The sequence below is a fragment of the Triticum aestivum genome, chromosome 7B (assembly GCF_018294505.1).
Source record: "Triticum aestivum cultivar Chinese Spring chromosome 7B, IWGSC CS RefSeq v2.1, whole genome shotgun sequence".
Lineage (NCBI taxonomy): Eukaryota > Viridiplantae > Streptophyta > Magnoliopsida > Poales > Poaceae > Triticum > Triticum aestivum.
In genome coordinates this window covers 304,505,885-304,577,973 of record NC_057813.1, presented here as the reverse complement: position 1 = coordinate 304,577,973, position 72,089 = coordinate 304,505,885, and the positions used below count along the sequence as shown (strand labels likewise).

Sequence of the window (72,089 nt, the reverse complement as noted above, 5' to 3'; positions counted from 1 at the left end):
CACAGAATGTCTTGCAGGTGCGTCTCCGGCCCGCCCAGGATGACATCCCCATTTGCTGTCATGATTTTTTGTCATAGAAGTAGGATCCCACCACATCTATGATCGGGTTTTGTCATAATTATCATCATAAAAGTGTCATAATTATGATAGAAAAAAACTTCATTCAGCCCAAAATGTCACGGATGTGTCTTTTTTTTGTAGCGTTAGTTTACTCATCATATATGTCAAGATGCCATGCCCATCTGTAGGATCGAAAGTAGGTCTAGAGGGGGGTGGTTAGACTACTTGACCAAATACAAATCTAGCCTTTTCCCAATTTTAGGTCTTGGCAGATTTTAGCAACTTACCAAAAGTCAAGCAATCAACCCACACATGCAATTCTAAGAGTGTAGCAGCGGAAAGTAAAACATTGCATATTAAGGTAAAGGGAAGGGTTTGGAGAAGGCAAACACAATATACACACGAAGATTTTTGGCGTGGCTCCAATCGGTGGTGCTATCGTACATCCATGTTGATGGAGACTTCAACCTACGAAGGGTAACAGTTGCGTGAGTCCATGGAGGGCTCCACCCACAAGGTTCCATGAAGAAGCAACCTTGTCTATCCCACCATGGCCATCGCCCATGAAGGACTTGCCTCACTTGGGTAGATCTTCACAAAGTAGGCAATCTCGTTGCCCTTACAAACTCATTGGTTCAACTCCACAATCTTGACGGAGGCTTCCAAGTGACACCTAACCAATCTAGGAGACACCACTCTCCAAAAGGTAATAGATGGTGTGTTGATGATGAACTCCTTGCTCTTGTGCTTCAAATGATAGTCTCCCCAACACTCAACTCTCTCTCTCTCACACAGATTTAGATATGGTGGAAAGATGATTTGAGTGGAAAGCAACTTGGGGAAGGCTAGAGATCAAGATTCTTGTGGTTGGATTGGAATGTCTTGGTCTCAACACATGAGTAGGTGGTTCTCTCTTAGAAAATGAGTAGTAGAAGTGTAGGCACCTCAATTTGTTAAAATATACTTAAAATCTAAACTTGAAGGGAATACCTTGTTTTTTGGAAAAGGGAATTTGTTGCGGCCTATTAAAAGGGAATACCTTGAAGGGCCTATTTATCATACAGACCAACCTCAATTCGTTAAAATATACTTAGAACTACATAATATAAGCATTGTGGTCGATCAATGATAGATATATTGCATTACTGATGTGAGTGGCATCATGTGCATTCTGCCTTTTATTGCAAATTATTCATAATATGAATAACAACCATTGTTTTTTGGAAAAGCACAATGCATACCCAAACCAACCGACGCACCAATAGTCCAAGGGATATACCTCCTTTGTCTCTATGTCTGACAAATAAATACTTTTATGTGTCATCTTTTTTGCAATATACAAACATTTTATTTTTGTATGATGTACCTAATTTGTAGAAATTGTACGGACAAATATTAAAAATTCTAGTCCGTGCAGTCGCACGGGTTGAAGACTAGTGTATTGATAATGGATGGTGAAAGTCTAACTAATCCTCAGGTGGTTTTGGCAATTCATAAAAACATATAGCTCATTGAACTAATATCCAATCAAGTTAAATGTTTCAGAAAGTTCAATGATTGGCATGGCATGGACTAGAGATGTGGACCCCACAAAATGCTAAGGACAAATATTGGCAAAGGCTCAAGACTCTTCATTTTCATTTTAGTGATCCAAGATCACATTGAGTTCATAGGAAATCCAATACTATTAAAAGGGGATGAGGTGTTGCTTAATGGTCTACTTGGTTAAGTGCTTAGTGATATTGCTCCAAAACCCTAAACCACTTTATCATTTCCACATTTGTCCAAAACCTAAAGTCAAACTCGGCCCCACCGATTTGATATATCCGGCGCCACCGAGTTCATTTGACATAGCCATAGCCAGAAACCCTAATAAATTTGGTCTCACCGATACGGCTCTCAGTCTCACCGAGATGGCATTGCGAACTCTTTGTTTCCCTTCGTAACATTTTGGTCTCACTGAAATGAGCGATTGGTCCCACCAAGTTCGCATTGCAAACTCTCTGTTTCCCTTTCGCAACATTTCGGTCTCACCGAAAGGAGCGATCGGTCCCACCGAGTTTGCTTGGCCAAGTCTTTGTTTACTCATCACTGAAATCGTTCTCTCCGAGTTTATGCGATCGGTCTCACCGAGATGAGGTTTTGCCCTAGCCCTAGCTCATCGGTCCCGCCGAGTTGATCATGTCCGTCCCGCCGAGATTCCTAACATTCACATTTTGAACTAAATCGGTCTCACCGATTTTCTCTATTCGGTCTGACTGAGTTGGGTCAAATGTGTGTAACAGTTGGATTTTGTGTGGAGGCTATATATACCCCTCCACCCCCTTCTCCATTAGAGAGAGAGAGAGCCATCAGAACGTGCCTACACTTCTACTACTCATTTTCTAAGAGAGAACCACCTACTCATGTGTTGAGACCAAGACATTCCAATCCAACCACAAGAATCTTGATCTCTAGCCTTCCCCAAGTTGCTTTCCACTCAAATCATCTTTCCACCATATCTAAATCTGTGAGAGAGAGAGAGTTGAGTGTTGGGGAGACTATCATTTGAAGCACAAGAGCAAGGAGTTCATCATCAACACACCATCTATTACCTTTTGGAGAGTGGTGTCTCCTAGATTGGTTAGGTGTCACTTGGAAGCCTCTGTCAAGATTGTGGAGTTGAACCAAGGAGTTTGTAAGGGCAACGAGATTGCTTACTTTGTGAAGATCTACCCAAGTGAGGCAAGTCCTTCGTGGGCGATGGCCATGGTGGGATAGACAAGGTTGCTTCTTCATGGACCCTTGTGGGTGGAGCCCTCCATGGACTCGCGCAACTGTTACCCTTCGTAGGTTGAAGTCTTCATCAACGTGGATGTACGATAGCACCACCTATTGGAGCCACGCCAAAAATCTTCGTGTGTACATTGTGTTTGCCTTCTCCAATCCCTTCCCTTTACCTTTATATGCAATGTTTTACTTTCCGCTGCTACACTCTTAGAATTGCATGTGTAGGTTGATTGCTTGACTTTTGGTAAGTTGCTAAAATCTGCCAAGACCTAAAATTGGGAAAAGACTAGATTTGTATTTGGTCAAGTAGTCTAACCACCCCCCTCTAGACCTGCTTTCGATCCTACAGATGGACATGGCATCTTGACATATATGATGAGTAAACTAGGCCCTTCAAGGTATTCCCTTCAAGGAATACCCTGTATGATAAATAGGTTCTAAGTGATCCTGTAATTTTCCAAAAAGGGAATACCTTGAAATCTAAACTTTATTAAAATTAGGTGCGATCAAGAAAATATACATGCGGGTATTTAATTTTGTCATTTGGTAATAAATAGGCCCTTTAAACAATATTACAGTATAGTTCTTGTAGTTGACTTATGTGGGATGGATTCTTTACACTTATTTTTGTTCTTTCTTACACGAGGATTTTGTTGATATTGTTTTTAAGTTTGACATTGGATTTTTATTGAAGACTTAATGTGTGAAATCTTATTACATCTGTAATGGAAATATGTATATGACATGTGTCTATATGATATTTTCCCGATTTGCGCATGATACTATGAAAAAAATTATTTATGGTGTTTCCGTTTGATGTTTCTTTGGTAGTTTTTTCCCTCGTTCTTATTGGCTAAGGCCAACATAAAAGTTATAGACATATTGGCCGTGTTCTCCATGGTCTAGCACATTTCAAAATTTATTGAATGAAAAAGTTTACTCCCTCCATTCCTAAATATAATTCTTTTTAGAGATTCCATTATAAATCAGGTACGGAGAAAAATGAGTGAATCTATACTTTAAAATATGTTTATATACATCTGTATGTGTTCGTAGTGAAATCTTTAAAAAAGACTTACATTTAGGAATAGGGGGAGTATATGTATAATAAATGTCATAAAGAAAATTTATTATTATTTATAGTAAAATAAGCACGAAAATAGTTATGTTTATTTTTCTTGCATATTTAACATCAGAACTATCAAGAATTAATGAAATCAACATAATTAGAGCTATGTAACTCCAATGTTGAAAAGATAGTTTGTACCCCTAAAAAAGATAGCTTGTTGGTGCGAGTGCATTTTTTTAACCAAACACTTATTTATTTTCATCTTTTTCTTCTTAATCTTTCACTGTACATCATGTATATGTGTACAACGTGAATATGCACATGCTTGTGCTATCTATACTCTTGGGGCTCACATGTGCGATGTATTAGAAAGGTAAAAAATATAGTAGCGTACTATAGGCTGCTATACTGCGACCCATCTGTTCAGTATAATAAATAAATAAAGGCAAAGATTGCATGCTATACTTTCCTCCTCCTGCCGTTTCTTCCCACACCTCCCAAAAACGAGCTCCGGCTTGCCTGCTCCCTCCCCATGTTCTCATTCGTGCTCCCACTTCATCTTACGGCTGTCTTTTTCTTTTTTCCTTCTTAATATAATCATCCGCCCCCTAATTTTAATGGGGTGGGTCCGAATTTTATTTCGTTCTAATCAAATCAAGCCATGTACGCGGGAGCATGGATGAGTGCACGGGTGGGGCTCAGTCAAGTCTCGTCCAAAAAAACGGACATCTTCAGGAATGGCAAAGATTGATCCAAGAATCCGGCCGGGTGCGAAACTGAGTCGCCGCTAGTTCCAATCCCATGCGCGGCGCCGACTGCTCTCCCTCTCTCCACTCACCATTCCCCTAAAATGAAAGCCTCGTTCCAACCACTGGTCATACACTCTGTTCCCAGTCCTTCAATTTCTCACCGATTAATCTGACAAAGCAACCACTATGGGATACATCAGGTGTGGTTAAATCATTCGATTTTGCGTATGTATTATCTTAAGAATTGGAAACTTGCTTTGTGGAATGCCTTATTCCCGGTCAGAGTCTGTGCAGATGTGTAGTGATTTTACTCTAATTGGATAGAAACCGCACACAAAGGAGCATCATCTTCATCCTTCTACAATTATATGGACCATGGTGCCCAAACAAAAAGTGTTGATGGAAGATTCAATGTTTTCATGCGGATTAGGTTTGTGCTGTCTACAATCCCGCAAAAAAGCCTATAAATTATTAATTTTTCTCCAAATGTTCATATGGACGAATTTCTACTGGATGATGCAAATTACTACTTGCAGATTAATAGGCCGCTACATAAAAAAATTAATACTAAGATTCGTTGAGACACTTTTAAGTTGTGCTCTAGCAGAACAATGCTCATTTTGCTCACTGTTGTTGCTACATAACACCTGAAATTTGTTGTTGTTGCTCAGCTTGGTTTGATGCTTGATTGGATGTGTACCTAGTCAAAAAGGAAGATGAAGTCATCATTATAGCTGTCGTTAAATTCAGGTATAAACACATTTATTCCTCATCTCATTTGTCTATATTTTTATACTATGGAAATATATATGCAAAAACAACTTATAAGAGGATGCTTAATTTTATATATGCAACTATGAGTCTGTGATATGAGCAGACTAATAATAGCTGGTAGCTAAGGGTTGAATTTGTAGGATCAAGCCTGTGATATGTGGTCGCCATCATACCTGTAGTGCAGACCACATTCATCACCATTTAGGCATATAACATGGGAATCGAAAGAAGATCCAACCGCTCCATGATCAATGACACCACACAGATTGCCATTTACATAACTAATCTTGGCATATTACCAAAAATAATAACTTGGTCGACTGTATGACATGAATCATCATTAATGAAATCATCCAGGTATATTTATATAGAAATACGAAAATCTTGGCACTTTGTGCTCGATCATGCCCAAGGAAGAGATGTTGATGGATTTGTTATTTGGTATCGACAGATGTACATTAAATTATGTTGTGGTCATGTCAGAGCTATGAGATAGATTAGGGAACGAATCATGAGCGGGTAATTAGTAAACTGAAGGTACACGTTCATGATTCATCTAGTTCTTTTTTTAATACTGATTATGCAATGCACAGACCATAGATTGTTTTAGTACTAGATCAAATTTTGCAAACATAGTCTTGAGTGTTCGCGGAAATATCTGGTTCATCTGAAAACCACATGTAATTCCTTTTTAAGAAGGTTACATGAGTAAAATAGAAATATTCTAAGGTCTCTTGAGTAAAGGATCTCCTTGTACACAATATTTTAATTATTTTCCTTAGATTCTTCATCTGAAATTAGAACTTTAAGTCCATCTCTACTTGTGACTCTTGATACCGCTACATAGAGTTGGCCATGTGTGAACACCTTCTTTGGTAAATATAGCCCCACATGTTTTAGCGACCGCCCTTGACTCTTATTTATCGTCATTGCAAAACAAAATGATATTGGGTACTGCCTCCTTTTCAGTACAAACGGCCATTTTGAGTCACTTGGTGACATAATAACCCTTGGAATATATACCATTATTATCTGAGCTTCTATGAACCATTCGCCTAGCTATGTTATAGTTAGTCTCGTATCATTGCATAAGCCCTCGCTTTCATTGATATTCCGTAGCAGCATAACTGGCAGTCCAACTTTCAGCCGCATTTCATGGTCTAGTATTCTAGGGCACTTCAAGCTATTCAGGAATATTGTTGGGTACAAATGATCTCCATGTTCCGAATTTGACATTGCTTTGCACACTGTATTTGAGCTTAGATAGGTTGCCTCTTCACCTTCTATTCTACCCATGATGCAAGAATTTACCTCATCGACCATCTCATTTCTTGGACATAAGATGGCTCTCTCTTCTAAGTATGTTCGATTCATGTAGTTCGTCCATAGGTTTGGATAGGTGTTGTTGATGATTGTTTCTAATTGGTTCTCTCCTTTCTGCAGTAGTAAGTCCTCCGGTATATGTACCCATGCCTCTTCTTCTTTATTTCCAACTATTCCATCTCCAATATTTACAATCCAGTCCGCAAAATCTGCGGTCTTCTTTTGTTCTCCTGGACTATCTGTTAGTGCAGAAACACGCATGTTCTGAGTGAGCTTGAATTCCTCAAAGTGGTTCCATAAGTAGGAACGTTTTAAGGATGCATCTACAATGTGAGATCTTCGCCCTTTCGGTATTACTGGCAGGATTTGTCTAAAGTCACCTCCTATCACTATCATCATCCCTCCAAATGGTTTATCTGCACTACTTTCATTTGTGAACCGTAGGATGTCTCTCAAACTTTTGTCCAATGCTTCAAAGCCATGTTTGTTCGCCATAGGTGCTTCAACCCATATAATTAAGGGTGTTTTCTTTAGCAGGTCTGCAAGATAGGATCCTTGCTTGATGTCACATGTGGACTCATTAGTGATGTTGAGTGGGATGTGAAATCTTGAATCTGCAGTTCTCCCCCCAGGTATAAGAAGTGCTGCTATTGCACTGGATGCTACTACTAAAACTTTTTTTCCTTCAGATCGTAGTGATGTCGTGATTGCCTTCCAAAGAAATGTTTTTCCTATTCCACCATACCCATTGCCAAATATCAATTTTCCTAGTTTGGTATTTACATATTGTAGTATTGCATCAAAAGCTTGTTTCTGTTCTGGATTTAACTTTCCAAGTAGTGCCACTTTCTCTATTTGTAGAGAATCTCTGTCATAGTGAAGCTCTTCACTTAAGAACCTATTTTGTAGACCTTGTAGTAAGTTGCTATCTGGTAATGGAATTCCTTCATAGTCTTTTAATGACTTCCCACCTCTCCTTAGCAGTATCTCTATCTATGTAAGTGTGAGATTTTGTATTTGTTCGGGATTAAGTCAAAGTTCATCAGAGTTCAAGATTTTCCTCTGAAGTCGCTGTATGTCCTTCGAGAGTATTTCCCATGTAGATTCCCATAGTTTCCCTAGATCTGTGACCTCACAAAAATGATTATTGTGCAAAAAAGTTGTCAGATTTTTTGTGCAGAAGCCCAATGCGATGCTTCCTTAATACAATCATCCCACTCTTGGTCATCATTGAGTAATCCAAGGGCATAACATGTTCATTTATAGGTTGGGTGTACAATACCATTTATTTTCTGATGTCCTCATATGATTTACAACCTTTAACAGTATTTAGCAGAATCCTAATGTAATATTTCTCACCACTTGCTGATGGGCATAGTACATCCTCCCAATAGACCGTTTCCCGCCTTTCCTTGGTTTCCATCTTTTCTCCTTTGCATGCCACGTCCACTTGGTGGGGAATTCTCCATATGTCAGATTACAGGCTCCTCATACAATTGATTAGCGGTCATCCATTCGGTGAAAATTGTTTCCTCTATGCCAGGTCTATGTACAATTTTCTCAATGTCAGTTGAGTCCGGGAACACGACTATTTCCTCATCTTGAAGGTGGAATTGTAGTCTTTGTACAGAAGGCTGTCGGTGCTGAAGTTTAAATCCAAAGATACACCAAGATGCTTCTCCTGCGGATAGGTATCATGCATCAAGGTACATTTGTATCTCGCCATAGTTATTTCTTGCACCCAAAGTTACAGTTGCTCTATCCCGTCCTTTGTGGATGTACTTGAACCAATACTTTATGGATCTTGATTTGTTACACCATTCCACGTTTATGTGGGCATGGTACTTCACTATCAGGTCCCTGTTGTATAGAACAACATACCTGCTATCTAGCTGTACTCCATTTTTTCTATTGTCCTACCATTATTTCTTCTTCTGTGTATTGGGAATCCTTCTTCATCGATGCTTGTTTCCTCACAGAACATCTTAGGGAAATTTTTTGAGCACTTCCCATTGATCATGCATGGTGACTTGTAGCATGCCTGCCCACATGGTCCATGAATCATGAAATTTTCAACTGTCATGTAACCTTCTGGATCAACATCCTTGTCTGGCACCTCTACTGATATGATCTGGTCAATATTTTGTGGGCTAGGATCCCTGTCATCTGGATCCAAAAATATAGTATATGTGCATGAGGTAGACCTCTTTTCCTGAACTCGATGGTGTAGACAACTACAACAAACATTATAATTTTATTAGTCATGTTTTAAGTTTGCGTCGTAATTTACAAAGGTATATGAAGATAAGGTACATAACAAACTTAGTTGTGATGATAGGTAGGAATTGGCCGAAACCTTGTTGACTTACTTGCTATTGCTTTTCCAAACCACTTCTTTTTGTATATGTCTTCTATTTGTTCATTCAGCTTTATAAGGAACACTCTATTAACAATGCCTGGACGATCTTCTGGTTTTTGTCCTGGTATGAAGTCCAACATGGTCTGTATTTCTGGCAACTTTGGGTTGCATGTGAAAGTGATAAACAGATCTGGATATCCAGCCCACCGACATATGGCCTGTGCATCCTAGTAGTACTGCGGTTTATTCCTTGGACTTCCATTATATGATGAAGGTAGTATAATTATTTTACCTACTTAATTAGTTCTGGTATCACCATTATCAATTGCATCTTGCAGACCGCTATATAGCTCTGTTCTCAGCATCCCTTGATGCATCCTGTACCAATTCAGCCTCCATTGCTCAATGCATGTTGTTGTGTCTACAAAGAACTGAAGGAACAACTTGCCACTCGTTTGCAAGACTACTGACTAGTTCATCGCTGCTGGATACGATATGCATAATACTCCATCATGGTAACATACTTTCTCTTTCTGTAGCGACCAGACCTCAAACAGTCTGATCTCTGTGCATCATTGTCATCCCTAGATCGGTAATGCTGACATGCACAGTACTTGAGGATTTATAACAGAGTAGCAATCACACACTTATTACATCGAATGTCTCAAAAGAAAACTTATTACAATAATATGGCTTAAGGCCATCTAAAATCGATAACAGCGGAAGGCTTGGAAGATAAAGTGAGTCCATCAACTCCAATGGCATCACTAAGTGAAAGACAACGACCTATGGCACCTTACTCGTCGTCTGAAAAGTCTGCAACATGAACGTTGCAGCCCGAAACGGGTCAGCACATGGAATATGCTGGCAATGTAACACACAGAGTAATGAACAGAATAATTGCTACCACTACATGCATATATGGCTGGTGGAAAGCTCTACGGTTACAGTTTTGCATAAAGCCAATTTTTCCCTACAACAAAGGAATAAATTTTATTTAACTATCATGGTGGTTGTTAAACATTGAGAAGGTTCCTCCAACTCAATCCCAATTAAGCATCATCATTAAACCCAAACAAATTATATTTAGAGTGATGAGATGAACATGATAAACCAAGAACTAGATACTCAAAACGTCCATAACCGGGGACACGACTAACCATGATTAGTTTATACACTCTGCAGAGGTTTGCGCACTTTTCCCCACAAGACTCGAATACATCCATGGTCGAAGATTCGAGACACAGTCTTTCTGAAGCATTAACTCTCTACCCTAGATAGACAGTACCACCTACAACCCACTACATCTGCTAGTCTACCTCTTCAAGAGCTTCACACAACTTACTCAACTATGCCAGAGCCCATATTGGCTTGTGGCTACACACGGAAGTTTCTAGCATGAATAATCCTATGATCCCTTTGAGCCTAGGTGGCGGACCGTAGGTTGATCTTACGGGTACTCCGGGATATCCTAGGACAACACTGGATTCTCCAGGTGCCCTGACAACCACTAGGTACACCAGGGTGCCTCAAGCAATCCACACAGATGTGTATTTAAGTAGCCACCTTAAGCAAACCATAAATTAACAATACTCACATCTGTCATGGATACACTCACCCAAACCACGTCTACAAGCATACAATAGCAATATAAGCATAACGTAAAAGTAACTCCCAAAGGTTTGATAATAAATAGGGCAATAGGTTCTACCTCATCATCTACTTTCCCAAACTCACAGTTAATTAGATCCTAACCATGCAATTATTTGAGGATTGATCTAATGCAATAAAACTGGGCAGTAAAGAGGTATGATCAAAGTGTTACTTGCCTTGATGATCCGTGAAACCTAGGGACTCGTAGTAGCACGCTTCGCACTCCGGGTACTCTATCGCAAACAAACAAGCATACAATGAGCACTCAACTAGAAGCAGGGGTAAAACTCAAATAAGAGATCTAACCAGAAAATTCAACTTAAGAACTCCTGTTTGCAAAAAGAATCAAATCAAACGAAGAAACGAAACTCAAACTGCGAAAGAAACAAGATCCGTTTACTAATCTGGACTTAAGTCAAATTTTACAGTACCAAAATCTTGTTCAAGTAGGTTAAACATAAAGAGGGCTTTGATACAAAGATCTAGGCGCTTGAATCACCCGATTCTGATTAACGAGCGAAAAGATAAACTAAAACGAAAATTAGGGCAGAAATCACGATCAAAAATAATAGCGGAAAAACCCTGAAAAAAGAAAAACTGACGAACAGACTAACGAACGAACGTTCGCTGTCTGCGGCTAATGGGTGAAAACCATTCGTTAAAATGAACGTACGAGCGGGCATTTGCTAAATAACTAAACCGAAAAAACCGATCTAAAATAAAATAACCGGGGTTTAAAAAAAAAGGTTTTCTACGAAAACCAGCGGCGGCTAGGGTTAGCGGGGGCGGGCGGCTGGGCTAGCGGGGTCCCGGGGTGGCCATTTAAAAGGGTCGGCCGGAGAAGTCCGGGTCGGGTACGGCCCGGCTAAGTCGGTTCCTTTTTTTTTAAATAATTCCGCGTGCAGAACAACAGAGAATAGATATACTAAACGGACTCCAAAAATCCTGAAATAAATTTTCCTCGTCCTCTAGAAATATAGCGGACAAAGTGAACATTTATTTGGGCCTCTAATGCAATTTTGAAAAATGCATTTTTTTCCTAATTCAAATAAAATAGCAATAAAACTCCGAATAAAATTCTTATTTGATTTTTATATTGAACCTCCAATATTTCTTTATTTTGGGGAAGTCGTTTTATCCTCTCTCTTTTATTTTCATATTGGAAATATTAGGAGAAAAAAATAATTAAAATCAAACAATCCTCTTTTCTAAATTTGAGAAAACTAAAATATGAAAATAATAAAATCCCCAACGCTCTCTGTGGGTCCTTGAGTTGCGTAGAATTTATAAGATCAACCCAAAATCCAATAAAATATGATATGCAATGATGATCTAATGTATAACATTCTAAATTGAAAATTTGGGATGTTACAAACCTACCCCCCTTAAGATGAATCTCGCCCTCGAGATTCGGGTTGACTAGAAAATTGGTGAGGGTGGTCCTTCCGTAAGCCTTCCTCTCGTTCCCAGGTGGCTTCATCCTCTGTATGGTGGCTCCACTGAACTTTGCAGAATATGATAACATTGCTGCGTGTGACTCGGCTGGCCAATTCGAGAATCTTCACTGCCTTCTCCTTGTAAGTCAAATCGCTATCCAACTGAATCGCTTCCAATGGTACTGTATCTCTCAGAGGGATATCGGCCATCTCTGCGTGGCACTTCTTCAACTGGGATACGTGGAACACATCGTGAACTCCCGACAATCCTTCGGGCAACTCCAACTTGTAAGAAAATTCTCCCATACGTTCCAAAACTTTGTATGGTCCCACAAAACATGGTGGTAAATTTCCCTTAACTCCAAAACATTTAACTCCTCGAAGTGGGGACACACGAAGATACACTTTATCTCTGACTTCGTAAATTGTCTCCTTGCATTTAGAATCTGCATAGCTCTTCTGCCTGGACTGGGCTACCTTGAGTCTATCGTGAATCAGCTTAACCTTCTCTTCAGACTCTTTAATCAAATCTGGTCCAAACAACTGATGGTCTCCAACTTCATCCCACAACAACGGTGTCCTGCACCTCCTTCCGTACAAAGCTTCGAAAGGGGCCATCTTCAAACTGGCTTGATAGCTGTTGTTGTAAGAGAACTCTGCATATGGCAAATTGTCGTCCCAACTAGATCCATAATCTAGCGTAGAAGCTCTCAACATGTCCTCCAGAATCTGATTAACTCTCTCGGTATGTCCATCTGTCTGTGGATGAAAGGTTGTACTAAACTCTAGCCTGGTACCCAAAGTCTCATGCAATTGATTCCAGAACTTTGAGGTAAACTGGGTTCCTCTATCTGATATAATGGTCCTCGGAACTCCTTGCAGACATACGATCCTGGTCATGTATATCTTTACCAACTTAGCACTGGTGTAAGTGGTCTTCACTGGGATGAAATAAGCTACTTTCGTCAATCGATCGACTACAACCCATATCGAGTCATAGCCTGAACGAGTCCTGGGCAATCCCGTGATAAAATCCATGCCTAGCTTATCCCACTTCCATTCGGGTATTGGCAATGGCTGTAACAACCCTGCTGGCTTGTGATGCTCTGCCTTTACTCCCTCACATACATCACAAACTACTACATACTCCGCAATATCCTTCTTCATTCCGGTCCACCAGAAACTGTCCTTCAAATCTAGATACATCTTGGTGTTTCCTGGGTGAATCGAATACGACGAATCATGGGCCTCCTGCAGAATCAACTTCCTGATCTGCGGGTCATTAAGCACATATACGCGGTCCTCAAACCATAAGTTATCGTGCTCATCCTCACGAAATCCTTTAGCCTTTACTTTGCTCATCCTTTCCTTTATCTCGGCAATTTCTTTGTCAGTCTTCTGAGCTTCTCTGATCTTATCCATCAAAGTGGATTGAATTTCCAATGCTGCTACATAGCCTCTCGAAACTATCTCCAATCATAGCTCACGAAGATCTTCTGCTAAATCCTTGGGTAATACTCTGGTCATGAGCGTATTGACATGGCTCTTGCGACTCAACGCATTAGCTACTACGTTAGCCTTCCCGGGGTGATAATGCAATCTCATATCATAATCCTTGGTGAGATCCAACCATATCCCTTGCCTGAGATTCAACTCCTTCTGCGTGAAGATATACTTCCAACTCTTGTGATCCGTGTACACCTCATAGTGGTTTCCGATGAGAAAATGTCTCCATGTCTTCAATGCATGCACTAAGGCTGCTAACTCCAAATCATGCGTAGCATAATTCAACTCATGGGATTTAAGCTGTCATGAGGCATATGAAACAACTCTTCCCTCCTACATAAGCACTGCTCCAAGTCCTTGACGAGAAGCGCCGCAATACCCTTGATAATCCTTGCGTTGATCTGGAAGAATCATGGGGCTGTAACCAAACGTTTCTTCAATTCCTGAAAACCGGCCTCACATTCCTCAGTCCATTTGAACTTGGTGTCGTTCTTCAACAACTCTGTCATGGGCTTTGCAATCTTTGAGAAATTCTCAATGAACCTCCTACAGTATCCTGCGAGTCCAAGAAAACTCCAGACCTCTCTAACAGACGTGGGTGCTTTCCAATTTGTCATAGTGACAACCTTGGTGGGGTCTACTGCTATTCCTTCTTCGGATATAACATGTCTGAGGAATCCAACTTCCTTCAGTCAAAACTCACACTTGCTGAACTTGGCATATAACTGATGTTCTCTGAGCTTCCCAAGTACCGAACACAAATGCTCCTTATGCCCCCCTTCATTCTTTGAGTAGATCAAAATATCATCAATGAACACCAAGAGGAACTTATCCAAAAACTCCATAAACACCTTGTTCATCATGTTCATGAAATAGGCAGGCGCGTTAGTTAGACCAAAAGACATAACGGTATACTCATATAGCCCGTACCTTGTGGTAAAAGCTGTCTTAGGTATATCCTGCTCTCGAATCTTCAGCTGGTGGTATCCTGATCACAGATCGATCTTGGAAAATACTTTAGCTCCTTGCAACTGATCTAACAAATCATTGATCATCGGCAGTGGGTACTTGTTCTTGATTATCACTTCATTCAATCCATGATAATCGACAACCATCCTGAACGATCCATCCTTCTTCTCCACTAGAAGCACTGGTGATCCCCAAGGTGACGAACTTGGGCGAATATAACCTTTATCCATTAACTCCTTAATCTGCTTATTAATTTCCTCCAAATCCTTTGCGGGCATCCTGTACGGTCTCTTAGATATTGGCCCTATGTCTGGCAAAAGCTCAATAAAAAACTCAATGTCTCTATCCAGTGGCATGCCTGGCAACTCTTCTGGAAATACATCAAGGAAATCCTTCACCACTGGTACTTCCTCCTGTACAACTCGTGATAAGGAATTCACTTGAGTCCTCTTCGGCACATGCTGGGATACATACTTGATCCTTCTTCCTTCTGGGGTGACGAGCAAAATTGACTTACTGGTGCAGTCAATGTTCCCTCCATACTTCGATAACGAATCCATGCCTAATATCACATCCAGTCCTTGTGACTCCAAAACTATTAGGTCTGAGGGGAAACGTAGTTACCAATCCTTAATGGTAACCGATCAGACCATAGGCTGGCCATATACTCTTCTCCTGGCGAGGTTACTAACATGGGTGACCTAAGGGCTTGGGTTGGCAGGTTATACTTATCCACAAAACCCCTTGATATGTATGAATGCGATGCACCAGTATAAAAAAGAATGATTGCAGTAAATGACTTAACCAAAAACTTACCTATTAGGGCATCGGGTTGTGCTTCAACCTCCTCCATGCTAACGTGGTTCACTTGTCCCCTGTTGAAAGGGTTGGGCTTCTTCCTAGAGCTTCCGTTGCCATTTCCATTCTTTGCTTCAGAACACTCCGTGGCGTAATGTCCATTCTTCCCGCACTTGAAACAAGTAATGTGACTTAGATCCTTCTTGGCGGGCGTTGCTGGGTTGGGACGGTTCTGACCGTTGCTTCCTTCATTCCCATTTCCATTCTTGGGGCCACTATGGTTATGCGAACTCCCTCCATTGGAATTATGGCCTCCATGGTTATGGTGACGGTGTCCTCCCGAGTTCGGGGTAAAACGGGGCCTCTGCTGAGCTCCAGAATTGTACTTCCCTTGTCCATACTTCCTTTTGCGGTTGTCAATCTGCTGCTGCTTCCCTTCAATCATGAGAGCTCTATCTACCAACTCCTGGTAGTTGTTGAAGGTTGCCACCATCAACTGCATGCTCAGCTCATCATTCATCCCTTACATAAACTTCTCCTGCTTAGCTGCATCCGTAGCAATGTCATCCGGGGCATAACATGCTAACTTACAAAAATCATCCACATACTGTTCCATTGTGCGTCCTCCTTGGCGCAAGTTGCGAAAGTCGTGCTTCTTCATGGCCATAGCTCCTGCTGAAACATGGGCAGTGTGAAAAGCTTGCTAAAACTGGTCCCATGTGACAGTGTCGATGGGGTAAGTGGCTGTGAAATTCTCCCACCATGATGCTGCGGGTCCATCAAGCTAATGTGCTGCAAAATGCACTCTCTCCACATCTGTGCACCCTGCAGTGGTCAACTCCCTTCCAATCTTGCGGAGCCAATCATCTGGAACTATCGGCTCGGTGCTATTGGAGAACACCGGCGGATTCAGCCTTAAGAAACGGGCTAAGTGATCAATAGGTGGTGGTGGTGGTGGGTTTTTGTTGTTGTTGTTCCCTTGATTCTGATTCTGAACTAGTGTTTGCATCAATGCATTCTGCTGCTGGATCAACTGGGTGAGCTCCGGTGGGAAAGCAAATCCATTGTCGCGTCTCGGAGGCATCTAATGAGTTTAGAAAAGATGAGAAAATAGAATAGAATGAGATCTAGAGGGAAAACAGTACCCATATGCACATGAGACAAACACAAACATATCACTTTAATGAATTCAAACAAGGGCATACATCGATCTAACTACCATTACAAAAGTGCTTGGACTATACTATTTACATGGGGAAATACTACTACTGATATGGTGGTCGACTAGAGAACTTGATCGGTGGAAGACTCCATGATATCCGCTCCAGCTTCATCAACATAATTATCTTCGCTATCGTCGGGGTCTGAATTTGTGTCATCAATGATGATGTAGTTCTCCGGGCAAGTGGAATCGTCGTCTTCTCCTCCTGGCGCGGGGTCTCCCATGAATACTCCTAGCTTCCTCGTCAAATTGTCATTCTTCTCCATGAGTATCATCATTTCCTCCTCATATCCATCACGTGTAGACTTGAGTTCTTCCTCCAGCTCCTGATCCTGGTCATTCCCTTCTTCAGATCTATCATGCTTGCGCACATCTCGTTCTCCTGGCGATGAATATGCTGGTTTAACTCCTGGATGAAAGCTGCAATGGATCTATCCTTCCCGGTGCTAATCATCTCCCATTGCTCATCTCGGCGCCCACAAATCTGATAGATAGTATCCTTGAGATCTTTGTGGTAAACTTCTCCAATGCGTCCCATGGCGATGTGGGCTACCATACTCTTTCCTAGACTCCAGGTTGGTGCATCAAAGGAAAACTCTATGGGCTCAGTGACTAGCATGAACATCCTTCCTGGAACTTGAACTCGAATCACCCAACGCTCCTCTTCTGGTAATGTGGCGATGTAGGTCCCGGTGAAGCTTGGTATTCCGATGTTCAGGTATCTAGTAACTTCCTCCAAGTGTCATCCAAAAGGTGTATCTTCATCCGGTTGGGTCAACTTGCTCCTTGCATCTGCCATCCTATAGAGTAGAAAAAGGAGAGAAGTCAGAAATGAGAAGAGAGTAGTGATCTAGGGCTTTGGCTTAGTGGTCGTGTCCTACAGTCAGCGTGTGCTCTGATACCATCTTGTAGCGATTAGACCTCAAACAGTCCGATCTCTGTGCATCAGTGTCATCACTAGATCGGTAATGCTAATACGCACAGTACTTCAGGATTTATAACAGAGTAGCAATCACACACTTATTACATCGAATGTCTCAAAAGAGAACTTATTACAATAATATGGCTTAAGGCCATCTAAAATCGATAACAGCGGAAGGCTTGGAAGATAAAGTGAGTCCATCAACTCCAACAGCATCACTGAGTGAAAGACAACGACCTATGGCACCTTACTCGTCGTGTGAGAAGCCTGCAACATGAACATTGCAGCTCGAAACGGGTCAACACATGGAATATGCTGGCAATGTAACACATAGAGTAATAAACGGAATAATTGCTATCACTACATGCATATATGGCTGGTGGAAAGCTCTATGGTTACAGTTTTGCATAAAGCCAATTTTTTCCTACAACAAAGGAATAAATTTTATTTAACTATCATGGTGGTTGTTAAACATTGAGAAGGTTCCTCCAACTCAATCCCAATTAAGCATCATCATTAAACCCAAACAAATTATATTTAGAGTGATGAGATCAACATGATAATCCAAGAACTAGATACTCAAAACGTCCATAACCGGGGACATGGCTAACCATGATTAGTTTATACACTCTGCAGAGGTTTGAGCACTTTTCCCCACAAGACTCAAATACATCCATGGTCGGAGATTCGAGACACAGTCTTTCTGAAGTATTAATTGTCTACTCTCGATAGACAGTACCACCTACAACCCACTACATCTGCTAGTCTACCTCTTCAAGAGCTTCACGCAACTTACTCAACAATGCCAGAGCCAATATTGTCTTATGGCCGCACACGGAAATTTCTAGCATGAATAATCTTATGACCCCTTTGAGCCTGGGTGGCGGACATTAGGATGATCACACGGGTACTACGGGATATTCTAGGACAACACTAATTCTCCAGGTTCCCTGACAACCATTGGGTACTCTAGGGTGCCTCAAGCAATCCACCCAGATGTGTATTTAAGTAGCCACCTTAAGCAAACCATAAATTAACAATACTCACATCTGTCATGGATACACTCACCCAAACCACGTCTACAAGCATAGAATAGCAATATAAGCATAACGTAAAAGTAACTCCCAAAGGTTTGATAATAAACAGGGCAATAGGTTCTACCTCATGATCTACTTCCCAAAACCCACATGTTAATTAGATCCTAACCATGCAATTGTTTGAGGATTGATCTAATACAATAAAACTGGGTAGTAAAGAGGTATGATCAAAGTGTTACTTGCCTTGCTGATGATCCGTGAAACCTAGAGACTCGTAGTTGCACACTTCGCACTCCGGGTACTCTATCGCAAACAAACAAGCATACAATGAGCACTCAACTAGAAGCACGGGTAAAACTCAAATAAGATATCTAACCAGAAAGTTCAACTTAAGAACTCCTGTTTGCAAAAAGAATCAAATCAAACGAAGCAACGAAACTCAAACTGCAAAAGAAACAAGATTTGTTTACTAATCCGGACTTAAGTCAAATTGTATAGTACCAAACTCTTGTTCAGGTTGGTTAAACAGAAAGAGGGCTTCGAGACAAAGATCTAGGTGCTTGAATCGCCTGATTCCAATAAACGAGCGAAAAGATAAACTAAAACGAAAATTAGGGCAGAAATCACGATAAAAAATACACACAGAAAAACCCTGAAAAAAGAAAAACTGACGAACAGGCTAACGAACGAATGTTCGCTGTCTGCGGCTAACGGGTGAAAACCGTTCGTTAAAACGAATATATGAACGGGCGTTTGCTAAATAACTAAATCGAAAAAAAAATCAATCTAAAATAAAATAGCCGGGGTTTTCGAAGGAAAAAAACAAACGGTTTTCTACGAAAACCGTCGGCGGCGGCTAGGGTTAGTGGGGGCGGGTGGCTGGGCTGGCGGGGTCCCAGGGCGGCCTTTTAAAAGGGCCGGCCGGAGAAGTCCGGGTCGGGTACGGCCCGGCAATGTCGGTTCCTTTTTTTTAAAATAATTTCACGCGTAGAAAAACAAAGAAAAGAAATACTAAACGGACTCCAAAAATCCTGAAATATATTTTGCCCGTCCTCTAAAAATATAGCGGACAAAGTGAACATTTATTTGGGCCTCTAATGCAATTTTGGAAAACGCATTTTTTCCTAATTCAAATAAAATAGTAATAAAACTCCGAATAAAATTCTTATTTGATTTTTATATTTAACCTCCAATATTTCTTTACTTTGGGGAAGTCATTTTATCCTCTCTCTTTTATTTTCATATTGGAAATATTAGGAGAGAAAAATAATTAAAATCAAACGATCCTCTTTTCAAAATTTGAGAAAACTCAAATATGAAAATAACGAAATCCCCAACTCTCTTCGTGGGTCCTTGAGTTGCGTAGAATTTCTAGGATCAACCCAAAATGCAATAAAATATGATATGCAATGATGATCTAATGTATAACATTTCAAATTGAAAATTTGGTGTGTTACACTTTCCTTTAACATCCTTTGTTTTTTCTAGTTTTATTTCTGGTCTGAATCCATCTTCTCCGTACGGGAATAACATGGGTATTGCATAGACATAAAGCTTGGATGTAGTTCTGAAATTCATTGGAGTTGCTTGTGTTTGTTTTCTACTATTATATCACATTCAACATTTTCTCTTGTCTGTTCCCCAACAATGAGTGCAACTATTTCAGATGCAGTTGGTAGGTTGTATTGTCTTCCATCACTGGATCTTGTACGAATTAATCACAACCTAACATTTTCGAGATCCGATTCTTGGTATCTATCCCTTGCCATACGGAATGATTTTTCACTAACTCATTATGATCATCAAGCATCTGCAATAATCCAGAAACAATGCCTTCATCAAGTTGTTTTTTCCTTTCCTTTGAGGTTGAAGCCTGCATTCTGTTCCTGACCTCATTTTCTGTATCATAAATGTACAATTGAGCAAACTTTGGCCTGAGAGCATTATCTCCATTATCTTTAGGTAGCAACGTGCCAATTTGATGATAGTTTTGGCCATCCAAGCCAAAAACATACGGTGCACCCCCTTTTTTGTTTATCTTGTAGTCGACCTGGCCACCCATCGAACTAAATGCAAACATTGATTTATAATTCCTGATATTGTCTCTGTAATTTGATGGTTCTCCCTTTTCATCAGATGTTAGTAGCAGTTGAAGGGATGCCGCATTTTTCAAGGGTGGCAGTTTGACTTTGCCTTCCTTACAACAAAGTCCAAATGTTGGTCTTGATTTGTTTGTGTTATACTTGCTTCTCTCTTGATGCCACATTATAGCATTGCAAAATGGACACGCGCATGTTCTTTTCCAAAATTTGAAACCTCACTTGGAGAGCTCTGAGATTTACCTTCTTTTTTCATCACTTGTAACTTCTTTCTATTTGCTCGATTCTACTTGCTTATCTCTTTTCTTCTAATCAAATTGATATCTGCTGAGCCTCTAGCAAAATTTGATGCTTCTATAGCGTGTTCGCCATCTGTTTTTCTCAAAGTAAACCCAGTTTCAGAATTTTGTTTTCTTTGAACCAACCTTGCACGCTTGTTGCTCTGATTTCCTTGGACTATCTGTTTCCTGTTTCTTGGTTTTTGTTTATTTGGACCTGGTGAAATCCCGTAACAAATATATTTCGTAGTTGTTAGTCCATTATATTAGGCACGGGCTAGCAACCATGATTATGTCGTAAAGGGGCACCTGTCTTGCTCTTTTTTTATTGTAGCATGATCATTGGGGTATTCCCTGAGAATAAAAGGAGCTAAACTTGATCTGCATAGCACACGAAAAGGAATTTGAAGAGATAATAAATATGTGATTAGCATTTTACGCTCCTGACAAGCTACAACGGCAGTGGATGGATATTCACATGTGAATAGCCTGTAATATATTTATTTCATGATCAGTTATTTTTATAGGTACATGTATTGAGCTATTCTCTTGTTTATTAATAACTAATAATATAGAATGCAAGCTTGTACCTTTCATTCTGATGGTGTAGGCTATCTTGTTGGCCATGAATATCCGACTGGTTACCCATCAAGCTTAATAACTTTGGACGCTTGCTATTTTTTGTTTGGTTTGGAGATTGGCTTTTCTTTGTCCTAGCTTGTCTGGGTTCATTTGGTCATATATTATTTGCATTATAATGTAATGTATTTTCATTGTTAGTTAGACTGTACATGTGCTAGAGGCAAGAAATTGTGTCATAACATACCGGTTGTTGCCTTCCACTGTAATTTCCTGACAATTTGATTCGAATAGTCAGGTTAATATATTCAAGGTGCATGGAAACTTGTTATAAGAATACGATAGAAGTGTTGTAGTAAAGTTTGTACCTTGTTTTCGTCAGGTAATTTGTCTTTTATGCCCAAGATGATACCCCTGCAAGTGGTATGTACTCTTATTAGAAATAGTTTAAATATAAACTCATATTGTTTTTGCTGCAAGGCACTATCTGAACCCTTTACTTCAAATATGGGAAGGAAATAGCTGGCATATTGCTAAAAATCATATGTTGAACACCACTATCTGCAATAGCCATGGTCACCATTATCTATTCTACCTTCGGTCGTTTTTATCCCCCTTTTTGGATCACATGCACATGATTATTCGACATGGTGGTCGGTGGTAGTGCTTATGGGTTTGTCAATTTCAGATCAAAATCCTCTGAAACAGCAGATGTCTTATGTGTCTTCTTCGCACCTAACGAAGGTTTTAGTAAAATCATATAAGTTAATACTTATAGAAACAACATTATCGAGAGTAAGCATGAACTAATATTCTAAAATGTCGATCCTACCTCTTTTTTGTATTTATTCTGTGTCTTTGGAAGCTCTGGATCGTTTTGAGACGTGGAAGCTCCGGATCATTTATGTGTAAAAATCGTGTGTTCGAGTTGTGTTTGAGTTGGACTCTGCACGTCTTGTTTATTCCAGACTGTATATAATGCCAAGCCGCGTCCCATGGTCATGTGCAAGTCTCTGAGTCCGCAGATGTATTCGAGTTGGCCTCTACAAGTCTTGTTTATTTCGGATTGTATAAATAAATAATATAATTCCAAGCTGTGTCCCATGGTCATGTGCAAGTTTCTGAGTCCGCAGATGTATTCGAGTTGGCCTCTGCAAGTATTGTTTATTCCGGATTGTATAAATAAATAATATAATGACAAGCTGTGTCCCATGGTCACGTGCACGTCTCTGAGTCCAGCACGTGAACTTCCATAATAGAAATAGCCTACTCATTCTTTTTTAGATATATTCTGGTGGCACACAATTATATTATTTTTCTAGATTGATTAGCCGGTGGCATAAAATGTAGTTGCTTATTTTGGTAATATTTTTTAATATGTCGATTTGTACGAGTGGCATTGTTTATTTTTCATGATACTACCTTTTGTTAGATCAAAATATTAGCTAACTGGTATGTATAATTAGTCATGCTTCTGTTGACGATTGTGTCTCCTCCGATGGGAAAATGTTAAATATTTCCATTTTTAAATAAAAAGTGTATTCATCTTTGACTATTTGTCATGATTGTAAACATTCATGTGAAGAAACTTTCAAAAAAATGAAATCATTGATATGAAAAAGCAAACTTTTAGCACTAAACTCGTCTTCACACAGAGTCAAAAAGGTAATGCAAGTAGGAAATATTGGGAAAGTGGCATGTGACTCTGTTGTTTGGCCACTCTTCGGTTGCAAACATGGGTCTAACTGTAGGAATTTAGGCTAAAATAAGTTGGGTGCATTACAAATTGAGTGGGTAGCGGTCTCGTCCTGCCTCCCCACATCATCATGTTGTGTCACCATCGCCTTTGTAGTGATACATTTTCACACGCCATTGTAGGGAGCCATTTTTCCACTGGGCAACAAAACCTGAGATTGGCTCTCTCCTCTTCTTTACACTACCCCCTCGTTGAGTACAACAATATAGTGGTCGCCAATTTCATACATGAGTTCAGTAAGAAACTATTTTTCCAACTGAAATTAATTAATGGTTAATAACTGTCTCAACTTGATTCATGCATGACCAGGGAGTATATGCAAGAATATTCAGTTATATAACATGACAGAAAAAATATGAAAATGAAACATAGTATTGTCTGTGTTGTGAAGTACTAAAGATCTATAGTTCGTATTCTAACAATCAAATTCTAAATATTACAAATTATTTCTTCCTCCCCTGTCGTGATTTGCAAGGTTGTTGTTCATCGTCAAGGCATTGTGCATGCTTTTGTGCTTTTTTTTGGGTGTTGAATTGCTCTTCCGAGTCTTTATCGTCATCAAGAGCAACAAATTGTCTCTTAATTCTTGTACTCCTTCATACCACTTCGTATTCTTCTTCTTCATCACCACTTTATTTGTGTATATATTCTTTTGGTTCCTTTTTAATGATGACACCTTTTTGGAATTTTCTTCAAGTTACACTACATATAATGTAAAGAGGATATTTGGTGCAACTCATTGTATTCCATGGAGTAGGTTACATTATATACACAAGATGTCTTGCGTGACAAGGTAATTAATCCTACCATATCTCTAGGAGTTAGCTATACAAGGCTAGAGAAGATAAGACTAGAGATACAAGATATGTCACGTTCAACACCCCCTCGCAGTCGAAGCGTCGGCATCGGCGATGCAAAGACTGGAACGAAACTCCTGGAATGCAGCGGTTGGAAGCCCCTTGGTCATAATGTCGGCAAACTATTGGGTGGTCGGTACATGAAGAACAAGAAGCTGACCCAACTGTACCTTCTCGCGGACGAAGTGAACATCAAGTTCAATATGCTTGGTGCGCTTGTGCTGCACTGGGTTGGCCGCGAGATAGGTGGCCGAAACATTATCATAGTAAACCACCGTGTCTTTCAGGATGGAAACCCGAAGTTCGCCAAGTAACTGACGGAGCCAACATGTCTCGGCAACAACATTGGCGACGGCACGGTACTCGGCCTCAGCACTCGAGCGGGAGACGGTGGGTTGCCGCTTGGAGGACCAAGAGATGAGAGAGTCACCGAAGAAGACGCAATATCCCGATGTGGACCGTCGAGTGTCAGGACAACTAGCCCAATCCGCATCAGTGTAAGCGAGCAGCTCGGTGGAGGTAGAAGCACGAAGACGAAGACCGAAGGTCGGTGTGCCACGAATATACCGAAGAATGCTCTTGACCAAGGACCAATGAACATCACGGGGCGAGTGCATATGCAAGCAAACTTGCTGGACCGCAAACTAAATGTCTGGTCTGGTGAGCGTGAGGTACTGAAGAACACCAACAATACCGCGGTAGAGAGCGGCATCGGTAGCAGGTTGCCCAGCAGTGGCAGAAAGCTTCGGCTTGGCCTCGGCAGGGGTGGCAACAGGCTTGAAGTCGGTCATACCAGCACGATCCAGGAGATCAAGAACATACTGTCCTTGATGGAGAAAAAATCTGGAGGCATCACGTTGCACATTAATGCCGAGGAAGAAGTGCAATGCGCCCAAGTCCTTCAGCCGAAACTCAAAACCAAAACGACCGATGATGTCGCCAAGTATGTCCGCACGAGAGGCGGTGATGACAATATCGTCAACATACAAGAGAAGCATGGCGACATGATCGGCTCGATGAAACAAAAATAGCGACGTGTCCGAGGTGGTGCTGCGAAACCCAAGAGAAGTGAGGAATGCTGCAATGCGGTGATACCAAGCACGAGGTGCCTGCTTGAGACCATAGAGAGACCGTGAGAGCAAGCAGACATAATCAGGCCGAGTGGGATCAACCAAACCAGTGGGCTGCTGACATAGAACAAGCTCGTGGAGATGACCATAAAGAAAAGCGTTGTTGATGTTGAGCTGATGAACATGCCAATGAAGAGATGCAGCAAGCTGAAGGACAACACGAATCGTGGCGGGTTTGACAACCGGAGAAAAGGTCTCCGAGAAAACAACGTCGGCATGTTGTGCGAAGCCACGAACAACCCAACGGGCCTTGTACCTGTCCAAAGAGCCATCTGGAAGGAACTTATGCCGAAATACCCACTTGCCAGTAATGATGTTAGCTCTAGGGGACGGGAAACCAACGTCCAAGTCCGGTTGGCGATGAGGGCATCATACTCAGAGCGCATGACGGCAAGCCAATGCGGATCACTCAACCAGAGCGCACCGAGCACGGTACAGGTGAGACGACCGTGACACTGAGGTTATGATAGCGAGGGTTCGGTTGCCGGATCCCGTCCTTGGCATGTGTCAACATAGAATGATGAGGCGGCGGAGGTGGTGGCCGAGCCCGCCGTCGAGGAGGAGCCACAGCCTCGGGAGAAGGCGAGGCGACGGTGACATCCGGTGTCGAGGCGGCAGGCAAAGCCGGAGACGGGACCGCCGATGATGACGGCGTGACCGCAGCCGAGATGATGGGCGACGAGGGCGGCGAGGCCGCAGGTGGCGACGACGAAACCGCGGGCAAGGCCGCGGGTGGCAGAACTAGCGACAACGACGGGGCCACGGACGAAGTCGCGGGTGGCCGTACCAGCAGCGGCGACGGAGCCGTGGACGAGGCCGCGGGTGACCGCGATGACGACGGTGATAGGGCCGTGGGTGGCCGCGATGGTGACGGCGACAGGGCCACAGGTGGAGCCGTGGGTGGCGGGGTGGCCGCGGGTGGGGGGAGGTTGCGGGTGGCGGAGAGGCCGCGACATGCATGGGCGACGCCGACCGAGGCAAGGTCGGCTCCTCCTGAGCCGGCGAGTAAGACCCCGCCGAGAGGCCTTAGGGGCCCGCCAAAGAAGAGGGCGGGTGCGGTGAAGGAAGCGCAAGGGCTCCCCGAGACCGTCGAGTGGGAGCGTCCAAGGTCGGAGCTGCTGTCGATGAAACCTGCTCAAAGGGAAAAATAGCTTCATCAAAGTAAACGTGTCGTGAGACGAACACTCGACGAGAGACCGGGTCGAAGCAGCAAAAGCCTTTGGTGTTGGGTCGATAGCCAAGAAAGACACAAGCGAGAGAGCGTGGTGCGAGCTTGTGTGGCGCGGTAGCGGTGATATTGGGATAACACAAGCAACCAAAGACGTGAAGATCATCATATGATGGAGGAGACCCGAACAGAAGATGGTGAGGGGTATAGTTCCAGCATGGTTTACACGGCCGGAGGTTGAGAAGGAAAGTGGCGGTGGCGAATGCATCGGTCCAAAAGCGAGGTGGCATGTGTGCATGAAAGAGCAAAGCGCGGACACTCTCATTGAGGGTGCGGAGAACACGTTTGGCACGGCCGTTTTGTTGGGATGTGTATGGACAAGTTAAGCAAAAAATGGTGCCATGAGTGGATAGAATATGGCGAATGGAGAGGTTATCAAATTCTTTTCCATTATTGGTTTGAAGATGAGCAATGATGCGATGAAAATGGGTGTTGACATAGGCATAAAATGAGTGGAGGGTGGAGGCGACGTCGGATTTGCAGCGTAATGGAAAAGTCCAAGTGAAGTGTGAAAAGTCATCTAAAATCACAAGGTAATATGATAAACCCGAATTGCTAGGCTCTGGGGATATCCAAACATCACAATGAATAACATCAAAGGGAAAAGTAGCAATTGATGAAGATGAAGAAAACGGTAGACGAACGTGTTTTCCTATGTGGCAAGCATGGCAAGTGTGAGCCGCTGATTTATTACATGAAAAGGGAAAAGTGCTCAAAATTTTATGAAGAGCGTCGGCGCCGGGATGACCGAGACGAGCGTGCCAAAGCGAGACGTCGGCATGAAGAGCAACCGGGCCACTGCTGTAGAAGCACCACATGGGTAGAGATCATTGGGAGAATCACATCGGTGCAGAACCCTCCAGGAGCGAGCATCCTTAACATAAAAACCAAGAGCATCAAACTCAACAATGATAGGATTTTCACGAGTAAGAGTACGAACAGAACAAAGATTTTTTAATTAAGGATGGTGAAACGAGCACATTATTGAGAGTTAAAAAAGAATAGGGTAACGGAAGGGAGGATGAACCATGATGGGTGATGGGAAGAGAGCTGCCATCACCAACCATGATGCGGGAGGAGAAGGGATAGGGAGCGACACGAGATAAGATACTGGGGTTGGAGGCCATGTGAGCAGCGGCGCTAGTGTCCATGTACCAATCGTGGCCTCTGTTGTAGGCGCTCGGCGAGGGGGCAGCATGAAGGGCGGACAGAAGCGCCGGGTCATAGACCGAAGGGGCGCCACCATATGCACCATAGCCCGGCGCACCACTGTATGCTGAGGGACCACCATAGGCCGACGGGCCACCGTAGGCCACGGCGGTGCCATACGCAGCAGGGACCGATGTGGTCAGCATTGCCTAAGGGGTGCTCGGTCGTGGTCCGAGAATGCCCAGAGCTGGTAGGCGGGGGACGGGCATGGAGTAGGCATGCACTACTCTCGTCCATGGGTTATACCCCGAGAGCCAAGGCGGGGGAGGTGCAGCCGCCGCGGGCGCAGGAGGGTGTGGCGTCATGTTGGAGTTGCGGCCCCGGCCCTCGCGACCCTTCTGCTTGCGGCTGCCGGAGGGTGTAGGCGCGGGTGGCGGGGCAGGAGCGGCAGCGCGCGGCCCCGGCTGGGTTGGGGAAGAGCCGTGGCCGGCGGCGAGGCTGACGTGGAGAGCAGCGTGGGTCGCCTGCCGAGCGGTGTGACGGAGACGCTTTTCCTCCATGCAAAGGTTGTGACCGCCTTCGCGTACGTCGGCATGATGAGGGAGAGGTTGGCAGCGGATTGGCCAAGGTCGGGGTGGAGGCCGCGGAGGAGGTTGGTGAGGAGGACCGAGTCATCGATGGCCATGCCGACGTCGTGTAGCTCATCGGCGAGAACCTTCATCCACGTGCCGTACTCGTCGATCGAAAGATCGTTTTGCTGCATAGTGAAGAACTCCCCTTGAAGAAAGGCGCGACACTGCAGTTGATTGTCGAGGAAGAGTTCACACATGCGCGTCCACATAGCATATGCGGACGGATCGTGGGCGTTCACCATGTTGAAGAGGCTACCGGAGATGGTGAGGAAGAGCCACTTGACGATGCAGGCGTCCACAGCGAGCCACTCGTCGTCGTCCTTCATGTCGCGGATGTCAATGCTCCTGTCAACATGCTCGATGAGACGGTAAGAGTGGAACAGCAGCACGAAGTACGTGCGCCATGCATTGTAGGACAGTAAGTCAAGGTCGAGGATGACAGGTACATGGTCCTTGATGTGAATCTCGTTGAGGCGATCGGAGGTGAACATGGCACCAGAAAAGGAACCGGCGTCGGATGCGTCAGCCTTGGCCATGGAGACGGTGGGTGGTTAGGGTTTTGGGTGGTGGTGAGAGGAGGAGGGAGCGGTAGCTGCGATGGGTGTGGGGAAGAAGGCGGCGGCGGCTACAGAGGGAAGAGAGTAGCGGCGGCGGTGGCTATGGGAGGAGTAGCAACGGCGGCGGCAGTAGGGTTTAGGAGTTGGCGCGGCGGCGACTAGGGGTAGGCGCGGCGGCTTAGGGGTGCGGAAGCGACAGAAGAACGCGGTAAAACTGATACCATGTAGAGAGGATATTTGGTGCAACTCATTGTATTCCATGGAGTAGGTTATATTATATACACAGAATGTCTTGTGTGACAAGGTAACTAATCCTACCATATCTCTAGGAGTTAGCTATACAAGGCTAGAGAAGATAAGACTAGAGATACAAGATATGTCACGTCTAACATATAATAAGAGAGTTAGTCCAATTTGTTTGTCTTGAAATATGGTTTTTTGAATGAGGTACTCCATATATTTTTTCAATACCTCGTCATCTTTTGGAGTACCAAGTGCCATAGTTCTCTGCTCGTCAGAATCTTCATAGAGTTTTCAGCTTTCTCCTAATCGTGCTTTTATTTTTGCATCTTTCATTGTTGTTTTTATCATGTATCTGAACAGATCGGCTCTCTTCATCTGCCTTATGTTTAATGACACCATTTTTTGAAAAATTCTTCGGCTTACTCTACAAAAGCATCAGAAGATCAGTTCAGTTAAATTGTGTCAAAAATATAGTATATTTTGAATAGATGATGCATAAGGGAGTGTAATCTATAGATAATTAGGCATGTTGTTACTGTTTATTTATTTTTCATTTTTATGCAAATATTAACTTTGAGAAATATAATAGAATGGAGGAAATAAGTAAATATCATACCATTTCATTGTCTCCACTCTTCATAGATTCCAGATAGAATAGTCTTGAGGTTGTGTAGTCTGGTCTACAATTGGTGAAATTGTAGTTTGTCAATCTAAATTGAAAAATTACAGTCTGACCACAAATACTTTGGATTGGTTTTGGAAGCTCGTCACTTTTGTTACAAATTGATGCAACCATGTTTTTTGCCGACTCATGAATTAATTGTTGGGCTTCTTTTTCAAATAGAACGCAAGATGCAGATGCTGTTGAATCACTGATTTTAAGCTTAATCTTATATATGCAAATATGTAACATAATAATTTAAGAATTATTCTATTAAAACTATTAAGATAGAGCTCTGTTAAACTCTTTGGCGTGGTTTGGGTTGAGCTTTTATATCACATTTGCTACGATAGTAGTAATCAATTCTTATTTCAAGTAGCTTCTTACAATTATTTTCGCTGCATGATATGTAGTACCAACAATATCTTCTATTAACATCATTAATTACTGCTTCCCCGATAAATATCCTTCCCTGTAGAGTAAATATAAATATATTTATGCTTCTGAATGGGAAAAACAATTCATTATTTTTGATGGATTACGAACCTGATTTGAGAGTCCAACAGAATGCCATTTAACTCTTCTAAAGCGTTTCTATTGTAGCGCATTTGCTTTTCCAGTGTCCCTTTTAGATGGTTCCACTAGTAGAAAAATGGTCTAATGTGAAACTCATTAGTCCCGGTTTGCAATTAAACCGGTACTAATGTTACCATTAGTGCCGGTTCCAACGGCCAGACGGGCGGCGCTCATTAGTACCGGTTCGTGGCGAACCTTTAATACCGGTTCGTGCCACGAACCGGTACTAAAGAGGTGGTGGCCTTTAGTACGGGTTGGTGGCTCCAACCGGTACTAAAGGGGGGGGGGGGTCTTTAGTACCGGTTGGAGCCACCAACCGGTACTAAAGGTGGTGCGCTGCCACCCACAGTGCACAATATTTAGTCCCACCTTGCTAGTTAAGAGGAGCTCGCATCGGTTTATAAGCCCCGCCGCGGCTACCGTGTCGAGCTCCTCTCTAAGTAGGCCCTTTGTGGGCCTATTGCAAATCTTCAGCCCTGTGGGGCCTATTGGGCCGTACGGGCCTGCATCCTGGCCCAACTAGAGATTGGGTTTCTAGTCGTATGCAGGCCGTGCCGGCCCAGTAGGCGGGCTGTTTTTGCTTTATTTCAAAAAATAAATAAAAATAAATCCTTACCAACCGGGACTAAAGGTCCCCCAGACCACGGCGCGCCTCGTGCCACGTGGTGGGCCTTTGGTCACGGTTCGTGTTGAGCCGAGACTAAGGGGGGGGACCTTTAGTACCCACTCTTTAGTACCGGTTCCAGAACCAGTACTAAAGGTCCTTACGAACCGGTACTAAAAGTCATTTTTCTACTAGTGTTCTCCTCAGCATGTAGTTCTTTGATAATATTTTCCTTGGAACAAATGCTATTTGGAGACAATAAGTGATAGCTGGAAACCCGATGAACAAGTTCACGTCCGAGGGTGGCCTGATCTTCATGTCGTAGGATCGAATCGGGAGGGATAACTAGCTGCAAGCAACCGTGATAACTAGCTTTATACCTGCCAAGGTTGGATGCAACCCATACGTTGGGGATGGCTGACCGAAGCTACAAGAACTCCAACCCGTTGTCCGAACAATCGCAGAACCACAAACCGGGACTAATCCACACAAAACGGCTGGAACCGTAGAGCACGAACTAGGGGGAACCAGAGGCTCCTTCTCGCGAATCCGAATGAACTCACAAGAGCAAAGGTAGCAAGATCTCTCAGATCTCTCTAGCAGTCTTGCTGCATAAGCTTGTAGCTGAATGGTTTGACAAAAGGTGTTCTAGAGGATGGGGGAGATGGGGTTTTATAGCGAGGACAACCCCCCTTAGCTAGGTGTGAAAATGGTTTCAAAAGTAAGCAGGTTTGCATGGCTTCCTTGGGTGAATAAGCAGTCAACTTTGGGAGTTGTTGGAGAGCTCCTCGGAAATTCGCGAAGCCTTGACAGCCTGGACACCTTCCACGAGAATGACTAGTACTTTTGACTCACAACTCCAAATGATGTGAGGTTTTTTGCATTGGAAATATAATTTGATTTAGCTTCTGTTGGTGTACCCCTATGGCCCCGTCTCTCCATCATATGGGTGTGCCACCACAAAACATCAGAGGTAAAAACTAACAGCATCAGCTTCACTTGAAACTTGTTTTCTTCGAACTCGTTCCTCCAGTCGCTTCAAGAGCCCATAGGTTGTTGGATTTCTTCCATGTGATACCTAAGTTCAACCAACAACAATGGGGATGAAAGTGCAGCCATGTGTTCAAGATTATGGTATGAACTTAAGTTAGCGTTCACCTGGCCATGTGTTTGCTTGATTCGGCTAAGTAATTCTTTCCAATTAAATGGTGCATTTTTCTAAAATTCCATGTATGATGTACCCATGTGATCATCAATAAGTTATTAGCCAGGGTACTGACATTGATGCTAAAAGGGCACTATTTGTAGGAATTTCGCTTTTTTGTACATCCATAATCTCAGGAATATCTAAATTTATAAAAACTTGAGTTGCACTATTTGACGATAGATAATATCCTGCATGGTGGTTCAAATAATCATTTTCCTATGTAAAAGAAAGTAGAGAGATAATAAAATAAGTGATTAAAATTTGAAAGAAGACATACTGCCAAATTTTCTGACTGTTGTTGATGTAATTATAATGACATTCCCTATTGACTTGACATCAATCAGTTTTGTCACCCAATAATCTAACTTTGGCTTCGTGGTCTCTGTCAACAAAAAGTAAAACAATTTTGAAGCCATGACCTGAGCACCTTGGCTGCAAATAAGATGTATTTTTTGGCTTACTCGATTATAAGGAAAATACCATGGATTCTATAGGGGCCATGATATGTTTTAGTTTCTTCAATTGGTCCTATGTGTGTTGCAACTCCAATAACATATGTTAGCACATGAATTCAGATGGCATTTTATACATTTCATAAAAAAATGTAGCTTAAAAGTTCATTGATATCATACCTGAGAGATAAGTGTCAATGCTTACTCTTTGGGAGAGTACCTCCATGCTTGAAAAGTTGAAACCATGCTTTGGAATGTCTTCATTATCTTCAATCTCCTCTATATTTGTTGTGGCTGAGAAGTTAATCATCATCTCATTTCGTACAGGTCGAAATTTTGCTACTGCTGGAAAGACTCTCACATTTTTAATGAGGTACACATTGCCTTCTTGAATAAATGACCTTCACTTTTCGATACATGCCTTATTGATAACTCCATGCAAAATGGCCCCTTCAATTGTATTTGTAATTAGCATGTAAATTGAAGCTAAATTATCAAAAAAATATCAAGAAAGGATGTAATTTCTATGAGGGATCCATAATACCTCTTCATCAATAAGGACCATGTCTAGACTAAGTATTTCACCATTACTGATCAATATGGAATCCCATAGTCTTGATACTCTTGCCTTGATTGTTAATTCCTTTCCTCTACTGGTAGCATTGATCTCACAAAAGGTTTTGTATGCCATGGAAGACTTCGTCATTGAACTGCAACATCAAAGAGATAGTTAGGAATACCTATGAGGATGTCTATGTGTTTGTTACATGTACATGAGAGCTATTTGTCCAAACCTTTGTGATTAGACCCGATCGGACAGGACGGCGGACCGTTTATGATGGGGGCGAGGGAAGGTGCTATCCGTTGCGGATGATGAGAGATGTTGTAGAAGCTGTTGTCGTCAATGTGAAGCTGGAGACGTGTGCTAGAAGAATTAAGATCTATGGGATGGCCTCACATCAAGGAGATAACCCGGAGAACGATAAACACCTAATGTGTACGTGGTGTGTATGTTGATATATATATATATATATATATATATATATATATATATATATATATATATATATATATATATATATACAGCCGATCTATTCTACTAATATTAGCAGAATAACTATTCTGATAACACTTCCGCACTGCACGCTCAACGCAAGTGCACATCATTCTTTGAACCAAGTGTGCTGCAGTACTCACACGAGTGAACTTCTCATCGGAAAAAACTGTACGCATTGTTTTTTGGTACTGTTTTTGCTCTACTTTTTTAACCGCTTATCGAAATGAGGCGTGTAATATACCATTGAAAATCTATGGATTAGCCGCAACTTCTCAATGTTGAAAACTTTTCGAGATTTCACACGGTTTAAGAGCAGTTTTGAAAATGGTGCGGGCCATGACGAGTGGCAGCGAGTGTTTTTTGTGATTTCTTCTAAACCGCTCATCGGAACGAAGCAAATGATACACCGTTGGAAAGATATCGTCGAGACGCATCTTTTTCATATCTATCATTTTCTCTAATTCGTTACGGTTTAAGAGCAGTTTCAAATTTACTAAATCGCGGAATTCTGTTTTTAAAAAAATCAAATTTTTGGTACTGTTTTCGCTTCAGTTTTTTTAACCGTTTGTCGAAATGAGGCGTATGATACACCGTTGAAAAGCTACGAACGAGACACAACTTTCATATGTTGAAAAGTTTTGAGATTCCTTACGGTTTTTAGTTAATGTCAAAAATCGTCCGGCTGGCGACGAGAGGCAGCGGTCGTTTTTCGTGAAATTTTTACCAACCGCTCGTCGAAATGATTCAAATTATACGCCGTCGAAAAGATATCGATGAGGTGCAACTTTTTCATGTAGAACACTGTCTCTAATCCTTACAGTTTAAGACCAGTTTTCATTTTACCGAAATGCGGACACTCTGTTTTTAGCGACACCCAGATCAACGTGTGTACTGCATCAAATAGAAGAATGCACTACATCAGACTGAAAACCGCACTGCATCACATATGCAAATGAGCTTCTTGATTTCTATTGTCTTTTTATAAAAAAATTGTTTTCTTTTGCCTTTTTTTCTAACAAGTGGACCGCAGGGACTGAACGAGGGAACTACATCTAATAAGAACTGAACTTCATCAAGATGTTTTGGTTTCTGTTCATGAACACGATAGAGTGAATTAACATTTTTTTCTATAGCGTCTTTGTAAGTGTACTGCAATAGTTTTTATAAAAATCTTGTGTTTGTTTTTGGGTGAACTGAATACACCCAACATATACATTACATACAAGAATTCATTCACATGGCCAAAATAATATGAAAAAACCCACACAGACACACTAAACTACCATGGCGCAATGCCGCCCGAAAGAACTGATCTGCATGCCCGCTCGCACTGACCTGCACGCACACACTGGCGACCTACTACAGCAGTGAGTCAACCGAACTGCATGGAGGCGGCAACCGAGCTGCACAGGGGCAAAATAACTCCATGAGACCTTTTGCGAGCTGCTTCCCACGCACCACAGACTGCACACATGCACGGGCCGCACTACACGGACGCGCCGACGGACTGCAAGGAGGCGAGCTCACCTGAAGGAGCGCACACTACCTGCAAGCAAAAACTACAAATTTCTGCAAGTGTACCACATCACTCTTGTGGCCGAGCTGCACGGCGATGGTCACTGGACCGCAGAGGAGGCCATCTTACTGCACGTTCTCACCGTCTGCACTGTAGGCACCCACTATCATACTGCACATGCTCACCGTCCGCACTGCAGACACCCGCCATCGTACTGCACAGGCTCACCAGAAAATGCGAGCTCAGGGAAATAATCCTGCAAACAATAGCTGCTGAAACTGCACGTCGGCGGGCCACGAGCTGCCCTCTCTAGAGATGTGGGATGCTAGAAAAAGATGCAGAACGGATCCTACCGATGTATCGAACAGCATTGCCACATGAGACGAATCACAAAACAGAGGGGAGGGTGTAGTTGAGCACGATCCCTCCTCCTGCATGTGGCACCAGGACTCCCGTGCCCCCGCGCTTGCCGACTGAGCTGCAATTTCGACATCGGCAAGCTGCACGGACTCACCGGCAGAACTGCACGACCGAGTATAGAGAGGGAAGGGTGTTGGCGGCGGCTGTAGACGGAGGCAGGGTCGGCCGCTGGTTGCGGGCCACCCGCACGGGACCTGGCTTTGGCTCACCTGCCACATAGGCTAATGCCGTTGAGGAGGCTCGGATCCAGCAGGAAGGCGGATGGATCCTACAGGGGGACGACGGCGGACTAGATGCAGCTCGCGCCCGCAGTATTTTTTGCCGCTCACCGGGAGACAGAGAAGAAGGGCGGGGAGATCCAGAGGGAAGCCAGGCAGGCTAACGGCAGTGCGGCGGCCGTGGAACTCACCGGAGTCGGAGATGATGTCCCCTCAAGCAGTGTTCCGGGTCGGATCAGTTGTCGGGTGGCTGGGACGGGCCGGATCCCGTCTCCGGCCCGCTGCGGGGGAGCAGCCTGCGGCCGAACTAGAGGCACGGCTAACGGGGGGAAGGTGTCGGTGACCGGTGGCGGCGGGCGTCGTGCCGCGCGGCGCGGATGGCCCGGAGTTTGGGTGGTGGCGCTGTGGCAGCGCGGCAGAAGGTGGACGGGGAAGGGCGAGATGGCGGCGGCGCGACAGAAGTGGACGGGGCTGGGGTGGGGCGAGGCGGAGGCGACGCCGCAGAAGGTGGACGGGGGCGGGGTGAGGCAGAGGCGGCGTGGGAGAACATGGACGGGGGCGGAGCGGTGGTGGCACGGCAGAAGGTGGAGGGGAGGTGGGGGATTTGGATCGGGGGGAGGGAGTGGGGTGTTGTGCGGGAGGTGGGGTGGGGCCGTGGGGGCGTTGCGGTTTGATTTGTCGGGCTAGGTGTTTTAGTTCGCGGGCGTGGGACAGTACAAGAAAGTGATGTGCAGAATAAGACTCTTAAAGGGTGTTATCATAATAGACCAACGAAACCACGTTTGGATGGAGACCATGTGTATTTTTCTCTTGAACAATTAAATTACGATGCATGGCCATTAAGAATACAAATAGAAGGCCAACATTTTTACTCTACAGTTTTTTGCTCAGGATCAACGTGAGACAGACGACATGGACAGGTACCAAGGGGAGGATGTCTCCTGTATACATATCATACTTTTTTTCTTTCTGATATAAGGGAAATGGAGAAGAGTCCAAGTCAAGGAAGACTCATGTACGTGTACGTGGGATGGGAGACTCCAAGTGGAGAAAGACTCGTGGGACAGGAGAGCACGTCTAGCCTCCTCACGTTTCATCCAACGGCTGTACACGCATTATATATTAAACGGACGGTCAATTTTTCTTAATTTCACGGTTTAACGTGGTGTCTCGTATGGTGCTTCCAATCAGTAAATATATATAGAAGATATTTCATCTGTCATCATACCATGTTTTCCACTCAAATGTTGTTCTTGTGCATCAGACATCAAAAAGGAAGAAGTTGATTGCCGAACCTGAAGGAGCACCAACAAGATCCTTGAAAAACATGGTGGTGCCGAGAAATCAGATAGCACCCCATTTATATTGGCTCTACAACCAGTGACACAAAACGTATGACTAACTCCAACAGACTGTACACATACTTCACCGGCCACAACACTAGCCCCACCACACATGACCTGCACTCTAGCAAAAGGTATGCCGATTTCAATTGCCATAGCACCAGCCGTACCACAGAAAAATCCCACTCCAGCAAAAAGTACAACAAATCCATCGACCGAAGACCTATCCCAACTGCAGAGACGGCCAACTCCTGCAGATTGGAACCCCATTCCAGTTATTCCTAGTTTAAAAGACAATGCTTTCAATGTTGTTAGGAGCTACGTGCATATATTTTTATCATGGGAAGATTATAGCAAAGACAAACACCATTTTCACATCTTCCTGTCCCATTACGTGTAAGTGCTATTATTCATGGTGATTATTTTCCTATTTTCTGTTGATTGAACACATCAATGATTTACATTACATTGTCGTAAGTAGGCGAGGGTCAATCTGGATAGTCATGGCAAGCAAAGCTTGCTTGCGATTTTCAAGGAAGCATTGCAGCAGTATCGGCGTTACCTGAGGAAAACACACTTTTATGGCAAGTCTATAAACGAATTTCTGGTGCAGTCTCCTGTGCTAAATTTAGAAAACATTGAATGGAAAAACCTTGTTATGCACTGATCTCATTACCAGGATGAGGTACTGTGCGTTATATCACATGACAATTTGAACTTCTACTTTTCCGTATGTGCCTTACAGATCTCTTTTGCTGGAAATCTTCTCGAAGAAGAATTCTGGTTTGAAAAGGATGATAGGATATCGCAAATATGCTTCCCACTGCTTTGCTCTAGTTAGTATCTATTATCCTGTATCATTGTACTTGCTTTCATACCTGGTTCATTATGTGACAACAATATGCATGATAACTTGCTTATTAATTGTTCCCTCCAAATTATCAGATATGTATTAATGGTTACATTAATGTAGAATATACCCAATGCCAATGAAAAAGTTTAGCTCTGCATTGTTCTTGTAAGTACCTGTTGTCCTTTATCAGTGTACTTAATGTTGATAGCTAGTTGTTCATGTACCATCACTCTGCATCTTATTTTTCTTTTGCGCTCCATTTTCTACACATCAGATCTATATTTACTCTTACCATAATGTTGGGTAAAACCAATGGTACTGAAGAAGTTTAGCTCTACATTGCTCTTGGTTGTACCTTTTGCCTGTATCGATGTACCTACATTTATAGCTACTTGGTTATGTAGCATCACTCTTCATCTTATCTTAAATATTCTCCATTTTTTTTCTTATATTATCACATCTATATTTACTCTTAAATGTAGAATAAAGGCAATGCTTATGAAGAAGATTATGTGGTAAACTTCTTGAATTGCCCCCCCCCCCCATCAGCATGGACAGGGCTTTATAGAGCCGGTCTTCACCACTAATGTAAGTTTGTCCTTCTCAAGCCTTCAAACTTTGTTGTATATATTTGGTCATGCATGACTGCAACAGCTGTTTATTTTTTGTGTTTGCATCAAATTGCATGTTTAAAGTTTATTATGAAGTTCATAAACAAAAGTTTACCCTTCTCAATTTAAATTTTTAGTTGTACAACCAAGTTCCTTCTTCATACCATGTAAATTAAACTATACATAGCAAGTGATCATCTTTTGCACTGCATGTATGCTTCTGTTCTTGATCTGTAATCCAGTGGTGTGGTGTAACTAGCCAGTACAGCACAATGTCATATTCTGCAATGTCTTAACTATGAACATTGTCATATTATTCTACTATTATTTAATCTGTATCTTTATTTGCCAGTCTGAAATGGGATAAATTGACAACACACTAACCATTGATACTTATTAGTTCTTGATCTGTAATCCACACTACTAGGAAAAGGGCTATAGATGATATGGCCACTAATGGCGCACCAGACATTTGGTGCGCCACTAATATATAGCAGTGGCGCGCCATGTGCTGGTGCGCCATTAGTGTGAAAGACACTAATGGTGCACCAGACGCATGGTGCGCCACTAGTAACAATTTTTTTTCAAACATACTAATGGCGCACCAGGGCACAGTGCGCCATTACTAGTTTTAACTAGTAATGGCGCACCAGCCACATAGTGCGCCACTACTATATATATATTTTTTTTTTTGCAAAACTACTAATGGCGCACCAGGGCACAGTGCGCCAGTAATGGCGCACTGTGCCCTGGTGCGCCATTAGTATATTTTTTTTATTTTTTTGCAAAACTACTAATGGCACACCACCAGCAGGTGCGCCATTAGTAACCAGGGTTACTAATGGCGCATTTGTAGGTGGTGCGCCATTAGTAACTTGGGACCAGCTAGATATTTTGGACAGCCACACCTACCCACTCACTTTCCCCACTTCATTCGCTCCACCTCCTTCTCCAAGCTTGTCTTGGCTGCCTCCTCCTCCTCACCTCATTTGCACCATAGATTCATCCAAATTAAGTGGTTAAATTACCTTTTTTGATAGGTAAGTAAGGGGGAAGCTATCTTTATGTTGTAGATCTACTTTTTTTCTCCGTCCAACAATGTGCACATGCACTTTTTATGGCCTAGCTAGATCTATGTATGTTTGTGCTGTTGCATATGTTTGTGGTGTTGCATATATGTTTGTGTTTGCAGGTACCGGTATTTAAAATGCGATAGTTGCCAATATTTTGCCGGAATGTTGATTCATTTCTGTTTCGGCGAGAATTTTGGCACTATGCATTATTTTTTGTCTTATTTTTAGGTAAAGTCATGCCAAATTTTTTCTTGGTTCTAAAATATCGTTTTGCTCTACCCCGCAGGCGACCATGGTCCGCACGATGACCGAAGGCATCGTGAATAGGTTTTTGAGCTCCGCGAAGGCCGAGATGCTTCAAAAGAACGAGACGAAGATAAGATGTCTGTAACGAAGATGCAAGCTGAAGAGCCTTATTGTGGACCCGGATTCCGGGCCTACTCTTGCGTGGTTTCATGGATGGCTATCGGTGGCAAGGTGATGAAGATGACTATGAAGTCGTCCATGGGGGCCGGGTAAGAAATGAGGAAGGGCAGCAAGACAACCACCACAGCTCGAGCGGGCGAGAAGACGAAGAATCTCCAGGACATGATCACGACGGTGATGCTGTACACAGTCATCATGTAGAAGATGCAGGACATGATGATGAGGAAGATGCCGGAGCAGACGAAGGGCATGATCATGAAGATGAAGATGCCGGAGCAGACGACGATGGACCATCGATGGGTGGGTGCAGGACCCTCATATTCAAGAGCTGCTTCTCAAGCAGACGGATAACGCAAGAGCTGCAGCCCGAGAGAAAGCCAAGCTGGATCAACTTGAGATAGACACGGTTACTCCATTGTATGAAGGATGCAGGCCCGAGGATACCCGCCTGAAAGTAACGCTCATGGCTCTGAAGATGAAGGTAAAACACAAAATGACCGACGCATGCTTCAACGAGAACATGTCATTTTGGCACGAACGTCTTCCCAAGGGCAACAAGTGCCCGACCAGCTTCGAGGAGGCGAAGAAAATCGTGTGTCCTCTGGATTTACCGCACGTGAAATACCATGTGTGCATGAACAATTGCATCATTTATCGGGATGAGCACGCGGAGTCTACCATATGTCCGGTGTGCGGCGTCACTCGATACAAGAAGAGGAAGAAAGCTCCTCGAAAAGTGGTGTGGTACTTTCCGATCACTCCTCGTTTGCAGCGGTATTTCATGGACCCTAAGGTAGCAAAGCTCCTGCGTTGGCACACGGATAGGGAGGAGAAGAAGCGAGAAGATGATGCAAATGATCTGGAGATAAATAAAAAAGACAAGATGCTGAGTCACCCTAAGGATGGGAGCCAGTGGCAAGCGTTGAACTTCGAACACCCAGAATTTGGAAAGGATCCAAGGAACATCGTGCTGGGGGCGAGCACCGATGGAGTCAATCCGTTTGGCAGCCAGAGAAGCACACATAGCACCTGGCCTGTGTTTGTGTGGATGTACAACCTTCCCCCCTGGTTGTGCATGAAGAGGAAGTACATTCACATGAGTATGCTAATTGAAGGGCCGAAACAACCAGGGAACGACATCAATCTGTATCTGGGGCTGATGAAAGAGGAGCTAGACACGCTATGGAAAACGCCAGCCAATAAGTGGGACGCCGCAGAGAAAGAATATTTCCCTATGGGAGCCGCACTGCTCACGATGGTGCACGACTATCTCGGTTACGGATATGTCGCGGGGCAGGTGGTCCATGGATTTTCTGGATGCGTCAGGTGCATGGATGACACAACGTATCACCAGCTAGATAGAGATCCCGGGTCTTCGAAAACCGTGTTCATGGGACATCGAGGGTGGCTTCGCGACGATGACCCGTGGAGAAAACGCAAGGATATGTTCGATGGTGAAACCGAACCCCGAAGATGCTCGCGTATGAGGAGCAGCGAGGAAATAGATGAGCTGTTGAAAAATTGGAAAGATTGCCCACTGCCGGGAAAGAAGCAAAAGGCGCCAGAGCCAGGAAAGAAGCGAAAGGCACTAGAGCCGCTGCTGAAGGTATGAAAAACGAGGTCTGTTTTCTGGGACTTGCCGTACTGGAAGATCCACCATGTGCCTCACAGCCTTGATGTCATGCATATCACGAAGAACGTGTGCGAGAATCTGCTTGGTATCCTGCTCAACATGCCAGAGAGGACCAAAGATGGGCCGAAAGCAAGGGCAGACTTGAAATCAATGGGCATCAGGGAGGAGCTTCACGCTAATGATGATGATGATGATGATGAGGCGAAGCAGGACACGGAAAGTCGTCGCAAAGGCAAAAAGGCCAAGAAGACTGGAAATGACTTCCCTCCCGCGTGCTTCACTCTAAGTCAGGAGGAGATCGATTAGTTTTTCACCTGCCTCATAGGAGTAAATGTTCCTTACGGTTACGCGGGGAAGATAAGCAGATACCTATACCCAGCGAAGCAGAAGTTCAGCGGGATGAAGTCTCACGAGTGTCACGTGCTGATGATGCAGATACTTCCAGTTACAATCCGCGGGATCATGGACGCGCACGTCCGTGAAACGCTATTTGTCCTATGCAACTTTTTCGACGTCATATCTCGGAAGTCGGTTGGCGTGAGGCAACTCAGAAGGCTACAGGAAGAGATCATGGTGATACTATGCGAGCTTGAGATGTACTTCCCGCCGGCATTCTTTGACATTATGGTGCATCTGCTGGTCCATATCACGGAGGATATCATCCAACTCGGGCCGACGTTCCTGCACAGCATGATGTCGTTCGAAAGGATGAATGGTGTCATCAAAGGATACGTTCGCAACATGTCGCGTCCAGAGGGAAGCATAGCCAGGGGCTTTCTGACCGAAGAGTGCATCTCCTACTGCACGAATTATCTAGGCATCGAGAACCCCGTTGGTCTGCCCGTCAACAGGCACCTCGGCAGGCTCGCTGGACGGGGTCATCATGAGGGTCGCCGTGAAATGCATGTCGACTTTGAGGGTCGACTCGCCGACTTTGAAAGAGCAAACCTAGTCGTGCTACAACACATAGACGTGGTCGATCCTTGGGTGGTAGAGCACAAAACCTTTATTGAGAAGATGTACAATGACCGAGGCCAACAGAGGACGGACGGAGATATAATCAAAGAGCACATCTCATGTTTCACGCCTTGGTTCAAGCAGAAGCTTCCGCCATACCCTTTACATGAGGATTCTTTCGTGGAAGAACAACTCATATTCGCCTTGTCATAGGGTGCCGAGCACAACCTGATGACGTATGAGGCGTACGATATCAACGGCTACACATTCTACACCGAGGGAAAGGACATGAAGAGCGATGGTTATCAGAACTCCGGGGTAACGATGGAATCCTACACCGGTAACAACAAGGACATATACTATGGAAGGATCGAGGAGATCTGGGAGCTGAGCTACGCTGGAGAGAAGGTCCCGATGTTTCGTGTCAGATGGGCCAAGAGCGTCATAAAAGAAGACCGGTATTTCACCATCATGGTTAAACCCGAAGCCAAATCCAAGATCGCGGGCGCAAACGTCACCGTGAAAAATGAGCCATGGGTACTAGCTTCCCAAGTGGACCAATGCTTCTTCATTACCGACCCGCCAAAGCCCAGTCGTGTTGTCGTGAGGAGAGGCAAAAGGAAGATCATCGGAATGAATGGAGTCGCCAATGAGCAAGACTTCGACAAGTATGGCGACCTGAAGATGGAACATGACGACGACGATGAAGTCCCAGCATACACCACAATAAGAAGCAGGACCACCCTACCTAAAGGACGTCCGTTTAACAGAAGAACTCCATTTACGAAAAATAAGGGCAAGAAGATTGTGAACAGATAGCTAGCTAAGATTGATTGTATTTAATTGTAGCCTTCATTTCTCGATTGTATTTTCATGGGCATTTTTTGAACTCATGAATATTTTTAAATTTCATGGGCACTTTTTGAATTCATGAATATTTTTTCAAATTTAATGATATTTTTTCATATTCAGTATGAAAAAATATTGAATATTCATGAGGACACTCAATCTCGACCCCCCTCCATCTCGATCGCTATCCCACCTCGCCAGATCCCCCTCGCCGCCGACCACCCCCCGCACCCTCCCCTGCTCCACCACCACCGCCGACCCCCCGCACCCTCCCCCACTCCACCACCACCGCCGACCCCCCGCACCCTCCCCCGCTCCACCGCCGCTGACGACCCCCCGCACCCTACCCCGCTCCACTGCCGCCGCCGACCCGCCGCACCCTCCCCCGCTCCACCACCGCCGCCGACCCCCCACACCCTCCCCGGCCCGCTCCACCTCCACAGAGGATAACAAATTTGATTATATTTTCAAATAACAAATTTGATGATATTTTCAAATAACAAATTTGATGATATTTTTTCATATTCATAAATATTTTCAAATAACAAATTTGATGATATTTTTTAAAAAATTATTACTGTTTTTATAAAAAAAAATTATTGTTTCATATTCATATTCATTTTCTAAAAAAATATTAGATGCAACAAAAAATAAAATAAAAAAACATACTAATGGTGCACCACTCGGTTGGTGCGCCATTGCTATCTAAAAAAAGATTTCTAATGGCGCACCGCTCGGGGGTGCGCCACTGCTATAAAAAAACATACTAATGGCGCACCGCTAGGGGGTGCGCCATTAGTAATCTTCCCCCTAGCTCTAACTCGCCCGACCCCTTCGTCCCTCCCTCTCGCCAGATCCACTCCCCCCCCCCCCGCGCCTCAACCCACGACGCCGCCGCCCCTATGTCCGTCGCCGCCTCCGCACCCCACCGTCAGTTCCTGATCTTGTGCAACCACAACCACAACCAAAAACCACCGGCGACCTCCTCTCCTTCTCCCTCAGCGCCGGCGCCCCCTCCCCCCTCCTCTCCCAACGTCTCCCTAGGCCCGAGATCGAGCCGACCTGCTCAGCCGTGGCCAGATCCACACCGGTGTTTCTGCTCTGGCGCCGTCATCAAGTTGCCTCCTCCACGACCACGCAGCAAAAGAGGAGTCCTCCTCCTTCCATGGCCACAGCTCTCCCTCCCTCCTCTCTCTGGCGCTGGTAACCCTAGCCCGCGGGATCCGCATCACCGTCTCCTCCAAGGGCAAGAACAACAGCGTTGACGAGGGGTCTGGTACGAATCCCTTGCCTTCTTCTAATTATTGTTTTCTTCATCTCCGCATCTCATTCGTGCGTTTGGTCTCTTGTGTAGTTTGCTCCCTCCCGTCAGCAGGTTGGTTGTGTGAAGGGAGGCGGCCAAGGAGAAGCTGCTGCTACGGTGGTAAGCCATCTCCCTCTCTCTCACCCCCCATCTCGTATCTCACTTAGGCAACCAGTGATTGCATCTGCATGTTAGCAGGCACATGTATCCAATGTTTTGTTTTTGATTGATGATTGATGTGTGTGCTGAGACGGGGAGGAGAACCATGTTTAGGAATCACTGTGTGTGATGTACATTTTTTCCTGCTGAATTCCGAGGTTGCATCCATTTCCTTGAAGAACAAATGTTGAACCTTTTGCTGCAGATTTGTAGATTGAAATTACTTTTCCCATGTACTGGATACCTAGCTAGCTGAGTTTTCTTCTCTGCATACTACTAAAGGTGTTTAATTTGATTATTTATACAGTTAGCTACTGTCAAAAAATTCAGTTAGGGTTCAGACAAATTCAGTTAGATGATATTCAAACCCTGCTTGCTGAATGGTCTGAATTTTTAACACTGCCTTAACAAATTACTAACTGTCCAAAAATACAGTTAGCTACTGTCAAAAAATTTAGTTAGGTACAGTTAGCATCATGTAAGAAAATGGCCATAATGTGCCCTGATAATGATGTATTTTGTCATAAAAATATCATATTTGTGACAGTTAGCATCAGTTAGGTACAATTACCATCAGTTAGGTACAGTTAGGTACAGTTAGCATCAGTTAGTTGTCATAAAAAAGTTCAGTTAGGTACAGTTAGCATCAGTTAGGTACAGTTAGGTACAGTTAGCTACTGTCAGGCTTGTTAGATTAATATTTAGTTTACTTCACTTTTGAGCCTGCTAGTAGTTTACTTACATGGTTGTCTCATTGACATGGCACATTTGCCAATAGAGTTTTATATATCTTTAGCCACAGTTTACTTGACTTTTAGGTTTGCTCGGCTCTTTACTTTACTTTAATTCTGGCAGGTCGATTTCTTCTCCCTCGTGTGGCATCACTGTCATATGACAGTATTAGTAAGCAAAGATTTGGTATGCTATCCCCAATGATTTTGGGGGCTATATTGCTTTGCTTGGATTTTGATTTTGATTTCTACTATTGGATTGGGTTGAGGACAAGTTTTGTAGGTCCGGACCTTCAAATTCCATTCCTAGGTAGGGTAGCAACAACAGTAGCTTAATTACTTAGTTTTGACTTCCTATCTGTCAATCTCTAGGCTTGTAGTTGTAGGCTCTAGAATTCAATTCAGATAAGCACCTATCTATCATTGTTTTCATTTCATTCTCACTTCGTTTCACCTATATATGTATGCTATATATCCTCCCTCTCCACAAACAAACATAGATAGACCATTTCTTACTCTAGATAGGTATGTACCCAATTCCTACACTAGATACATAGATAGGCAGCAGCAGCTTAACTGCTCCCAAATCCTCCTCCTTCAAGGACCACTTCTGCCATTTATTTGCTCCATATAAATTGCAGACAACCAAATTAATGTGCTCATATATTCACATTACAGTCAGTCAAACAAATTAATGTGCTCAATTTATCTCATGTTGATCTCATGAGTTAGGTATAGTTTGCCGGAACGGAAGTTAACCTGGGCCTAGTTAAGTATAGGCTTGGGCTTGTGGTTGAATGCTACCGTTGTGGGGGTTAGTATTTCTGATTTTAGAGCACCTTTGCTGGATGTATTTTACAGCAGCTGTTGGAATCAAAACAATGCTTGTGGGTTGTCCTGTTAAGTTGAATGAGTCATTAGAGGGCAGATAGAGTCACCCACACCAATTAATGTTTATGAATAAGAAGAATAAACCTGCTGCTGCTGCTGTTATGCATGTATTCACTGCTGCTGCTGCTGTACTTGTGATGATGTTGTACTTGTGATGATGCTACTTGTGATCTTCTGAAATGACCCATTGGCGACTTCATTATGCGGGGATAATGATTTTGCAGGTACCCCGAGAGGCCCTTGAGTTTGCCGGAATGTCGATTAACTTCCGTTCCGGCAAATTCGGGTACTCCATATGTCCTATTTTTAGCAAAGGTCATGCTGAAATTTTTCGTGAATTTTAGCATGACTTTGCTAAAAATAGGACATATGGGGTACTTGCGACTAATGCATGGGCCGGGGTATCTTAGTACTTAATTAAGTAGGATCAACTGCCCCGCCATTCTTGTTGCATTAAACCATAGGTGGCAATAGAGCCAAGTGATTAGGCCCAACTTAGAATTCTCCTTCCCTTTTCTTGATAGGGTATATTATTAGAAGATACCCATATATATCAGTCAACCTAGGGTGCCTCGGCATCGATAAACCCTAAATGATGAAAAATTAACTTAGCATTTAGGGTGCCTCAGCGTCGACAAACCCTAAATGATAAAACCTTGGCTGTTAGGGTGCCTTGGTGTCGATGAGAACCTAAATGATGTACGCTTAGGCTTTTAGGGTGCCTTGGCGTCGACAAACCCTAAATGGTAAAAGCTTAGCTTGTAGGATACCTCGGTGTCGAAAAACCCTAAATGATGAGACCATGATCTTGTTCCTTGACAATAACCAACTTTTTGACCAATTTTTTTCCTATTTAGAGCGAAACATGGCCCACAACGATGAGGCCGGCAGTTCGGGCGGCAAGCAATTCTGGGAGCTGTCCCAGGAGATGGAGGAAGAACCTCACCGCTATGAGGACGCCGCAGAAGACACCGATCCTGACTAAACAACCCCTAGTGGCGTTGGGGATGACACACTGATGGTGCCACCGAGGATGCCACCACTGATGATGGCGGCGCACGCATAGATGGCAGCCAACCGAAGAGGCAACAGAAGGACCGGCGCCCAAACATGCTCGGCACCGTCAAGGAGGAATTTACTGAAGTGAACTCCGACGGGCATCCAACGGCGCCCAAAGAATTAGTCAAGGGGTACTCGGTTCAGCTCGGGTGCATTCTCCGGAGCAATGTCTCGATCAACACCGAGAACCTAAGGCATAAGGACCGAGGGAATTTCCGCAGCCTCCTCTTCACGAAGCTGCACGAACGATATAATTTCCCCGCTGACTTTGCAAACACACGCCTCTCAGGGAATAAAGTGAACAGTGCCGCCCTCACGAGGATGAGCACGTCCCTATCTACTTGGAGAAGCACGGTGAAGAGAATGATTGACAAAGGTGATAGTTATGAGAAGATCAAGGTGAAATATCCTTCGATGAGTGAAGATGACTACAAGGAGTTCAAGATCAAGTGCGAGAGCAGAGCAACCGTGGAATCAAGTCAATGGGGGAAAGAAATGCGGGAGTTGAACTTAGGGGTCCACCAACAGAGTGGCGGAGCCTATATGGGACAAGGAGGACGCGGAGCGTGCTGAGCAAGGCCTACCGCCCCGCTTCGAGAAATACCGTGACAAGCAGACCCAGAACTTTGTCAGGGCCCGGTACAAGGAGGACCCGGTAACAAAGGAGATTACCACGGATCCAAAGACCAAGGTGCTTGACCTTGTTCTGGTAAGGAATACTCCCCCGCGTAATTAGCTCCATATGGTTGCATTCTAATTAATGAAGCCAAATTTCTAAATGGTTCACATTCCTTCCGCAGGAGACTGAAAGCAGTAGCGCGGGGTCGTCTCAGAGCTCCCCTGCTTGGGACACCACTCTAAATAGGGCGTTGAACGTAATGAAAAACAAGGATAAGCTCAGTAAGCCGTCGTTAGCTGGTCGTGTGGCCGACAAAGGCTTGTCCACAAAATGGTCGTCATACTATACCGCTGGTGGGCGAAAGGAGAGAAAGACCAGCTCGGAAAGCCAGTCGCACGAGCTTCAAGAACTCAAGGCACAAGTGGCAGGGATTCCGGAGATTATCCAAGAGCAAGGGCAAAAACAACTGGGAACGACGCTCACCGCCATGGTGCCTACCTTGATTCAGGGGCTGATGACGTGGATTGCGGGCGGCCAACTGGGGCCACCCCCGATTCCCGGCTTCACGGCCAGCAACTCGCACAACACGCAGGTGACGCCATTGGTGTCTCCAGCGGAGGCGGTATTCGTGTCTCCGGCGCCGGTACGGGCATTGGAGCTTAATGCACCCGGCGGGTGTACGCCGGACGGCACCTTGCCAGCAAACGGCCCATATGTCAGTTGCACGCCCGCCATTGGCGGTGCCTCGACATTAGCCGAGCTCGACGGCATCACGGTAACTAAGCCTCTTGTCCGATGACTTCATCTACTTGCCTTTGACTGGGCATCCCTGATGCCGTACATTTTTCGCAGGGCGCCGCCAATGTTCCATGCACTCTCCTGCACTTCATGGGCGGCGAGTTGATCGATGTCGCCAAGGGCAGAATCGTTCAACCAGGCAATCCCGTGTTCCATGGTAATCCGATGCCACCCACCGTGTATAGGGTTGAACTGGTTCGGGTGCTGCCAGGCTGCGACGAGTTGTTACCTCCGATTCGACCCGCCGGGGCCGACGAAGATGATGTGATGACCCTCAGCGCATGCGTAAGCTGGCCCCTGCTTTGGCCGAAGAGCCAGATTCGTTTGGGGGCGGGGGACACCACCCCACAGACAAGACCGCCAGTCGTGTCGGAGCCAAGCCATGGCAAGAATGCCGCAAAGCTACCGGACATGACGGACATCCCTATCGCATAGGATCTGGACATGCATATGGCACAGGATCCGGACGACGACGGCAACGACGATGGTACATTTACCAACGTCGATAAGTACTTTGCCGAACATGTGTACGGTGACGAATTCCGTGGGCCTCCTTCTCAAGAACCCAACCCTGAAAAGGATGACCGCGATCTAGCTAGTACCACGGAGAAACCCAATTGCAACAGGCGTCGTCTAGCGTTCAGTTCTCCGGAGATGCCTCCAGCTGCCGCCTTCACCAAGCCTCAGATAGCCGAGGTGCAAAGTATTATCAGCCCCAACACGCTCAAGAAGGCAGTCTGTGAGCAGAACTCGATCCCATTACAGCAGATCAAGAAGAAGGGACGGAAACGAAAGACTAACAAGGGTGCCGGTGCGAGCCAGCCGGCACTGAGTACGATCCATGCTCAGGACGGGCCACCTTCACCTAAGGATATCTCGAGGAGGGTGCATGTGGCGGGTAGGGCGATGCTACCGACAAATATGCTCAATGCTGCAACCGGTGCTATGTGGATTCTGCATGACAGTTTTCTTTCTTTGGAGAAGCGGCGTCTCTCCCAGAATGATGTGGCATACCCGGTTTTCGTGGCCAAGGTGCCAGAGGGCAAGGGCTTTGTGGATAACGCCATCGGGGTACAATCGTCCTGCGGTTTGATGACATCTTCGCTATGTTTAACCTTCATCCGCTGCACTACACCTTCGTTCGGCTGTTTTCGCTGAGTATGGAGATGCGGATCATTAGAGACAAGACCCCGGACATCGGGATAGTCGACCCCTTCTACATGCGTGCCAAGATCTTGAGCAGCGCTGGGGACCGGCAAGTCGCGAGTTCACACCTCGAAGGCATCATTCTGGCAAACCCAGATAAGGATAACTTCCTCGTGCCTTACTTTCCCGAGTAAGTCATCCCCTCACCGCCCCGTAACATATGATTTCGATCGTTTTTTTCTCTAACATTCCGTGTTTTGTGCAGTGACACACATTGCACACTCATCCTCTTAAGCCCGAAATATTCCATGGCCACGTATTTCGACCCGGATCATGAGTCGAAGATAGACTACACAAATATCAAGAAAGTTCTTGATGATGCTCTCCCCGACTACGCCACATCTGGAGGCACCTTCAAGAGGCCAGTTTGTAGGTACGGCAAGCACGTGTTCACCCACAATACGATGTTCCCTTGCATCGAGCAGCCGCCTGGCGGTCAGAAGGCTGCCTACTACGCCCTCCATCACATGCGGGCGATCGTACGGGACCATAATCACCTTCTGCTACCAAATAATCTCAAAGATTGGGCCGCAAGCTTGTCGGCAATCCAGGACGCGGATATCAGACAAGAATTCTTTCGCATCCAGTCGGAGTTTGCAGAAATCATCCATCAAGATGTCCTTCGTACCTCGGGGCAGTTCTACCTCAGATATCAACCGTCCAACAGTGAGATTGAAACAACGCTACAAATGCAGGCTGACAACGCCCGCGATTTCATGACCATCACGAAAGACGGCGGCTTCATCCACGCTCCGGTCCCCTGAGTCGAGTCGAAAGTAGTGATGCTCTGTGTAGTTCTGAAACATCAATTAGCTCATGTTTTAGTTAACTTTTAATGAACTTGTATGTCTCATTGGTTTGGACAGTCGTTCAACTTAGATGTAATCGATGCTATTTATTAGTAGGACCATGAATCGTGCTATTAATGTCTTGCTTTTCTCTTATGATCCTTTTGTTGCATACTTATATATTGCTTATGTATTGTCTGTGAATTGCTACTAACGTTTTGTTTGGCTAGTGCATAGAGATGTCATCGTATGTCATGTACAAGGATAAGGTTCCCGGAGTCTACGATGACTGAGAGGAGTGTCGGAGACAGGTTCACCGTTTTGGCGGCAATAGTTACAAAGGGTACACCACTAGGGCGGAGGCGGAATCTAGATACGCACGCTATCTAGCGGGAGACAGGAGGGAGCGTTGGAGGAACCGGATGAAGACCAGTTTCATCGCGATGATGCTCATCGTGATGATCGCAGCTCTCTTCTATGTGATGGTAGTTTAGATGATCGATATCAACTTGTAATGTGAAGACAAACTCGCTACTCGCGGTCTCGAGACTTGTAATCTTCTATCTTTGTTCGGTCTTTTGAATTCGGAGACTAATATGATGAATTGTATTCGGAGACTAATCTTCTAATGTATTGGATGAATCTGTTGTTGTTGTGTCGATCTGTCTATATTCTGTCTAATAATATATTTTGTAACCTGTGCAAATATCAGAAAAGAAAAAAATCCCTAATATTCATACTAATGGCGCTCCACTCAGCACTCTAATGGCGCACTGCATAAAGGATACTAATGGCACATCACCCACAAGTGCGCCATTAGTATGCCAAAGCACATGGGTAAATATGGCCCCTTGAGAGGCATACTAATGGCGCATGTTGGGCTATACTAATGGCGCACAGCGTGGTGCGCCATTAGTATACCATATACTAATGGCGCACTAGTGGTGCGCCATTAGTATTTAATACTAATGGCGTGGTGCTAGTGGCGCACCAGTAGTGCGCCATTAGTAGGCAAAACTGGTGCGCCACTAGCAGGCCTTTTCCTAGTAGTGCCAGTGGTGTCGTGAAGCTGCCAATTCCTCACAATGTCATTTCCTGCCATGTCTTAACCTAAACGATACCATATTGTGTTAATGCCATTTTAAATTGTGTCTCTTTATTCACCAATAAGAAATGTGATGAATTGTCAGCACTGATACTTATATGTGCAAAACCTGTCATCTGTCTGCTTGTTTCTCTTTCAGACTGAGGAGGATATAAACGTCAAACAAGCGTAGTCTCATCAGCTTGCTTGGCTGCTTGAACTGCAGCTCCCGAGCAGGGCTAACCTTTCTTGAACTCTATTGAAGTGTTGTGGGTTTTGTATATTGTTTTGTCGGTGTGTTTATTTGCACTGGTGGCGATCTTTCATGCCCAGTGTATGTAATCTGCTATCTGCTTGTGCTTTATTATCACTGGTGGCGAACTTTGATGCCTAGTGGATATAATATGTTGTAATTTCTTTATTGCATAGTCTAAGTTTTTTCTTATTCACGATGTTGCAGTTATTTTACTGTATATATATCCTCTCTTCACTCTCTGAAAAGTAAACGGGCCAAACCGTGAAATTAGGGTACATAATGGTGACGGCATGCAAATCACTATATATGGGCCGCATCATGGGCCAAGACATCTTGGTCCATTAACAGGCCCAATTGTAAACTAGTCCACTAGTAGTTTCGGGCCTTTAATAGGTCGAGTAAACCGTTAGCCCTATTTTTGCAAGAAAATTCAATGGGCATTTAGTAGGCTGAAAACTAGGTTGGGTCAGAAACGTGCCAAAGAGCAGGCCGAAATAGACCCTGGCCCATGATTGTGCCAATCACATCACGGGCTATTAACAGGCTAAAATTTTCTAGGTCCTTGTTTGGCCCAATCAGATTATCGGCTGTGAGCAGGCCGGACGCAAAGCGAGCCATAATTAGGCCAACTATATGATAGGCTTTTAACATGCCGAAATAAATATAGGGCCGAAATGTTAAACGGGGCTTTAACAGGCCTAAACTAATAGGATTAATTTGATAAATGGCACTCCAAATCTGGCGATTCCGAGAAATGCCACTGTAATTTCCAAACTTTGAAAAATGCCATTTCATGCCATTTCCAGTGGCATTTTTTGAAGCCTCTAGTGGCGTTTTTCAAATTTTTCAGTGGCATTTTTCAAAGTTTTGAAATTGCAGTGGCATTTCTCAGAATCGCCATAATTGGAGTGGCATTTATCTAATTAACCAAAACTAATATCAGGTTGTACTATTAAATGGGCCTTTAGCAAACAGAAATGCTAACCGGGCCTCAAGTGGGCCCAAAAGCATAGCGTCTAGCTGATGGGTCGAATCTGATATGGGCCATAATTTAGACCAAAGAATGGAAGTCTCTTAAAGGACCGGATTTGATATGGGTCGTAATATGACCCAGAACGTGGTAGGCTATTAACGGGCCGGATCTCATATGGGTCCTTATTAGGCCCAGAACGTGGCAGGCTATTAATGGACCGGATCAAATATTGGCCGGCATTTGGCCCAAAACATGGCAGCATGTTAACGGGCTGGCCCACTAGTGTTTGCAAAATCTTGTGGTCCTTTAGCTAGGCCGGCCCATTATGTTCTGCAAAATCTTGTGGGCCTTTAGCTGGCCCGGCCCATTTAATCTTTATGGGCAACTTTTGGGCGGTCCACGTGTCAACATATCATAGGCGCATCTTGCCCATTGGATGAGTGACATCTGTGCCAACGCGGAGCTGGCACGTGGTTCCATTGGCCAATGAGAATTTTACACGTGGAACATCGCCATTGGTCGTGGCTGTTAGCAGGTTATCAGATCCAAAACTAGACTCAATAGCTTAACGGCGACCCGTTACGGTGGATGCCATGTGTCGGTTACCCTTGACGAAAGCACTTCCATGACGCAACATTTATCATCATGGAAGTGGACACTTCCATGATGATAATTTTTGTATTGTCGTGTTCATTCTGTCATAAGATCGTCATGGATGTACATGCATGACAGAAAACGTGACCTACTTTGACAAACACGTGTCATCACAGAAGTGTATTTTTTTGTAGTGTGTTTTAGTGGATTGGATGGAGGAACACGATGAAGCGAGTCATGGGAGAGCATGATCACCATGGGGCCATGATCCCCTTTGTGGTTTGGCAAGGAGGAGGTCATGTTGCACAAAGAGCACACCATGGAGCAGCACGATGACGATGACACTGGTGGTTTTTACCCAGGTTCGGGCTGCTGAGAAGCGTACAACCCTACTCCTGCTTTTGGTGAATTGGATGAAGGAATCACAACAATATGCAATGCTCAAGCCTGGAAAGTTGGCCTCGGGGGGAGATGCTACACACATACAAGTGTGAGGGGGTACGAATCCCTCTCTAGGTTGCATTGGGCCTCCTTTTATAGCTCAAGGGGTAACCACATTGGCAAAACAAACATTATCTTATGATTAGATAGCCAACAGTGCTATCATACCTACATTGGCAGTTAGGAAAAAGTGCATTGAATGCACTGCTATGTGTCATGCTGAGGGCGAAGCCCGGCAAGACTGTCGTGCTGCTTAACCATCTTCTCCTTATTATCTCGACAAGCCTTTAGACGGGTGTCAAATGATCATGATTTGCCTTCCATCATAATGCCACGTGCTTAGTGAGAGCCACTAAGCTGCTTGGGGGCTCGACACCGCATTGACAAGTGATTGATGTCGTGGTGCAGTGGAGCAGTAGCGATCTGGCACGCGCCTACCGGGGGTAGGGCTTGTCGGGTCTTTTTAGAGGGCGGTGCGCGCTTCGGCCTCCGATGGCCCCGGAGGTGCGGCTGGCATGGTTCGGCTTTGCTCTTGTTTATGGTATCGGCCTTGCCGGGCTCGCCTGGCCGACAAGAGATACTCTTCTAGGAATCTTGACTGGTATGCTTAGCTTGGTGTTCTTGATCCGCTCCTTGATCTTACGAAGAGCGGTTTCTCTAGCTTGGCCTTGCGTTTTGTGTTAGTGCGGAATGCACGACACGCCTATGCACGAGCTTGGTCAACAAACGTGCATGTTCGTTGCACCGACTGGAGCCCCTGGGCCTGGCCCATATGCACCGTTGGGCATCGTTGGGGTAGGCCCTAACAAATGCACAGGCAGGCACCTAGACCTGGGATTGAATTAGCTTCTGATTTTCCCATGAGTCATGTTGAACGACGCGGGCTACCCACATAATGGTCTATGAGCCGCCCACATTCATGATAACGTACAAGTATAGGAGATCATTTCTAGCCTTTTTCGATAAATAAGAGTGTCGAACCCAATGAGGAGCTAAAGGTAGAACAAATATTCCCTCAAGTTCTATCGACCACCGATACAACCCTATGCATACTTGACGTTTGCTTTACCTAAAACAAGTATGAACCTATTTTGCAAGAATAAAACTACGAGTTCTTTGCGAGAATAAATCTATGAATAAATTGCAAGATAATAAAAGTGGATAGCTTTTGTCAACAAGAAAGTCATTTGTCCCTAGTCAATCGATAACAAGTACCGGCAATCATTCTTGCAATTTTATATGAGGGAGAGGCATGAGCTAACATACTTTCTCTACTTGGATCATATGCAGTTATGCTTGGAACTCTAGCAAGCATCCACAACTACTAAAGATCATTAAGGTCGTGAAATCCAACCATAGCATTAAGTATCAAGTCCTCTTTATCCCATACGCAACAACCCACCTACTCGGGTTTAAGCTTCTGTCACTCCCGCAACCCACCATAAGCGAATCATGAACGTATTGCAACGCCCTACAGCGGGGATCCCTCACATTTGCGCGAGACAGAGTGCACCATAGGACATCACCATAAATAAATACACAATCATACCAACCAAGATCACGATTAACCCACATGACAAAATGGATCTACTCAAACATCATAGGATAGCCAAATATCATTGGGAAATAATATATGGAGCTGAGCACCATGTTTAAGTAGATATTACAGAGGGAAGGGGTGTTACACCGCTACATAGAGGGGGAGAGAGTTGGTGTTGATGGCAGCAAGATTGTTGGTGTAGATCACTGTCACAATCCTTGCCCCGACGGCACTCCGGCGCCACCAGGAGCGAGGGGGTGAGAGCCCCCCTCCTTCTTCTTCCTTGACCTCCCCTAGATGTGAGGAGGGTTTCCCCTCTGGTCCATGGCCTCCATGGTGACAGAGGGGCAGGAGCCCCTCCGAGATTGGATCTCCCTCTATGTTCTCTTCTGCTTCACGTTCCCCGGATCTGGCCTTCATGGTTTCTTAAATTCCCGGAGATCCGTAGTTCCGATTGCACAGAAATTTTTACATGATTTTTTCCATAAATTATCTTTATTGCACTAGAAGAAGGGCCCCAACCACCTTACGAGGAGGGCATAAGACTCCTGGGCGCGCTTGGCACCCCCTGATGCGCCCTGTTGTATCTTGGGGGCTGTGGGCCCCCGTTTGCGTTGATTCCACCTCCCAAAAATCACATATATTCTAAAATAATTCTTCGTAAATTTTTCTCCCGTTTGGACTTCATTTGATCTGGATTTTCTGCAAAACAAAAAAGCATGCAACAAACAGGAACTGGCACTGGGCACTAGATCAATAGGTTAGTCCAATAAATCATATAAAAAGTTGCCACAAATATGTGAAAGTTGTATAATATTGGCATGAAACAATCAAAAATTATAGATACGACGGAGACGTATCAACATCCCCAAGCTTAATTCTTGCTCTCCCTCGAGTAGGTAAATGATAAAAAAAGATAATTTTTGATGTGGAATGCTACCTACCATAAACTTGATCATATGTCTAATCATGGCATGAATATTAAGACATAAGGGATTCAAAGCAATAGTATATAATTTGACATAAAGACATTAATACTCGGGCATCCCAACAAACAATCATGTCTTTCAAAATATCAACACTAAAGAAAGCTATCCCTACAAAATCATATAATCTTGTCATGCTCTTCATGCTCTGTCTTCTTAACACAAAGTATTTATCGTGCACAACCCCGATGCCAATTCGAGCAATTGGTTCATAGTTTTTAACGCGCTTCAGCTTTTTCAACTCCCACACAATACATGAGCGCAAGCCATGGATATACCACTATAGGTGGAATAGAGTATGATGATAGGGGTAAACATAGAGAAGACAAGAAAGTAAGAAAGTCTCACATCGACGCGGCTAACCAATGGGATATGGAGATGCCCATCAATTGATATCAACATGAGGACTAGGGATTGCCATGCAACATGCACTAAGAGCTATAAGTGTATGAAAGCTCAATATGAAAACTAAGTGGGTGTGCATCCAACTTTCTTGCTCATGAAGACCTAGGGCATTTTGAGGAAGCCCATAATTTGAATATACAAGCCAAGTTCTATAATGAAAAATTCCCACTAGTATATGAAAGTGACTACATAGAAGACTCTCTATATGAAAAATATGGTGCTACTTTGTAGCACAAATATGGTAAAGATAGTAACAATGCCCCTTCTTCTTTTTTCCTTTTTTTCTCTCATTGTCCGGAGTCTCATCTCGACTTGTGGGGAAATCATAGTCTCCATCATCCTTTCCTCACTGGTTCATGCTCTAATAATGAATAATGATGATCATCACACTTCTATTTACTTATAACTCAAAAGAAATAAAAATTACTACTCGATACCTAAAACAAAATATGACTCTATATGAGTGCCTCTGGCAGTATACCAAGATGTGCCATGATCTAGCATAACAACGATATCAAAAAATGGACAAGCCATGGAAATATCATGTAGCTATCTTACGATCATGCAAAGCAATATGACAATGAATACTCAAGTCATCAAAATGGAAGCGGTGGAAGTTGCATGGCAATATATCTTGGAATGGCTATGGAAAGGCCATAATAGGTAGGTATGGTGGTTGTTTTGAGGAAGATATAATAAGGCTTAAGTGTGATAGAGCGTATCATATCACGGGGTTTGGATGCACCGGTGAAGTTTTCACCAACTCTCGAGGTGAGAAAGGGCAATGCATGGTACCGTAGAAGCTAGCAAATTGCGGAAAGGTAAGAGTGCGTATAATCCATGGACTTTATTCATAAAGAACTCATGTACTTATTGCAGAAGTTTATTAGACCTCAAAGAAAAGTACTACTACGCATGCCCCTTGGGGGATAGATTGGTAGGAAAATACCATCACTCGTCCCCGACCACCACTCATAAGGAAGACAATCAATAATAAATCATGCTCCAACATCATAGCATAATGAGAAACTATACGTGCATGCTTCGAGAATCACAAACCTTAACACCAATATTCTTACTAACCACAACCGTTTACTAGTACCTCCCACATATTCCATCTCTATATCGCAAAACTATTGCAAGGAATCAAACATATCATATTCGGTGATCCATAAGTTTTATGTAGGATTTCATGACTAACCATGTAATTGACCAATTACTGTTGACTCTCGAAATAGATACTCCCTCCGCTCCTAAATATAAGTCTTTTTAGATATTGCACTACAAACTACATACGGATGTATATAGACATATTTTAGAGTAGATTTACTCATTTTGCTCCGTATATAGTCCATAGTGGAATCTCTAAAAACACTTATATTTAGGAATGGAGGGAGTATAAGTGAAGCATGAGAGTTTAATTCTTTCTATAAAAGGCCATGCTCTAACAAATATAAGTGAAGCAAAAGATCATTCTTCAAATAGTGTTTTTCTATGTGAAGAGAAACAGGCAATCAAAACTTCAAATGATATAAGTCAAGCACACGAAACATTCTATAAGGCCATACTCAAAAGATATAAGTGAAGTGCAATGAGCATTCTATAAATCAACCATGGATTATCTCATACCAGCATGGTGCATGAAAGAAAAGTGAAAGCTAAATGCAAAAGACGCTCCAAGATTTACTCATATCACATGAACAAAACAAAGATGAAAACATACCGGTACTTGTTGAAGAAAGATGGGTGCCTTCCGGGGCATCCCCAAGCTTAGACGCTTGAGTCTCCTTGAATACTTACTTGGGGTGCCTTGGGCATCCCCAAGCTTGAGCTCTTGCCTCTCTCCTTCTCTCATCTTGATACCTCCTCGATCTTTGATCACTTCATCGACACAAAACTCAACAGAAAGCTCGGTCAGATCCATTAGTATAATAAAGCAAATCACTACTCTAAGTATTGTTACAAACCAATTCATATTTTGTTTTTGTATTGCTGTAATATAACTTTTCCAAAGCTCACACCGCCAATAGAATCGATAGTTTCATCAAAACAAGCAAAACAATGCATCAAAAAATAGAATATGTCCTAAACAGGATAGTCTGTAGCAATCTGAACATCTACCATACTTCTGGTACTCCAATTTCTTTGAAAAATTAGGACGAAATAAACAATTTGTATAGCAATAGTGTGCAAATAGTTTTAGAACCATTTGACGTAACACTAAAAAAATGAAAATTCACGCGCTACAGCCAAAGTTTCTGTTTCTGCACCGCACATACCAACAAGCAATCTAATCATCCTAAAGGCAAACCTTGGCACAGTAATTTTACAATAGAAAGGATTTGTACAAGGGTATAATTATTTTTGTTGAAAAGTTTTTGTAGTTGAGATTCACAAAGTTTTCATGGGCATGAACAAAGTTCAAGGAGCTGCCCCACTTCAACAGTGCTCGTCTCTCTCACTTTCACTTTCCTTTTTGCGAAGTTTTATGTTCCCCTTTATATTATTATTTTTGTTTTTGAACTTTATAAATGCACTCAACAGAAATAAAATGACACTCTAAAGCTTTTGGGTTGTCTCCTTGGTAGTGCTTTCTTTAAAGCCATTAAGCTAGGCATAAAGTGCTCAAGTAATGAATCCACCTGGATCCCAAGGTATATCAAAGCCAATTTTAATTAGCAATGATTTGGTATTTAGTAGTGAGCACAAATAAACAAATATCATGCAATGACAAAGTCTAACCCTCTTCCTATGCATCAGCATGTCATATAAGAACAATTCATGCACATCGAGTAAATGCCAATACATAGCATAAGCCGTTTCTTGCAATTTTATCGTGTTGGAAACATAGAGAGGTGGAGATGTAGTTCCTCTCTCATAATAATTGTAGGTAGGAGCAGCAAGCACATGCATATTATATTCATCAAAATCATCATGTGCGACGGTAAAAGGCAACCCATCAATGTAATCCTTAATAAGTGCAAACTTCTCCGATATAGTGTAGTTTGGAGAATTCAAAAAGATAATAGGACTATCATGGATGGGTGCGATAGAAACTATTTCATTCTTAATATAAGGAACCATAGAAAGTTCATATCCATAAGCATAATTCATATTGGCATCATGGCCACAAGCATCAAGTTCATCAAAAAGGGTTATTTCAAAAGAATCAACGGGATCATAGCAATTATCATAGAATTCATCCTTTGGTAAGAATGAAGGGAAATTAAACTGTGTATGAGTTGAAGAGTTACTCTCATTAGAAGGTGGGCATGGGTAGCTAATCTTCTCTTCCTCCTTTTGTTCTTCGCTCTCCTCCTCATCTTTTTCATCCAATGAGCTCATAGTTTCATCAATTTCTTCTTTCATAGACTCCTGCAAATTATTAGTCTCTTCTTGGACAGCGGAGACTTTTCAATAAATACATCAATATCGGAATTGTATTTGTAATTATCATAGCAATATTTAAGGATGGAAAAAATTTCAGGTCTATAAACATCATCATCAAAAGCTTCATACTTTCAAAACGAAGATTCAATTTCATAAGCACCCTTAAAAGCAACAAATTCTTCTATTCGTTACACATCATAATAATCATATCTACCATTGGCATAAGAAGCCAAGGTTTCATTATCATTGAACTTGCATGAATAGGGAAGGTGTGGAGCATTGATCCTAGAGCAACAAGTAAAATCATATCTCCGATATAAATTCCAAGCATACCAATGTAACATTTCAATTTGATCCCATAAGAGTTTCCCTTTTTGTGCTAAGCGATAATCCCTAAAGTATTCACATTGATCCAACGTGCCTCCCATTATCATGTTGAATAGGGTTTTCTCAGGATTATCAAAGTAGTGCATAATATTTTTCACATAACAAGCATCGAGGGTTTTAGGAGGTTCTGTTGGCGTCCTGGACATGGCGGTAACCAGCCCTGCCTGCCTACGGCCCACCACGTGGCTCCATCGACGGCCTGGTACAGCCCAGCTTCACCATCATCAAGACAAGACCCTTGCGAGGGGCCAAGAATCCCGGGGCGGACGACGCCAAGACCCCCAAGGGGATCGGCCTCCTCAGTCTGGCTCCCGAGGGGCGGAGAGTTCTATGCAAGGTCTATCTCACGAGCTTAGCTAACGTGAGCCATGACTACCAAGGCCAGGCGGGCGCCAGGCGGGTGCAGAGCGCATGTTTCCTCTTTGGTGCATGGGAGGTAAGCCACAGGCGCGGAGTCCTGAGGAATCAGCCAAAGGTTTCCATTCTGCTAGAGCGAGACCAAGACCGTCAGGATGGCAGGATGGAGGTCATCGACGAGCCCATCGCAGTGTCATGACCAGAGGCTTTTCACAGGCGAAGACTACTTTTGTCAGATAAGCTGTACTACTTGTCCCCTTTCGAAACCGGCCGTTGTGGGATCCCTTCCCTCCAACATTTGGGAAGAGGACCAAGGCGACTATAAAGAGGGCTAGCCACCACCATAGAAGGGGAGGCACAAGACAAGTCGAACTGGCTCACACCACACCAGCTCTCTCGAGCTCAAGAACACCTCACCTCCTGAGGCCAGTTCATCCACTGTACTAGTTCATCCTTAGCCCTCCGAGGCAATCCACCAAAATGCTGGAGTAGGGTATTACACCACAAGGTGGCCCGAACCAGGATAAACTATTGTGTCTCTTTGTCTCTTTGAGCTTCACGCGCTAGGCTTACGAGCATCACGAGTAGGCAGGCTGGGTAGTTTGAGATCTCCGCATGCAACCCAGAGTTCGAACCTCTCAAGGGTTTGCGGATCCCATAATCTGACATTTGGCGCGCCGGGTAGGGGTGCGTCGGATCTTCTCTTCCGTCGATCGATCCACCGCCACTCCGACACCTCCATGGCCGACGCGCGCCGGGCTCGCGCTGAGCGTTGGGCCGCAATCGCCGCCCACGTTGCTCAGACGGCTCCGGTGGATGATGGTTGTGCCTGTCGCGCTCCGTCTCCGGTTGCCAATGCCACCACGGGCCCTGTCTGCCATGAGCAGCAAGCTTCATCGCTGCACCCGTCGGTGAACCGTGATGGGCGCACCGCTACTCCGTCACTGACCCAAACAGCTTCGTCATCCCATGCGTGTCACGGCCAGGCGGATGCGCAGGCCGCTCTGCTCATGGCGCCGTAGTTCCTTCGCTACCGCCCGATTGGTGACCCCTACGAGGAGTGGCTTGAGCGGATCGCTGAGCTCGTCAGCGTCGCACATGGGGTCTCCGCCGAGCTGGCTTGCTCGCCGCCTCAGCAACCACCTGCAGCGGGCGATGTGGCGCACGGTGCTCCTCCACCACCTCCGGCCTAGGGCATCATCATCAAGCCAAGGCGTGTGGCTCCACGGTGCGAACCGCCACGCCCTGCGCCGGCCTGGGAGGATGTGAGCTGCCAGGTGGTGCAGCGACCACAAGGGGAAGCGCGTGTGCTTCCAGCACCCCAGCACCAGGCCCGCGTACCGCCGCAGGAGGTGGCGGTGCGCGTGCACCAAGACCAGTTTCTGCCTCCTTAAAGACCTCCAGCGGCCATGGCAGGATGCCGCGCGTTCACTCCGGAGCTCTGCAACGTCGTCTGGCCAAGAAAGTTCAAGCCTGACCTGCCTCCACGCTACAATGGCACCACCCACCCCACCGAGTTCCTGCAGCTCTACGAGCTGAGCATCGAGGCGGCCAGCGGCGACGAGAAGATCATGGCAAACTGGTTCCCGATGGCCCTCAAGGATGGCACACGTTCTTGGCTCCTGAACCTGACCGAGGGGTCGGTTTCTTCCTGGGAGGAGATGTGCAGCCGCTTCATCGCCAACTTCCAGGGCACTCGCGGCCGTCCGCCGGCTGCGAGTGACCTGCGTCGCATCAAGCAACAACCTGGAGAGACCCTCCAGAAGTATATCCAGTGCTTCAACAACATTCGCCTCAAGATCCCCATGGTGTCGGACGAGGCCATCATCTCAGTGTTCACCGATAGCATCCGCGATGTCAAGATGAAGGAGGAGCTCGCCATCCACGAGGATCTCTGCACCGCTCTAGAGATGTTCAACATGGCGAACAAGTGCTCAAGGGCTGAGGAGGGGCGCCTCTCCCTCCTCGAGCTCCCGATGCTGATCCAGAAGACAAGAAGACCAAGACCAAGGATGTGAAGCGCAAGGGGCCGGCCGTGCTTGCGGCCGAACCAGAGACGAAGTGCGGCTGTGACCACCCCGAGTCATCCAACAGAAACCGTCCGTTCTGCGAATTCCACAACATTCACAGCCACAACACCAACGACTGCCAAGAGCTCAGGGCCCTCTGCGACGGGCGCCTCGGTCGATGCCCCGAGCGCAACGATCAGGGCTACGGTCGTGGAGGTGGCCGAGGTGGCGGATGCTGGGACGGACGCGACCATCGTCAGGAGTGGCGCGACCATCCTCGTGAGGACCCATGGCAGGGCCAGCTTCACGAGGGTGCCTGGAGGGAGCAGCCTTGTGAGGAGCTCCCTCGGGGCAATGCAGCTCTGCCTCCTCTACCTCCACCACCAAGAAGGAATGAAGATCACCACCAGGACGAGGGGGCTGGGGGCTTCCAGGAGCCTCGAGCCATTGCCTGCATCTTGAGCGGCTCACAAGCCCAAGCTTCCCACCGCATCTTCAAGGAGTTCACGCGTGAGGTGAACGCGACGCTCCCCAAGCCCGAAACAACTCGCCCTCTCAGGTGGTCCAAGTGCGCCATCACCTTCAACCCCTCAGACCAGCTCAAGTGCGTGGCCACCACTGGCGCGCTCCCCATGCTCTGCTCCCCCGTCATGAGCAATGTGGTTGTCACCAAGAATCTCATTGATGGCGGAGCAGGGCTCAATGTTCTGTCTGTTTAGACGTTCGATAGGCTCCAAGTGCCATACTGCTAGCTTCACCCAACCAAGCCATTTTCAGGGGTGACCAGCGGTTCTACACACCCGATAGGGCAGGCTCGCCTCCCTGTCACCTTCGGCGAGCGCAACAACTACCACACCGAGCTCATTTCGACGTCGCAGACATCCGCCTACCCTACAACGCCATCCTAGGATACCCGACACTGGCCAAGTTCATGGCTGCTACGCACCACGGCTACAATGTCCTCAAGATGCCAGGAAGCGGCGGTGTCATCATGGTCAAGTGCCAAGAGAAAGACGCGGTGTGCTCCCTCGAGCGCGCCTTCCAGGCTGCAGCGGTCTAGAACCCTGAAGACGAAGACAACATCCTCCCTCCTGAGGTCACCCCCAAGGCGAAGAAGCTGCAGTTGGGACAGGGGTCTCATGAGGGAGCATCGCTCGTGGATGCGGCGCTGAGCCTCACGTCCCCGGATGCGGCACCTTCACCCATCGCATAGGAAGGGGCACCCGGCGCCCCTCTCAGGCTGGGCTCGGGGGCTCTCCTCGGGAGGGCCTCAAACCTAGCCAGGGTCACGAGGGAGGCGCTCATGCACCATGTGGAGGCTCTCTTCAGAGCATGCTACCCAGGAGAAGGCAGCAGGCATGAGGCACCAGACATTCAGGAGTTCATCAGCAAGGCAATCGAGGGGATTCAAGAACAAGGGTTCTGCAAGGCGATCGTTACCTACCGCGAGGCGCAGCTCACTCCCCAACGAGGGTAAGGAGTTCCGTGTCTGCATTGACGTCCCCAAGCTCAACAGGGCCACGTCGGCAGCTCATGTGGCCGTCTCTTGTCGGCCGGTGCGAGGGTCCAGCTCAAAGCTACATCTGCATGCCCTTCGGCCTGCCAGGCGCGGCTGAGGCATTCCAGCGCTGCATGAGGGACACCCTGACAACTTGCGAGGCCAGGCACCAGGTGATCCTGGCGGAGATGGAGGAGCACCTTCAGGAGCCTCACGGTCCCTCTGAGCCTCCCGAGGCTCGCACCGGAGTGGCTCATGAGGAACGACTCCAGCGACGCGTGTTTTTTGGCTACTTTAACACCTCTTCAGCGACGGTACCAGGTGACATCTCTCTAGTCCATTCAGTCTGGGGGCGCCCCTCGGGCTGCATCCCCAGGCTGTGTGGGTCCGGCCCTACGGCATGTATCGTTTTGCATTCACCAGGACTATCTAACCATTTCTGTGAGTTTATCTATGATTGTCACCCTACGATCGCCGCCTCGCGGCCCCCCATGTGTTGTTGGCTAATACCTCTCCTACATCGCTGCATGACAACTCACGTCGGCATGGCGCTTGTGCTCGGGCCCATCCCTGCAACGCTGATAAACCCGGGGATCGAGCTCTGATTCACGGCCCGCCTCGCGTACACCACCTCGCCAGGTCCTCGGTGCCTTTGTCCTGTGCCCTGGGCTGCAGGCCCGCTCCGTAGGGGTTCCCGGTCTTTGCTGTCGTCTAACCTGCAGGTTCATCTGGCGATGGGCCACGAGTCGGCTTGGATAACCACCATCTGGCCTCGCGAGTCGTTTGCACGTTAAAGGGGGGGCCTCTCGAGCATTGTCTCGGGAGCTCCTACTGGCTCTCCAACCCTCACTCCCTGGCCTTGACCACGACAACATGACCTGGCATACCAGCGGTGGCTAAGCTCGCTCGAGGGCTGGGTCCCGAGGATGTAGAGCACCTTGGCGAGCAAGGCAGGAAGGTGGCCAATGGAGGCTGTGCCCAACCGTACCACAGGCGCGAGATCAAGGATCATCTCCCTGATGGACCAAGACACCAAAAGATAAGTCCCGGTTCGCTGCGGCACCAGCTTCGCTCCCCGCACACCCCGCCTCGCAGTTCCATTTTGGCAGTTCTACTCCCCTTTTCGATTCTCTGGGCAGCTGCTTGCACACCAAAGGGGACCTCGTGAGCATCGTGTCTCGCAAGCTCTTACCGGACCTCGGGCCGCTCACCTCCTAGCCTTGACCACGACATCGCGACCTGGCATACTAGCGATGGCTGAAGCCTGCCTGAGGACTGGGTCCTGTCGGTGTAGAGCGTCGCGCTGCCTAGGGAAAAGAAAAGGGTGGAACCGTGCCAAACTAGCATATGCGAGTTCATTACAAGATCAAAAGAAGCGACGCAGATATTAAGTACATTCCGATCCTTACAAACCCCACGTGGGCTGATCTTCATTCCGCGTAGGGAATGCAACTACTAGGCCCTATGGTTTTGCTGGCGACGTCGGGCAACAGCCGCTGCCACACTCCGGCCTCGACGGGAGCTTGGCGGCACATAGCTATCGTCGCTCGACTCCGGAGAATCACTGGGCTCAGGAGAGTCGCTGGATTTCCAGGAGTCGCCACTGCTGCTTGACGAAGCGTTGAAGTGGACAATAGCAGGTCCAGCACCTGCGGCTGCATCCCTCGCGCTGTCTCCACTGGGGCAGCATTCCAGCCATTCGCCCACCTCATTGAAGACCTTGAAGAACAGTGTGGCCATGCCATCATACTCAAAGTGGATTGTCAGGGCTCCCTCTGCGCGGCAAGCCCGGGCGATCTCGCCCCATCCTCGCATCATGAAGACGTCTCCAGGCGGCACCACCTCGACTTCAGCTCTGGTGGCCAAGCTGCGACACCCGGTGTGTTGCAGCCATAGGTCAACCGGCCCCCTTGGAGGCAGCTCGCAGATGAAGAACCGCGGGAGTCGGATCCAGGTGTCTGGAGGCATTGCCGCCCACACCACGAACTCACGCAAGCTACCCTCAGCGTGGGTCCGAGGTGCAGTCTGCAGGGCAATGGCGGCCCTGACGCCATCATTAGGTGCCACTCAACAGAGCACATCTTCATCCTGATCATGGGCATATAAGGGGAGGGGGAAGCTAGGCGGAGGCCTCGATTGCCAAAGCCTGGTCACCTCTCGCCCCGCGCTAGCGTCGTGAGGGAGGCGGAGCCGTTTCTTCGGCGGGAGTGGGTCGGACTCTCCCTAGGAGCCTTCCCCTTCTCGGCCTCAGAATACCTCCTGTTGGGCGCCATGGAGGCAAGATGGAGAAGAGAAGAAACAGGCAGAAGCAGGACGAAGGAGAGATGGGCGAGGGGTTCCATCCTTCCCTCACATTTATAGCAAAGGAAGGCCAACCGGTGGCCTCCACGACCTCGCACCATCATGACCTTCTGCATGCCGCATCGTCCCGTCAAGTCAAGCAGTTGCCAAGGCAGCATGGGGAAGCAAAGTCGCCCACGTCCCATCAATAGCCACGCGTCATCAAGGCCACAGGCGGTTAGGGCCTGTGGCGCTCCATACTTGCCCTTCGGCTTCGCCTGGAAGACAAGTCCGAGCGTGCCTTGGGCCCGGGGGCTACTGTCAGCGTCCTGGATATGGGGGTATCCAGCCCTGCCTGCCTGCAGCCCAGCACGTGGCTCCATCGACGGCCTGGTACAGCCCAGCTTCAGCATCAACAACACAAAACCCTCCTGAGTGGCCAAGCCTCACGGGGCGGACGACGCCAAGACCCCCGAGGGGATCAGCCTCCTCAGGCTGGCTCCCAAGGGGTGGAGAGTTCTATGCAAGGTCTACCTCACAAGGCTCAGCTGACATGAGCCATGACGTCAAAGGCCAGGCGGGCGCCAGGCGGGCGCAGAGCGCAGGTTTCCTCTTCAATGCAAGGGAGGCAAGCCACAAGCGCGGAGTCATGAGGAATCAGCCAAAGGTTTCCATTCTGGTGCAATGAGACCAAGACCGCCAGGATGGCAGGACGGAGGTCATCGACGAGCCCACCGCAGCGTCATGACCAGAGGCTTTTCGCAGGCGAAGACTACTTTTGTCAGGATAAGTTGTACTACTTGTCCCCTTTCAAATCCAGCCATTGTGGGTTCCCTTCCCGCCAACATTTGGGAAGAGGACAAAGGCCACTATAAATAGGACTAGCCACCACCATAGAATGGGAGGCACAAGACAAGTCGAACTGGCTCACACCACACCAGCTCTCTCGAGCTCAAGAACATCTCACCTCCTGAGGCTAGTTCATCCACTGTACTAGTTAATCCTCAGCCCTCCGAGGCAATCCACCAAAACGCTAGAGTAGGGTATTACACCATAAGGTGGCCCGAACCAGGATAAACTAATGTGGCTCTTTGTCTCTTTGAGCTTGACGCGCTAGGCTTAGGAGGATCGCGAGTAGGCATGTTGGGTAGGCTGAGATCTCTGCACGCACCCCAGAGTTCGAACCTCTCAAGGGTTAGCGGATCCCATTATGTGACAGGTTCCCCATCTCCATGTGTAGCAAGTACCACAAAATTGTTTTGGTGTTTTGTGTTCCATACCCATAACTAAAGATAGAGAACAACTTAGAGCAGAAAATAAAAACTACTTAGTGATAAAGCAAACAAGCACACACGAGAATATTCACCCCACGCTATTGCTCCCTGGCAATGGAGCCAGAAAAATGTCTTGATAACTCACAAGTATATGGGGTCATTTGTAGCATTCTTCGATAAATAAGAGTGTCAGACCCAATGAGGAGCTAAAGGTAGAACAAATATTCCCTCAAGTTCTATTGACCACTGATACAACTCTACGCACACTTGACGTTTGCTTTACCTAAAACAAGTATGAAACTATTTTGCAAGAATAAAACTACCAGTACTTTGTGAGAATAAATCTATGAATAAATTGCAAAATAATAAAAGTGGATAGCTTTTGTCAACAAGAAAGTCATTTGTCCCTAGGCAATCGATAACAAGTACCAGAAATCATTCTTGCAATTTTATATGAGGGAGAGGCATGAGCTAACATACTTTCTCTACTTGTATCATATGCGAATCATGAACGTATTGCAACACCCTACAGCGGGGATCCCTCACATTTGCGCGAGACGGAGGGCACCATAGGACAACACCATAAATAAAATATACAATCATACCAACCAAGATCACGATTAACCCACAGGACAAAACGGATCTACTCAAACATCATAGGATAGCCAAATATCATTGGGAAATCATATATGGAGTTGAGCACCATTTTTAAGTATAGATTACAATGGAGAGAAGGGGTGTTACACCACTGCATAGAGGGGGGGAGAGTTGGTGTTGACGGTAGCAAGACTATTGGTGTAGATTGCCGTCACGATCCTTGCCCCGGCGACACTACGGCAACACCGGGATAGAGGGGGAGAGAGCCCCCTCCTTCTTCTTCTTCCTTGACCTCCCCCCTAGATGGGAGGAGGATTTCCCCTCTGGTCCATGGCCTCCCTAGCAGTAGAGGGGCGGGAGCTCCTCCGAGATTGGATCTCCCTCTATGTTCTCTTCTATTTCGCGTTCCCCAAATCTGGCCCTTCATGGTTTCTTAAAATCCCAGAGATCTGTAACTCCGATTGTGCTGAAATTTTTACATGATTTTCTCCATAAATTATCTTTCTTGCGTAAGAGGAAGGGCCCCAACCGCCTTACTCGGATGGCATAAGACATCTGGGCATGCCTGGCACCCCTAGCGTGCCCTGGTGTATCTTGGGGGCTGTGGGCCCCTATTTGCATTGACTCGACCTCCCAAAAATCACATATATTCTTAAATAATTCTCCGTAAAATTTTATCGCGTTTGGACTTTTGTTTATATGGATTTTCTGCGAAACAAAAAACATGCAACAAACAGAAACTAGCACTGGATCAATAGGTTAGTCCAATAAATCATTTAAAAATGTTGCCAAAAATATGTAAAAGTTGTATAATATTAGCATGAAACAATCAAAATTATAGATACAACAAAGACGTATCAATTCACGAGGAGGTAACTACCATTTTACTTGCCCCACTACTACTGTCGTTTCTGCCACGTACGCCGCATGCACTGCGCAGGGTTGGTGGCGAAGGCGCAGGGCGCTAAAATGAGTGCCATGGCAGAAAGCTCGACACTGTTGATAGGCATAGGAGGGCGGTCGGAAATTTCGGACATTGCTAGTGATGCAGACACACCGGATTGGTCGATCGTGGCAGTTGCCAGGTAGAGGGGAGCCAACCCCCTGCCACGTTCCACTATAGAAGGGAACGTGGAGCTGGTCGAAGGGACTCACCCACGCATCTCTTCCTCCTTCTTGCGCTCCTCTTCCGCCATAGTTAGGGGGAGAGGGTGTGGCCGTGCTCTAGCAGTGTCGGTGGGAAACGACACCTATGGGATCACTAGAATCCCACCTACACCTATGGGATCACTGGAATCCCTTCTACGGTTGCGGGGCGCGGGGATCATGAGAAGAGCGGGACTAGTAGACAACACAAAGGGGATTTACCCAGGTTCGGGCCACAAAGATGCATAAAACCCTACGATCCTGCTTTGGTGGATGTATTTAGTGTTCTTGAGCTCCTGAACTAGCTCTGGGTGCTGCTAGGTTCGAAAGAGCAGAATCCTTTCCCAGTGTGCCACGGGCCTCCTTTTATAGGCGAAAGGGGATGCCACAGTGGCACACAGGAGGTGGAAGGTGCTACAATGTTTGCGAGCTTATCGCTGGTATTACAGGACAAAGTGCATTTAATGCAAGGCTTAGGTGTCCCTTCGCTTTATCGGGGACGGGGGCGAGGCCCGTTCCCTCCGTCGCCGCTCCTCCTTGCTTTGACACGCGCCCTGGTCAGCGATGCATGCAGTGCCATGTAGGCAGGCAGGCAGCTGAGGTGGCGCGGTGGTGGAGCCTCCACGAAGGGTTGCATGTTGCCACGCAGGTGCCTGCCCAGCTGGTTGGGTCGGTAGCTACATGCAAACGGCGACGGAGTCTTGTCGGGTGGCCCGGCAAGGGTCTTGCCGGGGCGCGCTGGCGTCCCCGGCAAGGATCTTGCCGGGGGTGTTGTGGGTTCCTTCGGTGAGGATGGTTGCCTTCCTATCCTCATTTGATCTTGACTATTCTTTGTCTTCACAAAGATCTGTATGCCACCACGGAGGTGCCTCCCGAGCCTTGTCCCAATGCATTTGTTAGCGTTGGTGGGCTCAACGGTGGCTCACCCAGCTCGTGCGGGCGAGCTGCCTGGGCAAGGGTCCTTGCCGGGGAAACCTGCTTTGCCCATTCGATCTTTGTGGCCTTGGTCATTGTCGTTGCTTTGTTTGTCTCGTGCCTTCGGCTTCTCTCCGGCTTCCCTTTCCTGCCCTGCTACGCGTAGCCGTGGCGGGAGGCTCCGACTGCCCTTGCACAAGTAAAGGGGTCAAAAGGAGAACCCCTACTTTTGTACACCGACAGGAGCCCCCGGGCCTGGGCCATACATAAGCGCAGCATGTTGTTGGGCCAGGCCCAGAACGGTGCGCGGGCAGTTTGGGGCGGATTTTACCATGGCCATTGTCCCATCTGCAGTGCTTCCCATGACCCGCGTTGAACGCGCGACATGGGGGTCGTGCACGCGTGCATGACGGAAGCATGATGGCGTCACCATGTGGTGGACAGTAAAGAGGCGGCTTGCGTGCCTCTTTGAAACCGCAGGGCCGCCTCCCATTTACTGCCCTTGCTTGGGAACCGTCGCTCCATGCGTCCCACTGCGCCCGCCCCTTGTGCCACGTTTGCCGCATGCATAATGCAAAGTAAATGACAGGCACGCGGGGTGTGGGAAGTCGTGCGCGTGCGGGTCGATTCCCACACGCCTTCAATGGAGCGGGGAGGGCGGTCGACGGCCCCGCTTGCTGTCACTTCAGCGAGCCAGATTGGCTAAGAGGGGGCGGCCGAGCCTCGCCCCCGCCCCTTTATAAAGAGGGGAGTGAGAGTAACGGTGCCTCTCAACTCTTCGCCATCTGCCTCT

General features: G+C 45.6%; 1 long non-coding RNA gene across 1 annotated transcript; it reads right to left on the bottom strand.

Annotated features, from left to right (window-relative positions):
* Window positions 1-34,848: 34,848 nt before the first annotated feature.
* LOC123161350 (uncharacterized) lies at window positions 34,849-36,472 on the bottom strand. The gene is made up of 2 exons (XR_006480682.1): window positions 35,581-36,472; window positions 34,849-35,483 (listed from the first exon to the last, which is right to left on the bottom strand). It is a non-coding gene; the product is annotated as an uncharacterized lncRNA (long non-coding RNA).
* Between the last annotated feature and the right edge of the window lie 35,617 nt (window positions 36,473-72,089).